The sequence below is a fragment of the Psammomys obesus genome, unplaced genomic scaffold, assembly GCF_907164565.1.
Source record: "Psammomys obesus unplaced genomic scaffold, mPsaObe1.curated_primary_1811, whole genome shotgun sequence".
NCBI lineage: Eukaryota > Metazoa > Chordata > Mammalia > Rodentia > Muridae > Psammomys > Psammomys obesus.
In genome coordinates, this window is record NW_026586589.1 from 7041979 (window position 1) to 7112190 (window position 70212).

The 70212-nt window shown below is 49.7% G+C and overlaps 3 protein-coding genes across 4 annotated transcripts; 1 reads left to right on the forward strand and 2 right to left on the reverse strand.

The window, feature by feature from the left end:
• The first annotated feature begins 2195 nt into the window (after positions 1-2195).
• Sla2 (Src like adaptor 2) lies at positions 2196-17585 on the forward strand. Its single transcript, XM_055602211.1, has 8 exons — positions 2196-2275; positions 5272-5410; positions 8470-8569; positions 8873-8959; positions 9564-9667; positions 15631-15780; positions 16527-16659; positions 17184-17585. The coding sequence occupies exons 2-8, from the start codon at positions 5311-5313 to the stop codon at positions 17347-17349; spliced, it is 840 nt and encodes a 279-aa protein (XP_055458186.1). The 5' UTR covers positions 2196-2275; positions 5272-5310; the 3' UTR covers positions 17350-17585.
• A 590-nt stretch (positions 17586-18175) lies between these two features.
• Rab5if (RAB5 interacting factor) lies at positions 18176-28459 on the reverse strand. Of its 2 annotated transcripts, XM_055602213.1 has the most exons (4): positions 28154-28453; positions 26281-26384; positions 19436-19565; positions 18176-18682 (listed from the first exon to the last, which is right to left on the reverse strand). In XM_055602213.1, the coding sequence occupies exons 1-4, from the start codon at positions 28265-28267 to the stop codon at positions 18641-18643; spliced, it is 390 nt and encodes a 129-aa protein (XP_055458188.1). In that variant the 5' UTR covers positions 28268-28453; the 3' UTR covers positions 18176-18640. The 2 variants fall into 2 exon arrangements, with proteins under 2 accessions (XP_055458188.1, XP_055458189.1); XM_055602214.1 differs by lacking the exon at positions 19436-19565 and having other exon boundaries at positions 28154-28459.
• Positions 28460-36138: 7679 nt separating this feature from the next.
• On the reverse strand, positions 36139-51401 carry Tgif2 (TGFB induced factor homeobox 2). Its single transcript, XM_055602212.1, has 3 exons — positions 51337-51401; positions 47216-47441; positions 36139-37807 (listed from the first exon to the last, which is right to left on the reverse strand). Exons 2-3 carry the CDS (start codon positions 47405-47407, stop codon positions 37286-37288), a joined length of 714 nt encoding a protein of 237 aa, XP_055458187.1. The 5' UTR covers positions 47408-47441; positions 51337-51401; the 3' UTR covers positions 36139-37285.
• Between the last annotated feature and the right edge of the window lie 18811 nt (positions 51402-70212).

Sequence of the window (70212 nt, forward strand, 5' to 3'; positions counted from 1 at the left end):
CTTCTGCAAAGGGACTTGTTTGCATTCTCAGTGGCATTTTTTTTGTCTGATTTTTCTTTTTTTTTATTATTTTTTTCTTTTTAGTTACATCTCAGTGGCATTTTTAAGGGAAAGACACAGAGCAGATATCTGGTGGCCACAAGATTGAGTTTTGGTTCCACTTGGACAACGCTGTTTGCAGAGTGATTTCAGGAGAGAGCAGGTGGGAGACTGCAGTTCCTGTGTGGGCCACTGATTGGCTGAGACCAGCAGAAGGGCTACCTGTTACACAGAGAGGCAGGCAGGGAGGCAGGTCCCCACCCCCCCATCCACGTGGATTCACACATGTTGTATAAGTCAGAGGGGAGGAGCTGAAGCCCATGAATGATGTCTGGTACACTGTGGAGTTTTCTCCAAAGATCTGTCCTAAGCTCTAGATTAGCCAAGGAAGATGGACGCAAAACACCAGGCTCCACTCTGCAGAGCGCAAGTGCTGTCCCTGTAGCAGCTGCCACCACTTAGCAGACACCCACGTACCTGCAGGAAGCACCTCCCAGGTCTGGATGGAGAGAGGTTCTCCGTCCCTCAGTCCCAGAAAAGGGAGCAGCGTGGTTCTAACCACCACATAGCATGTATGCCCCCCCATGAACATATACATAAGCATGGAAATAAATACAGAAAAAGAGGAAAAAAGAAAAGGCCTCGTCAGGGTCTCTGTAACCTTCACTGTTCCTCATACCCCTCAGTCTGGTGGGCATCGGATTGTCTGGAGACTGGACTTGGAGGGGGAGTCCACACTAACTTCCTCCAACAACCTTAAACCTGTTAACCTTCTCACACAATGTGCTTCTGCAGGCCCTTCTTCCCTGCGTGCTGAGTGACCACGATGGGGAAGAACCAGCCAGCCTCCTCAGGAGCAAGAGAAGACAGAGTCCCCAGAGAAGGCTGAGTCCTGAGCTCAGCCTAGCGTTGGAGCACGGCGGGTCCTCGTGTTAAAGAACGGCCACTGAGGAGGGCACAGTAGGCAGGTGTGCTCATTGATAGCGGACGCAATTAAGGTAATTGTTAGTTCTGGATAGGACACCTGTGAGTTTCCAGCTTGAGCATAAGAATCTGAAATACTGAAATAATCGCAAACTGGGAACACCAAGCTCTCCTGGGGTCTTTCTGGCTTCCTGAGTCTGAGGTACTCCTGCACACCTAAAGACCTCCCGGCTGATACAGTGAACCATACTTTGAGGACCATGCTGGAGTTTCTTTCAAGTGCTTGGGATCGAACCCACAGCCTAGGACATGACAAGCACATGTCTGCTACTAACTACACCTCAGCCCCAAAGCTGAACTTTCAAAAAGGAGTTCCCACACCAACAACACGGGCATTGCTGTAAGCTTGTTAGAAATCTTATTTTTTTAAAATACATCATGTACTGATGTGCTTGAGTGGAGGTCAAAAGGCAACTTTCAGATGGAATCGGGTGTGTTCAGGGTGGGAAGGCCAAAAACAGAACACAAGTTTCAGTAGCCAGTTCTCTCTTTCCACCACTGGGTCCTGGGGATTGAACTGGGGTCATCAGGCTTGGTGGCAAGCATCGTCACCCACTAAGCCACCGCACTGGCCTGGAAACGAGCCCCACTGCAGTCTACAATTTAAGACCCCAGGTGATCCCTATGCCTAGATCCCTCAGACTATTTGGACTCCATTAGTGCTACGATTGAGTGCTCTGGTGATTGCTATAGCCAGGCCTGCACGGGAAACTCCTGTGTATTCCTCCCCATTCTTTATTCCTTGGACCAGATGGAACCAAAGAGCCAAGAAGAACCTCCAGCATGAGGCATGGGACAAGAGCAGCTGCTCCCTAGAAACAGGAAGGGGGCAAGGTGGCGCCCGCATGGTCTGTGATACTGTCAGAGGAAACAGGCAGGGAGGCCGTGGGGTTGTGAGAACCACAGAGTCTGCAGCTGGGAGCTGGCGCTCTGAGGAGTGACACCTGTGTCTGCAAAGGGGCTCAAATCAGCAGGCCTCACTCTCTGGCCCTGCTGTGCTGGATAGGAATACCCGGTCTAGTCTCCTCGAGAAGCAAAGGGCTCCTGTACCAGTTTCATGGAGACTGCTGTCCATTAACAAAGAAGCTTGATTACCTCAACCTACTCTCACCGCCCCTGGTGATCCTCCAGACTGACAGCAAAGGTTCTAGTGCCTAAGATGCCGATTATCTTAGGACCTGCAAAGGCCTGACCTGTCGGGCAAGCGTGCCCACTGGCTGACCACCCTCACCAAACTTCTGATGTCAAACCTGTAAGTACACTTGCTTTGTTTTCTGGTGGACTTGGGAGAAAGGACGTTCCCCTCTAAGACTGGGAGTGAGCTTTGTCATCAGGCTCCAGGAGAGACGACTGGTAGCTAGCTGTATGAGGAAGTCTGTAGGATTCTCCAGACACACAGAGGGGAGTAGGCTCTCTCCTTTGACTGCCTCCTGGAGACTTGCAGTTTTCCAAGATCTCAGGGGCCTCTGCTGGTCTCTTCTGAGATGCTCACTTTCCAGGTGGACTCTTAGCCTCTCCTGGGTCATAGTCTTACCGGTCACTGAAGGAAAATACTCTAGATTACTCTCTAAAAGACAGTCACCTGCAGCGTCTCAGTTGCTTTCACAGGGTGAGAAGGGACTTGAAAAGGAGTGAGACAGGGGTAGGGATCACTCAGCCCCTGAGCTCAATTCCCAGATACAAAACCAAACCCACAAAATCCTGAGAGAAAGAGAGAACAGCCATCCTAGCCCTGCACTATCTAACCTGCTGCCTGAGCAGCAGGCAGCCATCCTCCACAGGAGATCATTGCATCCTCTAGACTTGGGCCATTACAATGAAAATGGGATTAGAGAGAGGCAAGGCAGCCTGGGCACTGTGCAGTTTCTGCTGCCTCTTGCCCACACTCTGCCCACCCACTCACCAGGACACCACAGACATGCTGTGTTGCTCTGAAGTGCGCCAAATGATCTGATCTCTTCTACAAATGTGGCCTGCACCCGTTTCTCCTCGGCCACACTGCCGCTGCCTGGGCCTCTTCACCAGTAGTTAACATGTCTTGGTCAGACCAGGAAGACAAAGTTGCAGAGTCCTGGAGAGGTGCCCAGCAAAGATCAGCTCCCTTATGGCCCAAGAGTCCTGGAGGGCTTGCTGAACTAGAGCAAGGAAGTTACTCACCTCCAATCCCTTCAGCCCTGTGAGGTTAGTGTTAGCATCCATCATCACAGGAGATAGTGCAAGCTGCATGCTTTGCCTGAGGTCACACAGCTGGTCTGAGTTAGTCCCCCATGCTACCCATGGCAAGCATAAAGCCAAGCGCTTAGCCTGAACCTCATACTCATGGCCAGCTGAAATGGAAGAATTGCCCTGGCAGTGAGCAGATCCCAGCCCTCAGCGGGCAGCACCACCACCGCCCTCACCAAGGCTGCCAATCCCCAAAGTCTGAGAGGAAGGGGCTGTCCGGGGCCAACCCTGGGGCACCAGCCTACTTGGTGTTCCCAAACTCTGTGCTGTGGACACTGAGCTCCTGCACAGAGGCAGCAGAACAGATGCTGTTCCTCCAGATGATGCCATGGGGCTGCAAGACAAGTGCTCAGGGGGCTTGGCACAGAGGAGCTGTCGTCCCAGCAAGGCCGGGTCTCCACTCATTGGTAACTATTCCAGGTCATGGATGCCATCCCATGGCATTGCTGGACTCCACCCTCCTCCAGGCAGCATGTGGCCGAGGGCAAGGAAGGTTACCCCCCTGTATCCTCACACCATGCTGTGACCTGGCCCTTCCAACTGTGAACCCTTGGCAGTGCCTGACCAGCTGAAAGGAACCAAACAGGTGAAATTACATCTTGTCCTACTGAACGCAATGAGACCATCTGAAAAGAAGTAGAAGACATAGCTCCCGTCACTGAAACACTTAACATAGTGTTGGAAAATGCTTTTCCAATACACTGTTTCGATATAGGGCCTTTAGGGCCTTTCTTGAGCCTCACTCAATGTTGAGAACAGGAACACAGGATTGTGCGGTAATAACAGATGAAACAAACACTGAAAACTTAACACAGTGTTGGGAAAATCAGCATTTCTCTAGAAATGAAGGATTTGCTTAGTCTGAGGACAAGACACTATGCAAAACAGTATGCTCCCTTCAGTTCACTCTTCGGATGTGTGCCGAGTACTGCTGGCCTCACTGAATGCTGAGGACAAGGCATGGGACTGTAGGGTAATGGCAGATTGAACGAGCCTGGTGGCAGTTAGAGGGCTATGAAGCAGGAGGATCACCTGAGCCTGAGTATCTGAGGACAGCCTAGGGAACATAGTCCTCAGTTCATCATCTCAGGAAAACAAAAAAACAAAAAAACAAAAAAACAAAAAACAAAAAACAAAAAAAAAAAAAAAAAAGAAAGAAAAAAGAAAAAAAACCTCTAAGGAACACAGCAGAATAAGTAAAAAGGAAGGGTTCCTAAAGGAATTTGTAACAGAGAATGTTCAAGAACAGGAAGGAAGTGTGGTCCCAGAGCTGGCTATACAGGCCATTATCCACCAGACCCAAATGTCTGCTGTGGTTATCCCCACTCCTCAGATGAGGAAAAAGGGCACCAAGAAGGGAAGTGACAGGTCAGTCCCTCAGAGCCTTGCAAGCCACATAGACTGACGTAGACTCCCAACAATCTTACCCTGTGCTCTGGCACTGGTAACTGTATTCAGTGTCCTTCTGCTTATGACTCCTATCCCAAGCCTCTTGCTTCCCCCTTGGCCCATCTCTAACCCTAGCCGTGGCCCCTGACATGCCTGCAGAGATTTCAGTGTCTTTTGACCAGCCCTGCCACCAACTAACAGAATGTGACCCCAGACCTAAGGGATGGTTCCTCAGGCTACAGGAATTCAAAGGAGGACAGCAAAGGCTGAAGACTGCTAGAAAGTTTCCTGAGAAAGAGTGGTGCCCAAACAGATATCCAATGGGAATGGAAAAGGCAGGCCAACCCACCAGAGGGGACACAAGAAAAGGCCCAGAAGACATGAATGGAGCAAGCTTAGGAAGGATGGGATACAGAGAAAATCACCTCCAACTTGCCCACAGTCTCAGCCTAAATTCCTTGTCAGTCAAACATAGTGATGACTTGTAAGGCCCTGAGAAACTGTTGAGGTACTTCCTTTTTGTGGTGCCTTTTTCTTGGCTCTGATGAACCTATCAAGCCATTTCCCAGTGACAGCCAAGTATCTGGGTCCAAGCTGAGATCATAGGCTCTGTCCACACAACAGCACCTTTTTCAGGTTTCTTTCAATGGTATGTTTCTGCCAATCTGCTGAAGAATGATGGGAAGCTTACCCAGCAGAAGGAAAAGCCTGTGCAGCCCAAGCTCCAGCTCCATTTCCTCTGGTCCAGGCCAGGGACCTGTATCTACACAAGCAGGTAGGTCTTGACTGTGGGGCCACTAGATGCTTCCCAGGCATTATGAGACTATATAAACCCAGACCTCACTACCTCTGGGTCTTGGGCCAACAACTCCAAACTTCAATTAAAGCCATGGCTACCCTTCCGAGTGAGCAACACAGGATCCTGGCAACTGCTGAGCTTGCAGTAGTCGTAAGAACATTAACTGTGAGGGGCTGGGGGTAGAACTCAGTGTTAGAGTCTTAAATCTGGGCATCACGCTAGCTGCAGTAATACAAACCTATGCTGCTTTTACTTAGAAGACCCTGGAAGAGCCTCTCTCTGATTTCATGATGGGGGTGGGATTGTCTTGTTTGGAAACTCTCTTCTCAGAAATAGCCAGAGTGCTTTGACCAGACACTATCTAAATGCTCTGTGGACACCATGGTGGTCCAGAGAGTTAACTACCACAGCTGATAAGATCATCCAGCCCCAGCAGCACTGTTAGGAGGGGCGTGGGGGACAGTGAATAACCTGTACCAGAGACTGAACAGCAAGATATCTAGGCATCTGGGTTCGGTCAGAAACAGTTGGTCCTCAGCCCCCAGACCCCTAAAGGTGGTAGGGTTTCTTTTCCTGCTTTTCACAAGGCCTCTTACCTCCCTCGTAGTAGCCTCCGCAGGGCTGTGATACTCTGGGCCCCTTCAGAGCCCTTGGAGCCTCCTCATCTGCAGTGAGAGGCCTGCAGGAAGAGACCTGTAAACCACACTGACCGCCCCCTTTTCCACTGAGCTAGCTGCAGGTAGCAGGCTGCTGACTCATCCTGGTGCTTCTGAGGGTGGTGACCACCCCTGGCAGGAGGACCTGGAGGGGACCTTTTTTCCCCTCCATCCGGTCTCCAAGGAAAGGAGGACATCTCTCAATGGAGCTACCTTGTCCCAAGAGGAATATGAGTTTTGACTATCTTGGTCTAGGAGCCATTTGTGCCCCCCAACTCCCACCCCCGGCCTACCTCCATCTTAAAGTTATTGAGGTTCTGCTGGGTACCAAGAGGACACAACAATGGACAAGCTGTCCCAGAGACAGAAACTAAGCCTTTATGAGTGATGGTTGTGTTAGGTTTGGTGGCAGAGCGTGGCAGGGATGAAAGCGTGCAGAGAGGCAGGGCAGAGCAGCCTAAGTTTGGCCACTGGCCAGCAGGAGACTCTCCCGCTAGGCAGGCAAGGCCAGAGCTTTCAGGAGGGCAAGGATCCTGCCTCCACAGGAGGTATCAGGTGTTCTTGGCTACAGAGACACCAGGCTCTGGGCAGGCAAGATCTCGGGGCCTGAGGAGCTCCCTGCTGCAGGGGTTTCTGCTAACCTTTTAAGAGGGAAGACCGGGTGGTGATGGTGGAGTGTGTTCATTCCCACCTACTGAAGAGACCCTTCCTTGGCCACCCGTCTCCTGGATCCTTTTATGTCTGTCTGGTCTGCTCTCCCTCCCTCACTCCTGGGTCTCAGCTCCCTTTAGAGAGCATCTCAGAGTCCTGTGGGACCTTGGTACTTTGAGAGATCCTTGGAGACGAAGAACCCTTCCTGTTGACCTTCACAACTTTTCCTGGCACCCTGCACTCGTGTGTCTCCTCTGGGAACCCTTACTGAGAAAGGACAGGAGGAAGGAAAGAGAGGTGAGGCAGGCGAGTTAGCTTTGTACAGACACTTGCTAGCCTTGCGGGCTTAGGGACAGATTGTTAGGCTGAGTGGGCTGGCTGTCTTCTGCCTGCTACCTGATGCCCAGCCTCCAAATTGGACTTCATGTCCACTAAGTCCTCTTGACCATTACTAGGGTGAGTGGTGCCTTAGCTTCCCTCTGGTTCCATGACCAGGCCAATCACTCCTCCATTGGAACCTTCACCTCCCAGGAAGCTGGGGCCCTTCCTGAGAGGTACAGCTATCAACCAGCCCTCATGCTCCCCTCCTCCCCAACCTAGGCCTGTGATCAGGGTGGTATGGGGTTGAAATTATGCCTTTCTTGCTGAGTCCTGTACTTGGGTCTTGAGACCTTTCTGCACAGTGGAGATGACTAGACACACCAACGTCAGGGCAGTGGCAAGTGCCCAGTAAGAAGCGAAATGATGGAGGAAGGCCTCAGGATGCCATGATGTGCAGGACACAGTTAGGGTTAGCAGGACCCTTGCACAGGCTCCCATGGGCACTGGCCCTGGTCAGGCCTGCCATAGCAGCTTCTGGTGGCACTTGTCAGGGGCAGCACGAACCTTCACTCACTGCCCTGGACGTAGGCCATTGGGAATCTAGCCTGTGCCTGTGCAAAGTGCTCCAGAGGGTTGGAGTCTATTCACATGGACGTTCCTCCAGGGGCCTGACATAGGACCAACGAGGAAACCAGAGTCAGCTGTGTGGGAAAGAACCCTATCCTGGAAAGGGAGGTTATTCTTCCCTCCAAGACCCTGCTTTTTGTCTCCTGACAGCACATGTCAGTGCTGGTGTTGGCAAACGCCCTCATTCCTGGGGCCCCGGGCTGAGCTTTTAGCCTTCCTGAAGTCCTTCTCCCCCTCCTCCCTATCACCCCCCAACACTGTGCCCTCAGAGCTGCTGTGTGGTCTCACCACTACACTTCAGAAGCCAACTCAGATCCATGTTGATAAGGGCTTCTAGACTTGGTGGGTTTTTGTTTGTTTGTTTGTTTTGTCTTGTTTTGCCATGATGCTAGGGATGGAACCCAAGGCCTTGCACATTTGAGGCAAGTGCTGCTCTATTAACCAGTATCCCTTGCCCCTGGGCTGTAGGTTTTCAGTTTCCCAGCTGTAGAATCCCTTTGTCAAACTCTCTGTAGAAGACACACAGGGAGATGGCCAGGAACCGGGTGCGCTAGCCACATGAGCTGAAGGCCTTCATGGGAATCCCCAAAGCTATCTGGCTCTCCCAAGCTCAGTAGAGCCTACTTGGAAGCATTTCAGACTCTGGGGTTGCTCCCCTTGTGGGGTACCTGTGGGAGGGGTGAGTGAGTTGAGCCAGACAAAGACTCTTCTTGTCAACTAGACCTCCCATCTTGAGAGAACATTGACCAAGAGGGTAAGTGTGTCTATCCCTCTATCTAGAGAGAAACAAGGTCACAGCTGTGGCCCTGGGCAGCTTCCCGGCGGGTGAGCAGGCTGGGCTATCTCTGAGACTCGGGGAGCCACTGACCATCATCTCTGAGTAAGTCTACAACACTGGGCCCCTGAGGTCACACTACGGGAAAAGGGGCCCTTCCACTACCAGCAGGGAGGCACAGGGCCACTCTTGGAAAGCCCCCATGTCTCTGGGTGGTTTTCTGGCAGCCTGACACATCCGCAGGGAGAGAGGCAGTGGGCTCAGGCCTTGGAACAGGAAGCCTTGGGTCATTTGCCACCCTCCAAGGAGGAGCCTGGTGTAGGGAATTCTGGGAAATAAGTAGACAAGGTGCTGCAAGTCCTTTGCAAACTCCACATGAAGGTGGTGCCCGCTGTGATCTCTCCACAGGGATGGAGACTGGTGGACAGTGCTGTCGGAAGTCTCTGGCAGAGAGTATCACATCCCCAGTGTGCATGTGGCTAAAGTCTCCCACAGGTGAGAACCTGGCTCAGGCCTCCGTTGGGGACCTTCCTACACTCTCTCCACAGTGTCCTCTTTATGCAGAGCCTGGGCAGTTGCCTTCCAGAGCTGCAGGCAACTGTCATGTCTTGTTCAGCCTGGCTCATGAGACTTGGGAGCCCAGAGAAGGCCCCACAGAGGAGGTGTTGTGGTGTGGGGCTTTGGGGGGTGGCTACGATCAAGCGTAGAGGACACTGAAGGGGATGCATAGGACACAGGCAATCTCTAAGGACATCCTGAAATGGAAAGACTAGGGGCACTTCTTGCAGAGGTGAGTGGATCAACAGTGGAGCTGGAGCACTGGGCCGTGACAGGACAGAGGCTGGTAGCCTCATAGTGCCCCACCCAGGACACCTGGGAACCAAGTCTTAGGCAAAGAAGGCCTAAGGCTGCCTTCATAAGGCTGCTCCCCAAAGCAGGGCCCTGAGAGGACCCCTGAACCTCTGCGGCCTGCTCTTCATGGTACAGAACTTCTAGGCCTAGTGGGCAAGGGAAGGGAGATCTCAGCAAGGTCATACAGAGGTGTGGAAGGATTCCATTAAAACCCACAAGCCTACCCCATCCCTCTTTGCTCCTCCAGGTGGCTGTTTGAGGGCCTGAGCCGGGAGAAAGCTGAGGAGCTACTCCTGTTGCCTGGGAATCCCGGAGGGGCCTTCCTCATCAGAGACAGCCAGACCAGGAGAGGTGGGTAAGCTCAGCCCTTACTGTGCCTCTCTAGATCGGGGCTCAGGGCAGGAGGCCAAGGAGAAAAGGCTGTTGCTATCCCAGACAGCCAGCAGAGGTTTCTTGAATCCAGCCAGGCCTGACTGTAAAAGGCCCTGAGGTGGAGCCAGACTATGAGGGCAAAGGAAAAACAGTTTCCCTGGAGCAATCTGGGGAGACTTCATAGAGTGGCTGCCTAGGCTTGGAGCTGAGCCGCAGTGTTTCCATGAGGCTCCTTTGACAATAGAGAAAAGCGGGGGTGAATCCACACAGCGGGATCCAAGCTTAGTCTATATTTTGGCAACTGGGATTTACTCTGAGCAGCAGTAGTGACCCTCCTTCACAGCACATGCTATGATCTCTTGGCGGATGCTCACTGCAAGCCAAGGGTCAGTAACATGCAGTTTGCTAGTGAGCCTAGAGAGGAGAAACTCCAGAGTGCAGGCAGCAGGGGGTCTGCCCTAACTGAGCTTCCTGAGACGGGCTGTCAGGGTCCTTGTTCTCTACCTCTACCCTGCAAGCACTTCCCCCAGGGGCTTCCTGGATTACCCTTCTCCAGCCCCCCTTGCTAATTTCCAAGAAATAACCCCTCACCCTCATACACACCCATTGGCTGGCTGCAGGTGGCGGGGGGAGGGGCAGCCGGCCCCAGTGCAGCAGCTGCAAACAGGAAACCTCAGTGGTGTTGGGGACTGGGACTGGAACCCTGCGTACCTACCAACTGTGAGCTAGAAAAGCCACAGGAAGTACGCAGTGCTCAGCCACCCACCCCACGCTACCTCTGGCCTGGTGCAGCCCCAAGAGTAGAGTGACCACCCCTTGATCAAGAAGGAGCATAAACAAGGGAAATTCATGGGGTGGTAAAGGAGGAGCCACGAGGGATCCGTAAAGATCTTCAAGGAGACCTGCTCAGAAATGCTGGGATCAGCATCCCTATTGCCAGCACCTGGGCAGGGGGTAGTCAGTCAGAGAGAGAAAACCCGAGTTAGAGCATAGAGGTGCATGCTAGTAACCCAGCTCTGGAGGTAGAGCCCAGAAGATCAAGAGTTCAGAGTCATATTCAGCTATGTAGAGAGTTAAAGGCATGCATGTTCTGGAGTCCCTGTCCCAATAGAGAAAGCTGGGAGTGGTGAAATTCCAACATTCTGGAGAGGGAGGAAGAACACAGAGAATTCAAGACCAGCTTTGGCTAGTAGCGAGTCCAGGCTTAGCGGGAGGTACAGAGTAAGGTCCCCAGGTGCAAAATAAAATAATAAAAGGTGGAGGGGCCTGGGAAATGCCTCGGTCCAGACAGCGTTTGCTTTGCAAGGGTGTGGACCTGAGTTTGAGCCCCAGCACCCATGTAAAAAAGCCTGGCACGGTGGGTGGTGTGTGCTTGTAATCTTAGTGCTGGGAAGGCAGGACAGGAGGATGCCTGAAGTTTGCTAGCTTACACATACAAAGCAAACCAAGACTTCCCATGCTGACTTTTTAGAATGGCTGTCTTCCAGGCACTGACTGCAACCTTTCTTTAGGGCTTCCTTTCAACAGCACTGCTAAAGCTGAAGGGCATACCTACCTAGTGTGGGCAAAGAGATCACTTTAGTGCATCACTCATAGATCTGAGGGTCTCTATCCAGGCATGCCACAGAATGGCCAGCAGGACTGCTGCACACCCAGCATGCTGACTGAGTCTGAGGAGGGCTGAACATGCTCCTCTCACACTGCTGGCCTGGGGAGCTCACTTTGAGAACTAGCTCTTAGCTGTACACTGGAGTCCCCTGGGAGAGGCTTATCACTTGGATGCCTGCACACCAAGCTTGAGCTGGTTTAACTGCTCAGGGATATGTCCTGGGACCTGGAATCTGAAGAAGTGCCTTCAAGTGAGGCTCCTCACTGGACAAGGCATGTTTGCAGTGAAGTAGAGCAAGAATCCCCAGTGTGTGCTGGAGTGGGGAGTGCTGGGGAGGCAGACCTGCTTCAGATCCTTCAACATGTCCTAGATGACAGTGTGCACGTCTATTCTGTGGTTTGTGGGCCGAAAAACAACACTAAGTTCCAGAATCCTGAGTGATGTCATAGAGTGCCGGTTCTCACAAATTTTTTGTTGTTGTTGTTTTGTTTTCTGAGACAAGGTTTCTCTATGTAACAGCCTCAGCTGTCCTGGAACTTTCTTTCTAGACAGGCTGGCCTTGAACTCACAGAGATCCACCCGCCTCTGCCTCTGGAGTGCTGAAATTAAAGGCTAGGTCTCAGATCTTAATACACAGGAGTCATTGGGAAGTTCTGGACCTGGTGACAGTGCCAGCTCTTGCCACCACAGACCAACTGGAGACAGAGGCCAGAAATCTGCTCATGGGAGGCCTCGGTGGAGGAAGTGCAGGAGTGGTTTGCTAGGCACTTCCCAAGGGGGATACCTTGGGCATCCCTCCCTTCTCCCAGCGCCACTGGAATGCTCAAGCCTACTAGAGCATCCTAGAGCGTAGGACCAACCACCCTGCCTTTGCCCTGGTAGGTCCTCTTCTAGGTTCTCTGTGCCCTCTACCTCCACTGCTCACCAAGTACTCTAAAAGCACTTTTTTCCCCATTCTACTTCCTGACACATGGTCCTCCCACAGCCTGGAAAGCCCCACCTCTCATTTCTCCCTTGGGCAAATATGCACCCACCCATCCTTCTGGTTGGAGCCGTTGTCACCTCCCCAGGCTCTCACTCTTTGGAACTCCCACTGACATCTTCATCTGGCTGCAGTGAACTGGCTTGTAACAAATCTGCAAGCCGTGCTCTCTGAGAACACAGGAGCTCACTGTCCAGTGAGGACCGTCAAGGACAAGCCTGGTCAGGAGATGGGCTGGCAGACAGTGCACATCTGCTTCTCTGACACCTCTGTCTGGGCCTGGGTGGTGTCTGGCACTGTAGCAGGGGCTCAGTAGATGTTCCCAGGAGACATGAGTGAGATGAGTCTGCCTGGGTGGGCAGGAAGGCGAGGGCCGTGTCTGACAAGGATAGACCCAAACTTGACCCCCCACCCCCAGCTCCTTCATATCTGGGGTAGGCCTGCCTGTGTGCACCTCAGCACTCTGCCCTCTGCAAAGGTCAGGATCCTGGAAGGGCCTAGACCCATGGCCAGTAGAGGACAATTGTTCAATGTTTTCTATAAGAAATGCAAGGACAGTGAGTTTTCAAGCGGTTCACTCTAATCCCAGCACTGGGAGGCAGAGGTATGGGGATTACAGTTCAAGGCCGGATTCATCTCCATAATGAACCTCTGTCAAAACAACCAACCAAGCAACCAATAGGACCCTCAGATCCCAGGTAGAAACGGCAAGGTCCCAGCCGAAGTCTTGAGGGCAAAGCAGACAATGAACAAATGTGTAAGGAAGTCATGACATCAAGTGCCATAAGGAAAGCAGAAAGCAGAAGTGAGGGTGTGTCTGTGGGCTCAGTATGCATGTGCCTTGAGAGGGCCTCTCAGCCCAGAGCCAGTGGGATTGGAGCAGGTCCACACAGAGGTCAGATTCTGCAAAGCCTTTCAAAGGTGAGGACTTTGATTATAAATGTGACAGGGATGCTAGGCAGAGGTGGTCACATACTTTTAATCTCAGCGCTCAGGAGGCAGATGCAGGTGGATCTCTATGAGTTTGAGGCCAGCCTGGTCTACAGAGTGAGTTCCAGGACAGTCAGGGCTACACAGAACCCTGTCTCAAAAAAACAAAAACAAACAAAAAACCCCAAACAACCAAAAAAGATAGACAGGCAGATAGATAGGTGTGACAGGGAGGGCTCCAAAGAGGAGTGACCTACTGTGATGCAGGTGACAGGCTGAGGTGGGAGCCACATAGGAAGCAGTCGTGCACTCCTTTTGGTTGAGATCTGGTCAGATTCCAGGTGTAGTAGGAGTTTCTGACGAGCTAACTTTCCGTGGTTGTTGCAAAATAACAGGACTCAAAGGGGAAAAAAAGGTTTATCTTGGCTCATAGTTTCCGAGGTTTCTGCTGACAGCTACCTGGCCCAGTTGCTTTTAGGCAAGGTAATGTGCCTCATGGTGTGAGAATGTGATGGAGGAAAGCTGCTTGCTTTGTGGCAGCCAGGGAACAGAAGAGCTGGCTGGGAAAAGCCGAGCCATCATGGTCCCACCACTTCCCAAAGGCCTCCCCTCTGTCACTGCAGCAGTGGAGTCATGCGCTCACTCCAGGGGTTTGGGGAGGCCTTCCAGCTCCAAATCCAGACAGTGTGAGAGGAAGAGGTCCATGACTCCAGAGTTTGAGGCTTAGTGATGGATGAAGGCTGGCTGTGAAAATGGGAAGATGGCAGGAGAATAAACCAGAACCATCCCTCGGGAGACTTCCTCCTTTAGACATTCCTTCATCTGTGTCATGCAGGTGAGTGAATGTTCTGCATAGGTTGTCTTAGTGTTCTATTGTTGTGAACAGGCACCGTGACCATGGCAACTCTTATAAGGAAAACATTTCATTACAAGTCAAGAGGTCTAGTCCATTATCATCATGGCGGGAAGCATGGTGGCAGGTAGGCAGACGTGGTGCTGGAGAAGGAGCTGAGAGTTCCACATCTGGATTGGCGCACAGCATGGAGATAGACACTGGGCCTGTCATAGCATCTGAGACCTCAAAGCCCACCCCCCTGACACACTTCCTCCAATAAGGGCACACCTACCCTTACAAGGTCATATCTTCTAATAGTGCCACTCCCTAATGACCAAGCATTCAAATATGAGACTACAGAAGCCATTCATATTCAAACCACTACAAACAACAGGGCCACAGGACGGGGTACAGATAGAACTTGGTGTTAGCTGCATGCGAAACGCCTTCCCCACCTGAACGCTCACAGCTGCTGAGATCAGAATAATCACTAACCCCTGCATGCTAGCTATAGAAGTTCAGGACAGGCAGGGCTACACAAATTAAGAAAAGGACCTGTGTGGCCAGATGGTGTGCCTTAACAACAGTGCTGGTAGGCACGGGTGGGAGGGCTGCCCTAGAAGGTGGCTCCACGTGAGACTGAAACCTAGACAGCCTGTTAGAAAACAAGTCTTACAACTGGGGGAGGGCAGCGGTTCCTTGGGATTGGCTGAAGTCTTTGTTCTAGCTAGGAGACAGTCTCGCTATGCAGCCCTGCCTGGCCGAGACCTGTGCTGACCAGGCTGGCCTTGAGCAGCTGCCTCTTCATATCCTTGTTGAACAAAGGTCCCCTGCACCACCCTTGGCTGTATTTGAACTTGCTGAGTCATGCTGAATGGACAGTCTGACTTGTGGCTGCTCATTCATTTACTTGTTTTTTGGAGACGGTCTAGTCTCACACAGCTGAGATTGGCCTCATATTTACCACATAGCCGAGGGAGGGCCCTGAACCTTCCGAGTGCCGGGGTTTCGAGTATGTACCAGCACTCTCTGCTACGTGATTAGCACTGTAAGGCACTGGTCTGCTTTGTGTGAGGTAGCGGAGATTTCCTAAAACAAAGCCGTCTGCATGCCAGGCCAGTTCCTTAGCACTGAACTACAGCACAGCCTCCACGCTTTATTGAACTGTCGGGCTCTGACAGGCTGTTTGTGAGAGTGGTATCTATGAGCAACACTGCTGGGCGCTTTTCTACCCGTGTATGAGATGGGACCGCTGGCTTTGAAGGTGTTAACACAACTGTTAGCGCCAAACTTTCCAAAGTGACTTTCTGGCGATGCTGACCTTTACTTGACCATTTTCACATTCCAACCCTTCTGCCACCTGAGTCTTTATCTACACAGCCGGTATTTGATGCTTGCTTATACCTCACCCATCCTGGGGACCACAGAATCCTATCTGTTACAGCCAGTACTCTTTGTCCTGCCTCTGACCCCAACATCCCCCTGAAGGCTGGGCTGTAGCTATTATTTTTTTTTCCTTTTTCCAACCTAGGCAGGGCTGGGTCTTCAGCAGGGCCTCAGACCCAGCCCTGCCCTTTCCTCCTCAGGCTGCTATACCCTGTCCATCCGACTCAGCCGCCCTGCATCTTGGGACCGGATCAGACACTACAGGATACAGCGTCTTGACAATGGCTGGCTGTACATCTCACCCCGCCTTACCTTCCCCTCACTGCAGGCCCTGGTGGAACATTACTCTGGTATGGCTTCCTTTTTTTGCCTTCACTGAAGACTGAGTGAGCGGCTGAGGAGGTAGCCACTTGTGCACTTTAGACACTTGACATGCTGGGGCTATCGAGACAGCAGAGGTACTACGGCAATCTATCCTTGTTCAGCACCTGTGCTGGCATGTGGGTGGGAGCTATCTCCATCCCACGCCGACAGAGGAACTAACTACAGGCCAACTGTGAGCCTGGCTGGAATCTCAGCGGCAATCAAAGTGGCCTGCAACTGAGTTCTCTCCACGGGAACCACTGTGCTGGTCCAGGGTGCAATGTGACCCTTAGCAATTCTGGGGTCTGTCCTATAACCCAGCAAGTGCCAAGGACTCAAAAGGGGAAACCTTGCCAGTGCACATCTTTAATCCCAGCACTAGGAAGGCAGAGACAGTAGGATCTCTGAGGCCAGCCTGGTCTACAGAGTGAGGACAGCCAGGGCTACACAGAGAAGCTCTGTTTGGGGGGGGAGGGGGGACTTCTTGAGAAAGTTGACTGTGGGGTTTCTACAAGGTGGTTCTAAACAGTAATCTGACAGAGCCAGGCTAACCACTCTTTACTTGCTTTCCTTCTCAGTTTTACACTGAACTAAGTATCAAACTTGGCCCCAACTAAACTTTCACCATACCTCAGCCTTCATGAGACCGTCAGCTTGACCATGTCCTCAAGGTGCCAAGCACAGAAAACTGCAAGGGCTTGTACCATATCACAGGTTTGGATCTCTTCCACAGAGCTGGCAGATGACATCTGCTGTGTCCTCAGGGAGCCCTGTGTCCTGCAGAAGCTTGGCCCACTACCTGGCAAAGATACACCTCTACCCATGACCGTGCCAATGTCATCACTCAATTGGAAAGAGCTGGACAGGTAAGGGAGTCCCAGAAACACAAAAGGCAGAATAAAATATGAACTCACAACCCAGAATGCGCCTGTCACATGAAGAGACACCTTCCAGAATCCAGCCCAGGCTTAGGCAGTATTGAGGACAGGGCAGTATCAGGGAAACGGGAGGCACGGACCTCAGGGCACACAGGGGGAGATGAAGGTTATAGAGCAGGCTGGTGAACAAGAGTACCGAGTAGGGAGGTCAAGATGGAGTAAGATCAGTTAAGAAATGAGGAATACATGCCATTGGTGGCACATGCCTTTAATCCCAGCACTCGGGAGGCAGAGGCTTACAGGATCTCTGAGGTCGAGGCCAGCCTGGTCTACATTCCAGGACCACCAAGGCTAAACAGAGAAACACAATTTCAAAAAAAAAAAAAAACAAACAAACAAAAAAATGAGCCCAAGTCTGTCAGCAGGAATGACACAGTGCTTGTCTAAGAGTAGTGAACCCTGTAGCAAGCACAGGGGAAGTGACTCCTTTCTCCGCTTTCCCCCATCCACAGCAGCCTCCTGTTTTTGGAAGCACCTCCCCCTGGGGAGGCATCTCTTCTCAGCGAGGGGCTCCGAGAATCCCTCAGTTCCTATATCAGCCTGACTGAAGAGAACTCCTTGGATGATGCCTATTCTGAAAGCAGAAAGCCAAAGGGGAAACAAGGCTGTGGCACCTAGAACTCCTACCTTGGCCCCACAGCTCCTAGAGGCTATGAAAGCAGAGGGCTTAGGTGTGGGGCCCAAGCACACTCAGGGCCACACCTGGACCATCTGCTTCTTTCTCTCTGGATTCTAGGAAGTCATTTATCTTCTCCGACCCCCAACTACAACTTCTAGTCCATGTGGAGCACAGTTCAAAGCAGGGCCAGGCCTCTACAGACAGATTACTTATAAGGTCTAATAAGTCAGTTCCTGAGAGGGATAGTCAACATGAGTGCTAACCAGCCCTACTAAAAGCAGAGATCACCACTAGCATGAAGGAGAGAAAAAATATTAGGAAAATTCACAAGTCTCAAGATGCAAACACATTTCAGATGGTGGGATGGCTCCGAAAGCAGAGACAAGCAGAGCACTTGTTGGCCTTACCACCTAACTCCCAATCACAGCAAGAATGAGAACCCAGACCTTCCCATGATCTCAGGTCAAGTCCTTTTAAGTCAAGCTCTCAGATTCTACTTCATTCAGTGTTCATACAAACACAATCACGGCCTCCTCACACCCCAGTCTTGCCATCTGGTGGCCAAACACAAAACGACAGCGTTCACGTCTGGCTTCTAGAGCTCTCTCGCTGCTGGGTTGGGACATCAGGTGTTAGATCCTCTCTGAAATGCCAAAACCAAGGCAATAGCCTTTACCAACTCTAGCCCTCATTTCCCTCATGGCCAAAAAGCAAGCCTGACTGAAGCTGCTATGGGAGCAGGGAGAGCTACGCTGACTGCTGGGTTGAGGGTACAGGTGGATAGGTAAGTAAGCAAGGCTTTGTTTACCAGACATGCCAACACACTTTCAGTTAAAGACTTGTTTATTCAAGTATCTGAAAACATCCTACAATGGAGACTGTTAGATGGTGCTCGTACTGCGCTATGTGGACCACGCACACGGTGTTTCCAGAAGACCTGAGATGCCACTGATGGTTTAAAAACTGTACACCTGACGGAGAACCAAGGAAGACAATTTAATGTTTCATCTGGATCCAGAGACGCATCAGATTACACAGCAGCTCCACCTGGCAAACAGCTGTTACATGATGGTATCCAAGGACAAATTCAGAAATGCTTTCCCAAAGGTGGATGGTTCTTTGAAAAGTTTCACAACCCTTGCAGAAAACACCAATGCCCAACTTGCTGATTCTAAGTCCAGGAGATGTGGGTCTTCTTGGTTCCACGTGGTAGAAGTGTCCCAATAAGCATGTATCTGCTGTGATAAAAGGGTCCTCTGGACTGGACAGAAGAGCTGGGAGCAAAGGCCATCAGTCATAGTGGATGGCAGTGTAAAAGATGATCCAAATGACCTAGGGGAGACATAGCAATGTTCAAGTTGTCACCTGGATCAACTCAGCTCCCCCCACACCCACCAGAAATTGGTACATAATTCTGAGGTCTTTAGGATATTCAGAAAGGATAATTATCATTAGTCCAAAAACATCTCTCCAGAGAAAAGGTCTGTTCCCATGGTGACTTATTCCCCACCCCTCTCTCCCTTCAGCTACTGGTTAACTTATTCTCTGTGGCCCTGCGTGTTCTGGACATCTTACTAAGCGGAACCATAGCCTTTTCTGTGTAGGTTCTTCCGCTTCGCATAACGTTTTCAAGGTTTATCCATGCTGTAGTACCATGGCAACAACATCTTACTAGATGAATATAAAACATTTTACGCTTTAGATGACAGCCATGTGAGTGGTTTGGTTTTTTTCCTAGTAGAAATATATATATTTATATACGTACATCTACATTTTTTATTTTCTCCTTTCATTTGGGGTCAGGATCTCTTTTTATGTAGCCCAGTAGGAACTCAAAATTTATAATCCACCTGACGGGGTTGTAGTTGTGAGCAACCAAACTAAGCTCCATAAACACGAATTAAAAATTTCCCCTTTTCTAACATGGAGCTGGCAGGAGGCCCTGGATTTGAAGGACTTACAGCATCCCACAGCCTGCTTGAGAGGCCACTGACAAGAACAGCAGTAGAAGTCATCTATTGTGCTCCAAGTGACTGACCTCTCACACAATGAACAGAAGCGTTGAAAATGACCAGCTACACGTACCATGAACAAGGCAAATGATGTCATAAACCCTTCTTTAGTGAGCTCCCATGTGCCACCATATTCTTCCTCGTCGATCTGTAGGTAGTTGCTGAAGTAGAGATACAGGACTCCTGCGTTGATCAGGCAGAATCTGGAGTGAGGGGGAAGCGCCAAAAGCAAAGTGTAAGCTTGAAGCTGCGAGCTCTCCCTGCTGTTAGAGCGCTGCGCTCCAGTTCATCATCTGTGCATGTGCACCCTTGTCTCCCCACCCAGCCCTGCCCAGGCAGGGATGACCTGGAGAGAAGCTCCAAGCTCAGGAAGACTGGCTCAATCTGTTTATTTCGTCGTTATATATGAGAGTTTGTGTAAGTCTCTCCAGGGGGGCCTCCGCTCCCTCATATGTATAACAACTTGGATAGTTGTTATAGTAGGAGGTGTGAACAAAATACAAAAAAAAAAGTCTATACCTTCGGTGGAGCTGAAGATTTAAGGAGAAACTACTTTCAGTCAAAAGCATGAAACAAAATATTTAGCGTGGAGGAGGGGCCTCAATGGCAGAGCACTTTTCTAGCACAAACAAGGCTTCTGAGTGCCATTCTCAGCACTATCCCCAATTCTCCAATCTAATTATTTTGAGAGAGGGCCTCACAGCGCCAGGCATGGCAGTGCACACTTTTAATTGCAGCAGGCCAGCCAGGGCTCTATCACACGGAGAAACCCTGTCTTGAAAAACAAAAAGGAGAATGCCTCAGTGTGTAGCCCTGGCTGGCCTGAAACCCTCTATGCAGAACAGGCTGACCTCAAACTCACGAGAGATTCCCCTGCCTCTACCTCCCTGAGTGCTGGGATTAAAGAAGCATACCATCACACCCAGCCTACTCTCCAATTTAAAGCACACAGAATTTCTCTTGGCTTCCTTGAAGAAATCAGAATGGCTATAGTGCCACCCCAAATAGGAACCCATACCAGCCACAAGGCTCAACACAGTTCCAGCTGAGGGTTGGTGAAGGGACAGACACCTTTGGTTTATGGCCTGGTAAAACAAGAACATTGCTATCTCCCAAGAGGAGGCCATTTATGAACCTCTATGCTTGTTACTGACCCAATGGCCAGGTAAACATGATGCCCTTGCCTTCAGTTTACCATCTACTAGAGGGCCAAGAATACCAACAGAAATGGAGTTAAAACTGGTGATTTATGAGCTGGGTATGGTGGCACACACCTGTAACCCCAGCATTTAGGGAGGCAGAGGCAGGTAGAGCTCTGTGAATTCAAAGCCAGCCTGGTCTACAAAGTGAGTCCAGGACAGCCAAGGCTACAGAGAATCCTTGTCTTGAACCCCCGCCCCCCCAAACAAAACAAATACAAAAAACAAAGCTAATCCAGACCAAACCCAAAAAACCCTGATGATCAATGAACCCTCCCATCCCACCCCAGGGAAGCCTCTGACCCCATGATGTATTGAGCTGATGCAGAAATGGGAACACAGTGAGTACAAAGGATGGGGTAGGGTTGTGCAGACTGTTCGCAGAGAGAAACACAGACTGGTGTAAGGAAGCACACGAGCTTGGTGGAATCACTGGGACCCTAGGGGAGGTGAGAAGGCTGGGTGTCCAGGCTTCACAAGTCTAGTGTGTGGATGGTAATATAATGCAATTCTCATGAGCAGTGTTCTCCTATGTCACCCTCACACTGGCTGCTCTTTCAGAGGCCCTGAGTTCAAATCCCAGCAACCACGTTTTAGATGGGCTCACAATCATCTATAACTGTAGTCTCATAGGATCATATGACCTTTTCTGATGTGCAGATAGATATATATGCAGACAAAACATTAATATGCATAAAATAAATCTTTTTAAAAAAATGTTGGGTGGTGATGACCCAGCCCTTAAATCCCAGAGGCAGGCAGACAGATCTCTGTGAGTTCCAGGGCAGGCACAGTTGTTATACAGGGAAACACTGTCTTTCAAGAGGGGGAAAACTAGAAAACAAAAACACATTAGCACAAAGTGACAATAAGCTGACATGGAAGAAGGATGATGGAGTCAGTAAGTGGGGTGACAAGAGGAAAAGAATGACATGGTACATCCTTACAAAAGTAAACCTGATACATACAGAAGCAACCGAAATCAGAGCATTTAATCTATGTTAGGTGAGGTCAGAGAAGGGCCTCACGCTGACCAAGCTTCAAGGATGAGTATCATTCTATTGTATAAATGAGGAAGAGCCGCAAAGCATAGAAACCCAGCATTTGAGAGGATGATGCAAGAGAACTGAGTCCAAGGTCAGCCTGAATAATACAAGACCCTGTCCCAGAAAACAACAAAAGGGCCAGTGAGATGGCTCATGGTTAATGCCGAGTCTGCCAATCTGTGTTCAATCACATGGTGGAGAGAATGGACTCCCTGAGCTGTCCTCTTTCTACACGAGTGCCCCCTTCATACACAAAATAAATGCATTTACTATATACATATCAATGGAAGCACCAGTTAAAGGTTAAGCATTAACTGAGAACATAGTGATCACGTGATGAGCTGAGCCCAGAGGTGGGCGCACGAAGCCTGAGTAGGCAGAATAGCTGCCAGCCAGTCTCGGGCTAATTACAAATAAGGAAGCAAGGGGAGCCTGACTGTAACTGATGCTAAGTGAGGGCCACACGGAATAAAGCGAGGTTGGAGCTGGACTGAGGACAGCTAAGTAGTTACTGGAGAGAGGAGGGAAAATCATCAGAAATGAGCACCAGGAAGTCATCCCTAAAGCAAAGAAAGTTGCGGAAGGGGTATGGAAAAAATACAAAATCAAAGTTCTTGGCCTTTCCAACAGCAGGGGAACGTGCCAACCCAAAGGAAGTTACAGTCTGTCCAGAGAGAGAAACTGGCTCTGGTGACAGTATGGGCCTGAATCCCAGAAACAGGCAACCCTACGTTAGTGGCACCACACACTCGGTCAGCCAGTCCAAGGTGCACTCAGTTTCTTGTTCTCTTCGCCACATCTTATAATTCTAATCATGTAACAACAGCAGGGAGCTGACTCATGGGATGCCTGAGGAACTGAGGTCTCTAGCAATTCACTCACATCAACCCATTTAACTCGTCTGTCAGTCACTCCTCTTGTCCCCATTTTACTGATGAGTTCACTGATCTCAGGTAAACCCCACATTATGTTAACTTTAAAGCAGTAGACTCAGAACTTGAATGCAAAGTTTTCTATGAGGTTTTTTAAAGGCTGTTTACATACAGTAGGAGGTGCAATGAACTACTCTATTACTTGTTTGACCATTTCCAGACTGGATCCTACAAGAGGGCTAGGCATGGTGTTACATGCCTTAGTCCCAGCACAAGGGAAGCAAAAGCAGGCGGAATCTCTATGAGTTCAAGATCAGCCTGACCTACAAAGTGCATTCCAGGCCAGCTACAGTTACAAAGTTAAGACCCACATCTCAAAAAAGGAAACCATAACAAAATCTTACAAAAGGGCCTCAGTGACCAAAGACATCTGCACCACGCCTGCTGGCCCAAGCCCAGCCTCTAAGAGCCACATGGTAAAAGAAGAGAACCAATACCTTATGTTGTTCTGATTGCCACATATGTGCCATGGAAAGTGTAATAAAAAAACGAAACTATGTTTAATATTTTTAAGGGCTGTGGAGACAGCTCAGTGGGTAAGAACACTGGTTCTACTAACACAAAGACCTGAATTCAAATGCCACCACCCACATAAAAGCCCATCATGGCACCATATGCCTGTTATCCTAGTATTGCTGTTGCAGACAAGCAAGCCCAGGAGCTCATAGGCAAGCCAGCCTAATTTAGGGTGGTGAGCTGTCCTGGCTCAGTGAGAGACCCCATCTCAAGGCAACACTGCACAGAGCAATAGAGGAAGACACCTACATCCTGTTCTGGCCTCTGTAATGCACACTCATTGCACATTCTTGTGCTTGCACCATACACCAAAGGGGGAAAACAGTCTTGTAAAATCTGACAGATGCAGGGGCTCTGAACTAGCACCATCCCTCCCCTACATCGGTGGCCTTGCAAGGACAAACTCCTCTTCCTCTGGCATTATTCTCTGCCTACCTTTTTTCCTACTAACACAAAGACCTGAAGTGAAGTAATCAGTATTCTATCTTTATACCCCATCACACCTAGGAAGAGGTATGTGAACCATAGTTCCAACAGCTAATCACCCCGACCAGTCTTATGTACCCGCTCTGTAGGGATCATATTCTGCATGAACTCTTAACAGTTTGGTTGTACAATGCTTTGCGCAGCATTAAAACACACACACACACACACAGAGAAAACCTTTTTGGTGGGGCTGGAGAGATGGCTCGGTGGTTAAGAGCACTGACTATTCCTCCAGAGGTCCTGAGTTCAATTCCCAGCAACCACATGGTGGCTCATAGCCACCTGTAATGGGATCTGATGCCCTCTTCTGGTTTGTGTGTGTGAAGACTAAGCACTCATATATAAAATAAATAAATGAATATTAAAAAAGAAAAAGAAAGAAAGCCTTTCTGGTTAGAAGGCACAGAACAGTAGTTCCCTCTTGCCCAGTTTTTGTGTGGTTTCATCATTAGTCCTGGACAAAAGGGAAATTGCAGAAATAGACACGTGCCACGTAAATCAAATGCCTAAGTTTCAACTGCAGGCCGTTGTAGGCAGTGTGTGCATCCTGTGCTGCCCTGCTTCACCCTGCCATCCTCCATTCATGCTGTCTGTTCTCCCTGTCTGCCAGCACATGGTGGGTATCGGACCTGTGACAGTGTTAGTGCTTGTGTTCCAACAACCCTGGTGTTACTTAGTAACAGCAGCAAAATTAAAGAACAGTGATTCTAACAATCTGGCTATGCCAGAAAGCCATGAAGTACTTTCTTCAGATATCTAACATCTGAAGAAGTACTATAAAACAACTGGGTATTTTGAAACTGAGAAAAAGACAATACAATTGTTGTAATTGTTTTTTTTTTTTTGTTGTTGTTGTTGTTTTAGACACAGGGTCTCTCTGTGTAGACCTGGCTGTCCTGGAACTCACTTTGTAGATCAGGCTAGTAGGAACTCAAAAGAGATCCTCCTGCCTCTGCCTCCCAAGTGCTGGGATTAAAGGCATGTGTCACTGAGCCCTGCGATAGTTATTAGTTACTTTATTTGTTTTATTAGTTTTTAATCTCTCACAATGCTTAATCTGTAATTTTTAAAATGGTTCTGAGACAGTCTTACTATACCCTTGGCTGACGGTGTAACCCAGCTGGTCTCAAACTCATGAGAGTCTCTTGTCTCAACCTCCAAGTGCAGAGAGTACAGATGCACCATCATGCCCAGCTCCTCATTTCTATGTAATTGGTTGTGAGTATCTACTGAGGGTCTTGGAATAGGTCTGTCAACAGGAGGGACTACTATATATTTCTTTTGGGTTACTACTGTCCCAAGAAATTATGCAATTCTATTTCTGAAATATACTAACTAGTAAGAAGCTGGGTGTAGTGGCACTCGCCTGTGATCCCTGCACTCTGGGAGGTAGAGGCAAGCAGATCTCTGTGAGTTTGAGGCCAGCCTGGTCTACAAAGTGAGTCCAGGTCAGCCAAGGCTACACAGAGAAACCCTGTCTCAAAAAACAAACAAGAAGAACCAGTAAGAGATACCATCAGCTCTCAAACTACTAGGGTGGCTTTCATTGGGGTAGATGTGTGACAAGGGAGGGCTAGCTCACTTGTCTTGACTGTGTGAAAAGAGAAAAGGCAAGCCTCCTCACTTCCACAAGTGCTATCTCACATTAAGGAGTTTCCCACTGCCTTTTATATGCAGTTTCATGAGCACAGACTTGCTTTTGGTAACTCAATAAACTGAACCATGACTAGGTATCAAGGATGTTGCCATTAGCCAGGAGTGAAGTAAAATGTACAAAGCCAAGCCTCCTATTTTCGGTAGGGATGGGGTGATGCTTTTAAAATGTAGGGACCTGAAAATAACTCCTGCTAAAGTCAAGAGCTGTTATATCAAGCAAAATAAAAAGAATTAAAAAATGGTCTTTAATTACAAAGCTCCCAAACTTCCTAAACATCCACAGGCAGCAGGGCAGGACACAGCTAAGAATGTGTGTTGGGGCTGGAGAGATGGCTCAGAGGTTAAGAGCAGTGGCTGCTCTTCCAGAGGTCCTGAGTTCAAGTCCCAGCAACCACATGGTGGCTCACAACCATCTATAATGAGAATGAGATTTGGTTCCCTCCTCTGGCCTGCAGCATACATGCAAGCAGAACACGGAATACATAGTAAGTAAATCTTAAAAAAAAGTTTCAAAAGGATATTTGTTGCCAACAAGTAACACAATAACCACTGACAAGAAGGCATGTTAGACCCATGAAAAGACTGGCCCAGTCTTGAGGTCAGCAGCCTGACATGAGATGTTCCTGGGCCTTCCACCAGCCCAGGAATGCTGATGCTGACTTCTTTGCTTTAGTAATGGGATGCACATGATGCCAGCCATAAAAGGGAAACAAGAGTCTCTACCTGAAAAAACAAAACAAAACAACAAGCAAGACCCAACCAAGCATGTTGATGCATGCCTATAAACACCAACAGCACGCAGGAAATAGAGGCAAGACGTGAGGAGTTCAAGGCGCAACCTGGGCTGCCCTGGCTGATGATACCCTGCTACTAAAATACATACATACATACATACATACATACATACATACATACATACGTACGTACGTACGTACGTACATACGGAGAAATGAGAATCCTGAGCATAGCTGTTTGCTCATAATCCCAGCACGTATTAGGCCAAAGCAAGTTCTATAAGCTCCAGAGTGAGATCACATCTCAGACAGACAGAAAAACCTACAAGATGTGATAGCCAAGACTTACCCTGCTATTCCCAAGAAGCCGCGCAAGGGCAAAACACCCCAAATGACACCCAAGATCACAGCGATGATCTGTCGGAACCAGTAGATCACATCTAAAAATTCATCCTATAGAAAAGACACAATGTGTGCATTATTTATAATGGCTGGACACCCATAGGTGGATAAACAAAAGCTTATTACCCCCCCCCCACACACACACACCCCAAGACAATCTCACTATGTAGCTCTGGCCAGCCTGGAACCTGCTACGTAAACCAGATCTTGGTTCTGGAGTGCTGACTTAATGGTGTACCACTACAACCAACTTAAAACGTGGCTCTTCTAGCTTTATTCGTTTTATTTTGTATGCATTAGTGTTTTGCCTAAATGTATGCACGTGCACCACAAATGTGCCTGCTGACCATGGCTCCTAGATGAGGGCACTGGTTCCCTTGGAACTGCAGTTATAGACCACTGTGACTCATCATGTGGGTACTGGGGATCAAATCCAGGTCCTCTGCAAAAGCAAGCAGTATTCTAAACTGTTGAGCCCTCTCTCTACCTTCCATATGTGGTCCCTCCCCACCTTTTTGGTTTTCGAGACAGGATATCTCTATGTAGCCCTGGCTGTCCTGGAACTCACTCTGTAGATCACTGGGCTCGAACTCATGAAATTCCCTCACCTCTTTCTGAGTGCTGGGATTAAAAGGGTGTACCATCACCAACTGCCTCCATGTGAGGTTTTCCCACCATCTCTCCTACTAATGTGTGGTGGAAAACAACGTGTTTAGACGTTACATGATTATTTCCAGAGCCTGTACTCCACATGTTAGAGAAATCATTACTTCTTTAAAAGAAGCTGCGTGAATGAAACTGTAGTCAAGGACTGTGGGCCCTGGGCTTCTAGCCACAGATAACCCTTAGTTGACCAGCTAAGTCCTGACATTCCCCAACAAGAACGATTACCCTTAATACCTACACTTCTTGTACGGTGACTTTTGGGAGAGCCACCGAGGAACAGTGGTGGGGAAGTGCTTTAACCAAGTGCCAGCACATTTAAGTTTCAGCCAACAAAGAGCACCTAGGTTTGTGAATTGCCCTGGACTCCAGACACCAGTCCTTGGATCAGGGAAGAAGAAGAAAAAAAAAAAAAATGACACAGCAGATCACAAAGACACTACAGGTTTTGCAAGAACTGGGCAGGGCTGGGGGCAGGCCAAGGGCACCTTCAGGCCGTACTTCCTACCCCCACGGCGGAACTGAAGAAAGGAAAGTCCAATTTCAGCAGTCCAAACAACGAAGGAAGTCCAAGAATAACATTCTTTTTAACCGTCTGGAATCAGTCTGCATCGTGCAGGCTTCAAGATCACAGAATGGAGCATAGGTGGGAAGCGTCCACGCTCAGATCCTCTGGAGGGGACCAGCGAGAGCATCTTGAAGTCCCCAACCGCTTCTTACCCAAGTCTAGCAAATTTCTTCCTAACTCACACCCTCCTAAGACGGTCTCAGACCCGACTCTCGAATCTGAAGCTCACGGGCCATCTCGTCGTTTTCATCTAGTCGAGCAAAGGCAGCAGCACCCCTCCCAACGTGCACACTAAACGCACTTCGGGGATTCCGCACCCGGCCCGCGCGCACTCCTCAGAAGCGCTAACTACTCCGGATCCCTCGGAGAAAAACGGCGGACGACCACAGGAGCTCCGCCCGCCCCGGCCCGCGCTCGCCGCTTCCGCGTGCCCAGACGGCTCCCCCTTCCATCGGGCGGGCGGGCGGCCAGGCCCGCGCTCGTCCATTCCGCGCCGGCACCCCGGCCACCCGCTCCCAGCTCCCCGGCCGGGACGAGGGAGACCCGGGCCCGTCCTCCCGAGCCCGCAGCCTCGCCGGCCCTGCCGCACCTTGTCGTCCCAGGCCGCGTCGCTCCGCAGCACCTTGCTCCACACGGACACCTTGAGCGCCCCGTTGGCCAGCTGCGGCTGAGGCAGCTCCTCCTTCCGCCGCCCGCCGCTCATCCTCCCGTCGCGCCGCCCGAGCCGGGCCTGGGGCGCGCGGGCCGAGCCGAAGGGAGTCGGCGGTCCGGGGTGGCGGGTCTCGGCGCGCTGGGCGGGCAGCGACTGTCCAGGCAACGCGGTGCCGCGGCACGCCGAAGATCCTGTCCTTCTGCCAAGCTGCCGGCTCGCTCGCTGCACGGAGCAGGCGCCGCGGAGGGAGGGGCGGAGCGCACGACGACGTGCGCACGCAGCCAATCAGCGGCCGCTCAGCCGGCTGCTCCGGGCCTCGGTGACGCCTCTGCGCAAGCGTCCTCCGGTGGGCGGAAGTGACGGCAGGCTTCCGGGAGGCGCTAGGCTAGGGGGAGCGAGAAGGGACAAGTGAGCCCCGGAGGCGACCTGGACGCGAGGAGGCGCTGTGGAGACTGAGGAAGAGCTCCGAGGAAAGCCGAGATTTGACGTTGTCACTGCCCGGTGAGCCGGCGGCTCCTCCCCTAGAGCGACAGTTAGAAGTGGCCTTACACCCTGCCGTGGTCACCGGGAGCCCCAGGATGCCCCGATGGAGTTACCTTCTTGCGTTCTCTCCTAAACCTTACACTTTAGTCACGACGTTAATTCGTCCGCCGAAAAGACTACGGAAAAAGTCAAGTTCCCTCGCCTGGTGACGGTGCAAGCCTGTCTACCTTCTGGAGGATGGTGAATCCCAGGCCACGTAAACCTGGGCTACATAGCAGGCCTGGTCTCAAAATGAGGAACAAAAAATTCCGTGAAACTCAACGTCTCATCTTGCCCGGCCTTCTCCTCTGACGAACGTGAGGCTGAGATCCCAAGAGAAAAGAAAACCTTTTCTAAGGACAAGGCAAGTTGGCACCAATGGAGAACCCCGCCAGGGTAAATAGAAAAATGGTGTCGGGGTATCTGTTGCGTCCTCACAGTGTTAACATTTCGCAGAATGTGTTTGGAACGGCCAGAAGCAGCTGCACCCCCTGCAAACTTGTACAACGGCACAAATTCTGGGGCATCCCGTGTTGTGGCGGTGCCTGTGTGCAATCCCAGCCTGGAGAGGAATTTTAGGCTGACCTGGGTTACATAGCAAGGCTGGTCTGGCATACAAAGTGAGAGAGGGTGTCTCAAACGAACAAAAACCACCGCCAACCTCCAGGCACACAATGCGCTAGAGATAGAGGAACGTCACTTTCTTGCAGTGAGTTTATACAGGCAAAGTTGTTTGCCTGGATTCACCTGGGTCTATTTGACTCTAAATCTCTGTTCTCTTCTTTTTTTAAAAAAAAAAAAATAATAATTATTTCATCCCATGGTATGGGTGTTTTGCCGGTATTGTCTGCCTGGTGCCGGAAGAGGGCAACTTATCTCTTAGGTCTGGGTTACAGACAATTGTGAGCTGTCATGCAGGTGCTGGGAATGGAACCTGCCCTCTAGCAGAGCAGCCAGAATTCTTAAGAACTTTGCCATCTCTCCAATCCCGTGTGCGCATTTTAGGTAAGATCTCACTATGTAGCTAGCCCTTGACTGGCCTGGAATTTGCTGTGTAGACTAGGCTAGCCTAAAACTCTAGAGAAATCCACCTGCCTGTGCTTACCCAGGATACTGAGATGATAAACATGCCTTACCTTGCCCAACCTGTGTGTACTTTTAAAGTTAATTTTGCCAGGTGTGCTGGTCCACACCTTTAATTCCATCACTCAGACTGAAGAAGCAGGTGAATCTCGTGTTCAAGGCCAGCCTGGTCTACACAGTGAGTTCCAAGATGGCCAGGACTACATAGTGAGACCCTGTCTCATATCCCTCAAGTTTGATTTATTTGTGTGAATGTGTGCACATATGTGCAGATGTGCCCATGTGGATTGCTAAGAGTTGATTAATTCATGTTTGGAGTAATCCTAGCATTTGGAAGATGAAGTCAGGATCAGGAGTTCAAGAGTAGCCTAGGCCACAGAGTGACATTGAGTCTTTTAGGTGGCACATGCCTTTAATCCCAGTATTTGAGAGACCGAGGCAGGTGGATTTCTAAGAGTTCAAGGCCAACCTGGTCTATATAATATGTTCAGGGCAGCTAGGGCCATATTAAGAGAGAGAGAGAGAGAGAGGGAGACACCCTGTCTAAAAAAGAAAAGAAAAGAAAAACCCTCATCTCATTTTTCTGTCAACATTCACCTGTAGTTGGATCTTTACTTCAGGTTAAACAGTCTACTAGCAAGGTTTCCCAGATTTTCGTAGTTGGCATTTTCCACTCCTGCCCTACCCCTTTTTTAAAATTTGAGACAGGGTCTCACTGTGTAGCTGTGGCTGGCCTGGAACTCCAGTAGACCAGACTGGACTCAAATACACAGAGCACTACCTGTCTCCTGCTTTTGCCTGTCTCGGACTCCAGGTCCTGGGACTGAAGGTGTGGTATTTCATGCCTGGCTTCCAGGCGCTTTCCTCAAGACCACCCTTTCTGTGTATTCCTGGTTGGCCTTGAACTCTTTATGTAAGCCAAGTTGGCCTTCTCCTTTAGCTTCCCAAGTGAAGGGATCTGAGGCCCACAGCGGCAGAACTTCTCACTGTGGTTTTGATGGACATCTTCCTAATGGTCAGGGATGCTGAGTGTTTGTTTCTCCTTGTACTCACTGACCTCTTGTTTGTATCTTGGGACCAGTTCTTCATTATGGATATCATGATAGCTATTAACACCCACATGTGATTTTCATTCTTAACTATTCTGTGGGTTTATTCTGTTGATAATGTTGTTTCATACATGTATATAATGTATCTTGGTCATTTTCGCTGTCTGTAAGTAACCTCTCTAATCCCATTCCCTCTCCCTCTGAACCTATTTTTTCCCAAATGTCCCCCTTCTACTTTCATATTCTTTTTTTTTTTCAAAAGATTTTTGCTTTTGATGTGTATTTGCCTAATGTACCTGTAGCACATTTGTGTTTGGTGCCAATGGAAGCCAGAAGAGGTCACTGGATTCTTTGGGAACTGTGAGTTGAGTTGGTTGTGAGCAGCATGTGGGAGCAGCCTGTGTTCTTTAAATTCTTTTTTTGTTTTTCAATGACAGGGTCTCATTTTGCAGTCTTGGCTGGCCTGGAACTCAGAGGTCTGTCTGCCTCTGTGCCTCCTAAATGCTGGCAGTTTTTTAAAAATTAATTTTTTACTTATTACAATGTATTCATTTTAAAATTTATTTTTATGCTGGCAGTTTTAAAACCTTCAATTAAACATTTTAATATACTTTATATTTATTTGGGTGTATATGTCAAAGTGTGAACATGGTCATAGGACAGCTCGTGGGAGTTCTCTCCTTCCATCATGTGGAATCAAACTCAAGTTGTCAGACCTGGCAGCAAGCACCTTTACCTACCGACGTACCTTGAAGGCCCTCAGTAGGGTTTCCTACCTGTCAAATTATATCACCTTTGAACACAGGTTAAGGGTTTTTGTTTTTCTAATGAGGCAGGGTCTTACATAGCCCAGTTTGGCCTTGAACTTGCTGTGCAGCCAAGGATGACCTTGTATGTCTGATCCCCTGCTATTACATTCCAAGTGTCAAGATTATAAGCATTCACCATCCCGCCTGGTTAGTCTTAGGCAGGAACAGGGCTGCAAGCCAGGGCTTCCTGTATTTTCTCTTCCAAGAGAGCCCCAGCCCCAGCCTATTCATTTATTTACTTGTTTACTGAGACAAAGTTTCATATAGTCCAGGCTGACTTCAAACGCCCTGTAGCTGAGGATAGCCTTGAACTCTTGATATCCTTGCCTGCAAATTCCCAGTACAAGCATTACAGAATTGCACCACCATGCCCAGCCCTTGCAAACAGCTTTTACAGGAGGGGGAAAAAAACCCCACCAGCTCTTTGTGTTACACATTCTGAAATTCAATTTAAATTCTTATAATTTTTTTCATAGGAGTGGGGAAGTTTTTGGAGGTTTATGGTTGGAAGGATCTGGGATCCTGCCCTGTAGCTCAAAGTGACCAGCAAGTTAGAGATTAAGAGGCCAGGAAACTGATCTGTGCTTCTGGTTTTCTCTGAAGCCTGGCTGGCAGCCTGGATAAGCCCCAGCCTAGAAGGTAGGCGACTATGTGTGAGACTGACTCGTTCCCTTTCTGAAGTCTCTCAAGGCTTTCTTATCTTAGGAAGTGAGGAATCTGGCTGAATCCCAGAGCATCCATCTGGATAAAATAAACATCTTGGGTGGGCTAACTTGGAAAAGAACTTGATGAAGTCAGGTTTGGAGGTAGGAGACAGATTTGGAAGTAGGGCACAATTTGTCTTTGTGAGGTGTAGGAGTTGTAGCAAGTAAGACCTGGTCTCAGCCATTAGACTACTTCCTTCCCACTGAACGCCTTATGCCTGACTGCCAGCTGCTTGCAGTGGGGTTGGAGAAGTATGCTCTGCTGGCCTCAGACACCGATGGCTGGCAGAGACCTGACATACCGTGGAAAAGCAACTGCCCCGGTTATATAGTGGACTGAAGACAGGGAAGAAGGTGTACTAGAATAGCACATAGTTTTGATTCAATCTGTGATGTGGAACCCATGGATGGGAGGGTAATGGTTAAAGTGAAAATCCCAAGGTGACCTTCAGGTCATTATTGACTGTTAAGGACTAAGAAGTCACAAGGTTCAATGACGGTTTTTTTCTTCTTCTTTTTAAAAAACATATTATGTTCATTGGTGTTCTGCCAGCATATGTCTACATTGGATCCCTTGGAAGTGGAGTTACAGGCAGGTTTAAGCTGTCTTATGGGTGCTGGGAAATGAACCCTGGAAGAGCAGCCAGTGTTCTTAACCACCGAAGAACCATCTCTCCTAACCACTGGGATGGGGAAGCTGGGGTGTTGCTCACTTGTACCAATCTCCAACCCTCTATCCCAACACACAAAAAAGACAGATGTAGTGACGTGGGAGGCTGAGGCCAAAGGACCCTGATTTTGAGGCTAGCAGGGGCTACATAGTGACAGTCTACTAAAAACAAAACCAGAAAACCTGTTCTTCCTGAATGAGGCTGATGTCCACAGCTTCAGGAAGAGGCAGTCACATTAAGCGTGTCAATTCAAGCATGTTACCAACTCAAGGTTTTGTTTTTGAGACAGGGCCTTATGTAACCCTGGTAGCCTCCAACTTGGCTGTATACTGAAGAAGATCTTGAACTTAAAAAATGTGTTTATGTATAAAAACGTGTGCCTCAGTACATATGGGAGACCAAAGGACAATTTGTAGTAAGTCATTTCTTTTTTTTTTTTTTTAATCACACAGGTCCTTGGAATTGAACTCAGGTTGTCAGGCCTTGCAGCAAGCACTTTTACACACTGAGCCAACTCAGGCTGGATCTTGAAGTTTTGATTCTGGGATTACAGGTTTGAGCTGCCATGCCTGCCTTATCACTGCAAACTGAGTGGTGCTAGGGACCGAGCCCACGGCTTCATGGACGACAGGCAAGTACACTACCAACTAGGCTACATCTTTGGCTCCCAGAAGACAGTTTCAGTTTTAGTTCTTTGAAAAGTATTTATAGGAGCCGTTTCTCCTCACAAAGTGGAACCATTCAAAGCACTTCTCTCTTTTAGGTACTAGTCACATTTTCATCATGGTGGCTCTCATCATCCTTGAGAAATAACTTAAAGGAACAAAGGCTGGCTCACGGCTTGACTAGAGGTTTAAGGTGGAGCAGAGGTGCTTACCATACAGTAGCAGGGAAGGGAAGGGACAAGAAAAGGATGCATTTAGTCTGCAAGGACATGACCATCAGTGACTTATTTTGTTTCCCCTCTTAGTTTTTACTCCCCCATGGCACCAAAACCCATCGACTAATCAGCTGTATCCCTCATGATCTGGGGGAAATAATCCCCAGAGCCCCTCAGGTTGCAGCAGCTTTTAGCTGAAGGGCCTTCAGGAAATATTTCACATCCAAACCACAACAGAGGGAATCTAACTTTTAGATGCTATAGCATCCTGCTATGTAGTCCAGACTAGCCATGGTGTCATTAATCTTCCTGCCTCTACTCCTAAATTACTGGAACTGTATTATGGTCACGAAAACCAAATCTCTTTTGAGGTTTACCTATTCCTGTCAAGTCCTGGGCCTAACTGTCCAATTTGGGGGATGCTAACAGACCTTGGATTCAGGAGGATCAGGATTTCAAGGCCAGGCTAAGTTAATACTTGAGACACTATGACACATGAGTGCACGTACACACACACACCAAACCAAACCAAACCAAATCAAACCAAACCAAAAAAAAATCAAACCAAGGCTGGGGAGATGGCCTAGCAGTTAAGAACACTTGTTGCTCTCAGTGTGATCTCCAGCACCTACCTCCCTGGTGGTCCAACACCATTTGTAATTTCTGTAACTACAATTCTAGAGCACCCAACATCTTCTAACTTCTGGTGGCACACAAGCAAAACATTCATAAATTAAAAACAAAACCCCGAACACCAGCAAGCTGATTCGGCTGTAGCCCACGCTGTTAAGGACAGCAGGATGCTTCACTCACCACTACTTTAACTGGTTCTTGGACATCTTTCTGTGACCTTCAAGCAAGACCAAATGGGGAACTTACAGGCCGACACACAGGGAAGTGGAGGTCATCCTGTCTTTAGCTATAGCTGAAGCAGATGTTTGCTAGTTTTTCTGGTTATCAAACCCCCCTCACCCAAGGGAACAAAACTGCCACCTCCCAAGTCCACTCATCACTCAGCAAAGCCAATGTTTACCTGTGATCAGCAGACTAGCCAGGCTTACACAGAATGCATCCCTGTAGACCGTGCAGTATAGACTGAAATGCACCAAGAAAGGGCTGCATAAAACCTGGGTGGCTGGAAGGAGGGTGGCAGAGGCAAGGTAGAGCGAAAACTGAGTGACTGGCACACGCCTGTACTCCCAGCACTTGGAGAGACAGAGGCCGAGGCAGGCAGATCTCTGCGAGTTCTATGCCAGCCTGGTTTACAAAGGACAGCCAAGGTTCTACAAAGAGACTTTGTTGGAAAAACCAACCAACCAATCAACCAACCAACCAACCAAAAACCCTTAGGGACTGCTTTGTCTCCAAAGCAGTGGGTCCAATCAAGAATTCAGTTTGATTTTAAAAATAAACAAAACCAAAACAACTTTATTTGACAAAAGACAAAAACCAGTTATTTACAGTAGTTTCTTGTTCAAATATTGTTCAATGGGACAGCCGTGCTTCTCCAGATTTATCTTACGAGCAACCTAAGCAGAGACTACTCCTCTATCCCTCAGTGCCCCACTATTCCAGGAGGGGAATGCCAGAATATGTCAGCAGCATGGCTCCCTCCCTCCTCCACTCTCAGTGCACTATGGGGAGAAAAATCCTCATCCCAGTATCACCCCCTACTGTAGACATCCTGCAGCAATCACGGGATCTCATGGACAGTTGGGGGAGAAGTGGGCCAACAGCAAATTCAGTAAGCTGCCATGTTTAGCCATCCCCAGCAGTGCCTCAAGGATGAGGATACTGGATCCCCTGAAGTACAGGTAGAAGCTAGAGGGAGGCAGGAGACAGAGCCTACAGAGAGCAAATCTCTCATTCCTACTTGCACAGCAAGGGATGGTGCGAAGCCACTCAGGAGAGGTAGGGAAACCTGGTAAGTGTCAAGGGCTCCCAGAAAGGCCAGAGGGTTCTTCTGCCTTTCTCTGGGACAGGCACTCCAAGTCAGTCAACTCCCAGGAGCCCCTTCTGTGTTCACAACCTGGCAAACTTCAGGAAATTACAGTCAGGGCTCCTCACATCTTCTGGTTATTCAGAACAGAAATATTTTGGTTAATAAAAACCTAGGATTAGTGTTTCTTAGGATATACAAAGATGGGGTATATTGCTGCTGAAAACTAACAAAACAGCAAAGTAAAAAAAAAACAAGGGGGGGGGAGAGATTAAGACCAAGTGTGATGTGTTCCCCGGGAAACTTAGGCAGGCCTCTGCAATTCCATCCTGAAGGGGAGGTGAGACAGACACAGCTCCCGGTGTTGGGCCAGTCTGTAGCCACACTAGCCCCTTTCCTCCAGTCTCCTGACCGGCAGATGGCTCACTTCTCCCCAAGCCGGAAAGGCTGGTGCTTGACAATCTGGCCAAGCCCCCGGATCTGAAAAAAGCCAGGGGGTGGGGGGAAGGCACACACACCCAAAACAGAGAGAAAGCAAAAAACTGCTTCAGTCTAGCTTAACCACCCCAAAATACAATAAAAAGAATATGTCTCTGGTTTTAGCCATCTCTGCTGTGTCTAATGGCTGTCTGGTTTGGTTGGAGATGGCTGTGGCTTTATCCCCTTCTGTGTTGGTGCAAATTATCCAAACCTGTGGGCATCTTCCTTCTTTTGTAATATGGTAAACCAAACCAAGAATCAAACAAGCACTGTAGTCAGAATTCAGCATTGCTGCAGAGATTCTGCTGGTCCCTTATACAATCATCCGGTGCATCGGTGATCACCCCAATTTACCAAGCTCCACCACGTAAGGTGCTCTCTCCCGACACGTGAGCTTCTGGGCCACTGCCGTAACACAAACCACAGCAAAAGGAAAATAAACAATTTGCAAAAACCTAAACATTCACTTGGAGTCGGTTCTGTGACATCTGCTGGACATCTTCCTTTGTCCTTTCAAGAAGTCGGAATGTGCACACCTGCCTCGACCAAAAGAGGCACAGCTTAGGGGCAGCTTGGACCCAGCTCAAGTCTGAACTTGGCAGGTTTCCTGAGCCTGCGTAGGAACGTAGGCTGGAGTGCAGGTGTCCCAGGGCTCTCGGAGAAGCAGCAGCAGCAGCAGCAGCAACACCATGCCTGGTTCAGGTGCCTTGGTCTCCTCAGAGAGGAAGCTTGAAGGAATGGCAGTCAGCAGAGCACAGGTCCCGAAACAGTGCAGCGCAGGGACGCCAGCTGGCGTCTTCTTGCTGAGGACCTCTGGACAGAGATGATCCTGACGCTTGGCAGTGATCCGTAATACCCTCTGTATGAAAGGGAAGTGAACCAGGAACCCGGGGCAGCCGGCCTGAACCCTCAAGCCGCCAGGCTGCAGGTGGCTACTTGGCATTTTCTGAGACTAACGGGAGGGGAGTGTGCAGTAACGGGGGTGCTGGCTCCTGCTGCTTCTGGAGCTCCATCTCAGCAGCCCTTTGCAGCGCCACCTCCACCAGCAACTGGAAGCTGCTGAAGTCTTCCTTGTCCTGTTCTGGGGGTGTGGGTGGCGGCGTATTGAAGAGTCCACCGGCGGGGCTTCCAGCCTCAGCATTAGTCAGCAGGGTGAGTGTGCTCCCAGGGGTCACTAGGGCCTTGGGGGATTCCAGCTCCACTTGTGGGAAGGAGGCTGCTGGCTTTTCCCCTTGGCCTGAGTGGAGCGGCATGGAGCACACGGACAAGGAGAGCATGTTGGTGGGCGCTGGGACAGACACAGCCAGCAGCGAGGGGCTGCTACCCCTGGGGAGAGCCACATCTGACGCCTTACCCCCACGACGGGAGATGGTGAACTGGTTAGGGTCTTTGCCATCCTTCCGAAGCATGTCAGGGAGAAGGCGACGTCGGGCATTGATGAACCAGTTACATATCTAGAACAAGTGTTAAAAGAGCCATCAGTTAACTCCATTCAAAAGACCAACCAAGTGCTCACACTGTTCCAGATACCAACACACAGCAGCAAACATGGCAAGATGCTGGCCAGGGAAAGGGTGGGACAGAGGTACGGCGCAGAGGACTTGAGGAAACAGCCTTAGGAAGGCTCTTCTACTGAAATCTGCAAGACAGCTGGCTGTGACGTGCCACACTTTAATCTCAGCACTTCAGTGGCAGGGGCAGATACAGGTCCATGAGTTCAAGGCCAGTCTTGTTTAAATAAGAGTTCCATGAAAGCCAGGGCTAAATACTGACACATTTCAAAAGGCAACAGTGCGCCTGTGAACACATGCTGAAGGCAGGCATGTGTGGCTGGGCTCGGTGAGGTTAGCCGAGGTCACCTTTTATGCTGAGGATTTACGTTTACTATAGACAAAGGGAGCCACTCACTACATAGACCAGGCTGGCCTCAAACTCCTAAGAGATCTGACTGCCTCTGCCTCCTAAGTGATGGGGTGAAAGGCGTGCACCACCTTCTGGCTTTAGTTTTGTTTTTAAATTGCTGTCTGTGCTTGCGTGCATGTGCGTGCGCATGTACAGATGTGAGCAGACGTGTATTTTGTGCCTGCAGAGGTTAGAGGATAGCCTGTGGGACTTGGTTCTCTCTTTTCATCTTGTGGGTCCTGGGGATTGAAATCAGGTCATCAGGCTTTGTGGCAAGTACCTTTACCCACTAGACCATCTCACTGACCTCCAAGTCATCTTCATCAGCCCCATAGGAGGGTTGTTTTGTTGTTTGTTTGTTTGGTTGGTTTTCGAGCAGGGTTTGTAGGCCTCCTGACTGTCCTGGACTCATTTTGTAGATCAGGCTGGCCTCCAACCCAGAGATCCACCTGCCTCTGCCTATGGAGTTCTAGGATCAAAGACATGTACTACCACACTCCTGAGGCCCATAGGAGGATTTTGAGCAAAGGAGTGACCAGTTATGTAGAGAATAGGCTGGAAACAGGGAGGTGGGAGAAAGATGTTTTAATCTGTTTAGTAACTAGTTTCCAGGCTAGGTATGGGTGGCGGGTGTAGCAAGAATGATGCTCAGAGCAGTTGTAGACCAGAAAGACACACAGAGACACCAGGAGGGCTGTCAGGGAGAGGAAATATATCCAAGCAGCACCAGGGCCATGAGGCCTGCCATCCCTCATGGTATGCTGAGGCATGCTGCAATGCTACACTCTGTCCCCCATGTGTCTGTCCATTTATTTTTGCACTGCCAAGGGCTACACCCATGGTCTTGCTCTTATAGGCAAGTGATGTAGCACCGAGCTGATCCCAGCTACTCTGCTCTCTCTCTGGCCTCTTGGCTGGTGTAATACTAAGAAAAGTGCGATGGCCGGTAATCCCGGCCAGGGAATGGCTGTTTGTTTCCTACCACTACCAGTCTGAGTCCAGATTCTGAAGCCAGGGCACTAAAACCCTCAACCAACACCATTCTTTCCTGCTCTTCTGTTGTCAGAATGTGAAACTGCTTTTGGGACCTGCTCATCCAAAACAAAACAATAACAAAATACAAGCTAGCCTTTAATCCCAGCCTTCTGGAGGCAAAGGCTGCAGATCTCTCTGAGTTTGAAGGCAGCCTAGTCTACAAAGCAAGTTCAGGACAGTCCGGGTTACACAGAGAAACCCCGTCTTGAAAACAATAACAAACCACAAAAAAGACACCCCCCCACACACACAACAAGACAAAACCAAAATGCCAAAGAACTCTACGCCTTCTCCATTGCACATTCCCTTCTTCCTGGAGTGCTTTCTTGCCTACCTGTGGACCAAGGTGCAGGCTTTGCGCCTCCGATGCAAATTTCACCAGCCCCCACCACTGACTGAGCACAGTGCACAGCTTCTCCTGGGCCATCTCCCCAGTGAAGAGACTTATAGCTCAGCTTGGCCGGAGCCAGGGTGTCAGCAGACAGGACCTGGATAAAGTCACTTCTTTCCAAATCTGTTTCAGGACCCACAGCCTACTGTAGTCCCTAGAACACTTGAGTTACAGCCTCCCACCTTTCCCTCCTCTCATCTGAGGCTTCCTATTCATACCATCTGTTTGCCTACTATGTGTCAGCCCAGCCACTGGCGCATACTGGGGCTGCCTCTCAACAGTTCTGTCCCCTGCCCTGAGGTGCTGGCATCTGTCTGGTTGTGTAATGGTGGTAAACAAATGGGTGAACGACCACCAGGACATGGCCAGAAACAGGAAGAAAGGAATAGTATACAAACCTAAGAGGCCTGCTCTCACTGCTTCCTGTTGGCCATGAAGAACCTCCCCAAGTGTCCAGCACCCTGCTGCTATGCCGCCACCTCATTACTAGCCCAGAAATAAAGAACCAGCGATCACAGACCAGACCCCTGCGACTATGAGCCATAAAAACAAACCCTTCCTTAATTAAACTAAATATTAAACCTCAGAGACAGAGCTAATGGGTCTGCCTGAAAGGGTAGTAAGGGCAGGGCCAGCCACACAGCACTGAGGAAGTCGTAGCGACTGCTCACGGGTTGTTGAGCCAATGAAGCCAGCTATGAATTACATGCCTGTAATTCCAGCACTGGGAGGCTGAGGCAGGAAGATCAGTTCAAGTTTCAGGCCCACTTGGGCTACTTAGCAAGAACCTACCTCCAACAGACAAACTAAAGGACTAACGGGCAGGCTGTGTGTTGTCTGTGTGACCCTTATTACCCAGGAGCCTAGGCAGAGAAAACAACACAGTAAAACCCCAGGTCCAAAAACAAAGAGATTCGACAAGGAAAAGGGTATGGTGTCTGACCAGCTCAGTGGCAGGGCTTGACCCCACCAGCTGGGAACCCCATGTTGACTGGTTTCACAAGCTAGGTCCTTCTGGCCTATTAGCTCATCAGTGGATGCGTTCAGGGCCAGTAAGAGCCCGTATTAAGTACCAGCTGCTGCAGAAGAGAACAGTCAGGGGTCTCTTCTTCACTTGCTGAGAAGGCTGCAGCAATGCCTCACTCATCCCACAGTTAGCTTGGTAAGGCAGACCCAGGCGGTGGGTGCGAAGAAGGAGGCGAGCTTAAGACCTTTGACATCAGTGTCCTGCCAACCGCTTCACGGACATTGTTAAATCTGTGCACAAGCCTGGGGGGTGGTGGACAGTGTCCCCAAAGCCCTACAGAGGAGAGTACAGAGACAAAGAGGCATGCCTAAAGTCACACTGCTTTGGGGTGCACAGCTGGCTTCACAACCTCATCTCTTGGTTAGAGGGCTCACCCTTCCCTCACTGCCACAGGGACAGTGAAGTAATTTCTCAGCATCTTTTTATAAAAAAGAATTATTATTTACAGGGCATTCTGCCTACACACCAGATCTCACTATAGATGGTTGTGAGAACTGTGGTTGCTGGAAACTAAACTCAGGACCTTTGGAAGAACAGCAAGTGTTCTTAACCTCCGAGCCATGTCTCCAGCCCCAATCCTCATAATCTTTTTTTTTTAATTTTCTTTCTTTCTTTCTTTTTTTTTTTCTTCCTCATAATCTTAAGAGTGTCACTCAAACACAAAACTGTTGGATTTCAGACAAGGGGCTAGGGTGCCTATTTAACATATCAAAGCGAACCTGGCCTCCAAGTTCTCCCAGCTCACCTCAGTCCTCATGCCCCTCCCTCTACCCTGAACTTTATAGCGAAAGGGCTGGGCTGCCCCTCCCCCAAAGGGTCTTTCTCATATAACCCAGAAATTTAGGTCTCTTTCTCCCTCTGCATTTCTCCTTCCCATTGTGCACTCTCGCTCGCCCCCCCACTCTCCCTGTCTGCATGGTGATTTCTTTGCTCCAATAAAGCTGCCTTTATATTTCTAGTTTGGCTTGAATTGGCTTATTTCATTGGAGTAAACCTATTACCTCTGGAAAAAAAAAACCTCGGCTCCTGACCACCCTCCTTACTTCATCTTCACCAGTGGGACGACATGGGTGGCCATCACTAGTTCAGGTTTGAAGGCTGCAAGTTGACCAGCGAGCAAAAGGAGTGGGCTTGAAACCCTTTCTCCCACCAAGGGCAGCACCTGTCCACCTGCTTCCTACTTCCTCAGCAGCCTGGAACAGAGCCTTGTACCTCTCTACCTCTGGAAGTTGGGAGGAATGTAACTGTGGGGAAAGCAAGCCAGGCTTCCTGGGCACCAACTAGGCCAGGACACCCTCCACATGCACCCCACCCCACACAGTGTGGTGGACTCCTGTCTTCTCATCCACTGCACAGCTGAGGGGGACCAGGGAGTTACCCCGGTGTTATGCAGTGCTTTGTTGGGCAAGCTCGCTACTGACTGGGCCATGTGCTCGGCCCTTTACACAGATCCACCCCACCCCCACGCACCATTACTGGGGATTTCGCCCAGGGTCTAGATATCCATACTAGATAGGTGCCCCATCATGGCCGCACACCCTACTCTTTGGAGGGACTTAAAAAAAAAAAATCTGTAAAAAATAGCAATTTTCAACCTGCTTTACAGATTTGGGACAGGCAGGACGAGGTGGAATTGGCAAGATGTTGATTTATTTTTAAATAGGGTCTCATGTCCACTGTATAGCCCTGGCTGGCCTGGAATGTGCAGTATCTACTTGCCTCATATCCTTGAGTGCTAGGATTAAAGGCATGCACCACCATGCCAGGTGTAGTGTGGTTTTCTTCTAGGACAGGACCACTGTAGCTCAGGCTGACCTAAACTCCTGTAGGTCATATATGCGAGTGACAGACAGCTTCATCTGGCAATTCATGCTCTTAAACAAGGGCTCCAAGGAGCTGTTATCCAGATTTAGAAGCACTGTTTTATCCCCTGATGTATCTGTTCTTGTGAACGCCAACAATCTTTTTTGTTTAAGTAACAATACCACACAGAAGCTCAGAAAATACACAAGACGGCCTTGGGGGACAGGCGACAAGTTGCTGCCCGTAGAAGCCCAAGCCTGGAGGACAAGACAGAACGTGAATACAGTGACTCCTCTCACCTTACCCCAGGGCCTCACTGGAGGGATGGCTAAACACCAGTGAGTTCAGGAAAACTGTCAGAAAAGACTTAGAAAGAGGAGCCAGATTGACTGCCTTCATCACAGTTCACAGGGCCCTCCCCTCTCGGTGCAGCCCAGGTGGTGGCTAAGCTAAGAAATAGACTCGGAACCCCCAAGGCAGTCCTGTAAACAGGAAACCAGATGAATCTGACCAATAACTTGGGCTTTGACTGTCACAAGGACCAGTGAAAATCCTCCACATGCGATTTCTTTTTTTTTTTTTTTGACCTTATTCTCCCAATTGCCTGGCTCCAGGCAAAACCCAGCAAACCATTTACTTACATGACTCATTGACTTGCTAATGACATGGCCCCGAGGCAAGTTAAAAGGGACAATCAAAAGAGATGCTCCAGGGAGAAAAAAACCAGCTTGGCATAATGCAGATACCTGTTGAGGCCACAGTGAGTTCATTTTAACGCTCTTCCTTCGGGGCAGGAGTATGGCTTAGTGGTAGATTAGAAAACCTCCTTAAAAGCACAGGAAAATTTGAAAGTAAACACACACAAAGATGTGTGACCAAGGAGCCACTGCATCTGCATTTTCTATGTGAACATTTCCAACACCATTTCATTTTCTGCAGTTGCAATTACTTGGCCCTTTCCTGCCAGATACTGATTAAAACAACGCTCAGAACAGTGCAATAACAACAAAGGAAAGTAAGGTCTCTGCTCCCCACAGCCTCAGAACTGTGTCAGCTCAAGGCCCTAATGCACAGACGCCAGATTCTGTGGGAGAAGTTGACTCCTTTAGAGGCTGGGGTTCCTGGTCAGAGTAAGGAATGTGGTAATCAGAGTACACAGCAGGAATGTGGGTCAGAGATGAGACCTACTTGTCAACAGGCAGGGATGTCATAGGACTTTATGTCTTGGAGTGACAGGTGAGCTGTCAGTGGTGACAGGGAAAAGAATGAGATCAAGAAGTTGTATTCCAAGCTGGGCAGGGTGGCCCACACCTGTAATCCCAGCATTCTGGGAGGCTGAGGGAGGTGGATACCTGTGAGTTTGAGGCCAGGTGTCTGCCCACATAGAGTTTTCTAGGACTGTCAGGACTGTATAGACCCTGTCTCAAACAACCAACCAATCAAACAACAAAACAAAACAAGCCACCAAACAAACAAGTAAAAAACAAAAAGGATTGTATTCCAAGCTGAGGCGGGGCAGACCTTTAGGCCCAGCACTGGAGGCAGAGATGGCCAGATTTCTTATGAGACAAGGCCAGCCAGCACAACACAGCAAGACTTTGTCTCAGAAACAAAACCAAACCTTGCACTCTGTAACCTATAAGGGAAATGTATGTAGGGACTGGAGATCTCAAAGGAGCCTGAGAGAAAGAGCAGGGCCTGGTGGAGCTGTCAGTTTTCACGCAGGCACTTCAGGTGCCTCGGAGTCTTTGAGAGGAGAGAGGTGCTGCTGAGGCTACTGGGGGTTGCCGAGGGAGTGCCAGATGGTCTCCATGGGCCCCTAACTCTCAGTATACCCACTCCAGAGCAGATGGCCGCCACTGGGATCCAGGGGCTGATACCTGCCCTATACTTGGCTGCAGGCGGAGCTATGGTCCTTGGGACTTCACTGATCTCTATGAGGATGTCTTGACTTTCTCTTTCCACTTGTACAGACAGATGCATCATGTCCAACTATACATCCAGAACAGGTGGCAAAACAAACATGGCCCTTTAGAGCAGTGATGTAGAATTTCACTGCTTTTATATTATTTACTTTGGAAAACTGGTTTTATAGCTGGACGTGAAAGCAAAACTTAATGTTTTTAACCCAGTTTTTATGTTTGTAGTATACACTTGTGATGTGAAAATAAACATGACCAAAGTTAACATCATGAGGGGAGGCAGGGCCACAGTAGCTCTTTTGTGCGGTGCTGGGGAACCCTGCTCCGTGGTGTGCTAGGCTAGAAAAAAAAAGTGTCAGTACATCTCTCATCTTTGAGACAGTGTCCCTGACCAGAATAAAGTGTGACAAGTGGCCTGATAGGCCAGGGGTGAGGGGCTGTGGGATACACTGCAAAGGCTCCACACAGGCTGCAGGTCAGTGTTTCCAAGAGACAAGTGCTTGATGGGGGAAGCAAACGAAGGGCAGGACTACGCTTGGATGTTCGTAGCCAAGCACCAGTCCCATGAAGGACTGGGAAGGAAGCAAGGAAGCGGGGGTGTTCTGAAGTCTAGACCCCATCTGACAACAGTGGGGTCCCTGGAGTGTGTCTGTGACATGATCAGATTTGTACTTCTGTGACTGAAGGATAAGGGCTGGAGACAGAGGACCAGCAGAGGCTGTCTAGGCAGTTCTGCCCTCAAGCTCCTGGCCTTTTGTTTTTGCCTCTAGAGCCTCTAAGTTCACAGATTGCTTTACAGGGGGTCCTGACGGAGGCCCCAGGCTCAGTGTTAACCTGCGTCCGTCTCTGTTACGTCGATCCTTACACCCCATCCCCAGACTAGATGTTCCTTGAAGGTATCCTAACAGTAGAAGCTGGGCCTGGGAGACACCCAGGAGGTAAATGTGAAATGTTCCACGCTGCAGGACACCCTGGGTAGGAGCTCCTGGAGGAGGAGAACAAGAAGAACAGAAGACAAGCACCCCAAACGTGTCTGAATTCTTGAGAATGCGCTAAACCTTCTTCCCATGTCAGCTGATGAAATAATGAGGCTCAGAGAGACAGCAGCAGCTTGGCTGAAGTCCAGAGTCCTCTTGTGGCGGGTGTGGGGGGGGGAGTGCCAACCAGGTCTTGTAATTTGAGTCTATACCCTGTCTCAAGACTTGGGTTAACCACCTCCTAAAGGACAGAAGCTAGGTCACAGGGATTTTATAGGCTGGCTACTTACCTCATCCTTCCTGGAAGCAGGAACAAGAGGTGGGAAGCCTGGGAAGTGGCCGGATCAGGTGAGGGAAGGGAAGGAAGGAAGGAGCCGGCCTGTGGTAGAAATGGGAGGAAGGACAGAGGAGACAGCAGGAGGAGGCCTATTGGGTCACGAAAGGAGTAGTGAGGCCAGCAAGACAGGGGCAAGTCTCTGGTCTAGGCTGAGGGCCTTCTGCATAAATCTGTAAAGGGGTCGGGGGTAACGGCCAAAGGAAGCCCAGAGTACTGGGGGTCAGCATCATGGAAGCAGCACGCTCCTGCCACTTGACAGGACAAGTGAAGAGGGACGGGACTTGGAGAGCAAGCACCTCAAGTGTGCCCTGTACGCGGCTCACAAAGGACCTTCTATGTCCAGTTCAAAACGTGCTCCTCACGACAGTTCCCGGCCCAGAAGAATGTGTGGCCAACCCCCCTCAGAGGGCTGGGATCGCAGGTGTGTACCAACTTGTTTATCTCTAGCTACATTTTTGTTTGTTCATTGGTTGGTTTTTTTCAAGACGGGGTTTCCCTGTGTAGTGTCTTGGCTGACCTGGACTCATTTTGTAGACCAGGCTGTCCTCCAACTCACAGAGAGCCGCCTGCCTCTACCTCCCCGGGTGCTGGGATCACAGGCATGCGCCACCATGCCCAGGTTTCTAACTCAATTTTTTTTTTAAATGTGCATTAGTGTGAAGGTGTCAGGTCCCTTGGAATTGGCGTTATAAACAGTTGTGAGCTGCCATGTGGGTGCTGGGAATTGAACCGGGGTCCTTTGGAAGATCAGACAGTGCTCTTAACCACTGAGCCATCTCTCCAGCCCCTCATTAAGTAACTTAAAAAAAAAAAAAAAAAAAATACGGGCCGGAGAGATGGCTCAGAGGTTAAGAGCACCGCTGCTCTTTCAGAGGTCCTGAGTTCAATTCCCAGAAACCACATGGTGGCTCACAACCATCTATAATGAGAACTAGTGCCTTCTTCTGGTGTGCAAGTATACATACAGACAACACATTGTATACAGAATAAATAAATTTAAAAAGAAACTACTCGTGGGTGTATGTGCACCTGCAGAGGCAAGAGGCCCTTGGATCTGCTGGAGCTGGGGTTACAGAGATTCTGAGCTGCCTGATATGGGCACAGAGAACTAAACATGGATCCCATGGGAAGAGCAGGAAGTGCTCTCAACTCCTGGTCACCTCCTCAGTCCCTTCAACTTATTTTTCTAACCACACTGCAGAACCCAGCTGTCCTGCAACCAAGTCTTGTTCCGATGGAGCTGCACCCCTGAACCTCAGCTACTCTGCCTTCTCACCTTCAAGGTCAGCAACAGAGACACTAATAATGCCTCATCCACTCACAGGTGCCGGAGCCTCAAGGGCAGCTGCAGTGACCTCATTTCACTGTCTTCCGTTGGGGCCAGAAGGGAAAGGTTTCTCCTCTCATCCCGGCCCTGGCCACGGGGAGGCAGGGACAGGGCCGGAGGCTGGTGCCGGTCCCCGCTTACCTGCAGCACTGAGAGGTTGGTCTGCCCCGAGAGGCTGAGCTTCTCCTGCTCAGAAGGGTAGGCGTTGTAGCGGTGCGCGTACAGCCAATCGCGGAGGATCTTCACCGACTCCTTGGGCAGGTTGCCCCTGCGCTTCCTCTTACCGGCCAGTGACAGGAGGCCTTCATCCTCACCTAGGTCGCTGTCTGACATGGTGCGGAGGGGCTAGGCTGGACCTCTGGGGACCCTGGGGCAAGTGACAAAAAGATGGGGAGAACATTAGCACTTCATGCCCCTCTTCGTTGGTCTCCTAGTGAGTTCACCATCACAAACAGGAGTCACAGTTCCAAATCAGTTGAACCTGAGCGAGCTAGATGGATGAATCCTAAACTCCACCAGTTCATGGAACAGAGAGGGACTACTGAAACATGGGTGACACTTCTTTTAAAAACAGAACAGGACTACAAAGAACGATATAGCCCAGGCAGATCTTGAAACCACGATCCTCCGGCCTCTGCCTCCCCAGCGTCAGTGCCCAGCTTGAATTCTGTTTTCCAGGCTGTCCTATTACCTCATTTAACTCACGTGAAAGCCCCTGGAAAGGAGAAACTCGCCAGCTCACCACCAGCGGCTACTCAAGAGAAACATACACCTGGTGCCCCGCCACCTATGCACAAATGCTCACAGCAGCCAAAAGGTGGACACCATCAAGAGACCTTCAACACACAGCTAAGTAAACGAGTCATTTGGTCATAAGAAGGAGTACAGTTGGGTTTGAGAGGCTAAGGGGTTAAGAGCACGGGCTGCTCTTCCAGGAGACCTGGTTCACTTCCCAGCACCGACATGGGAGCTCACAACCATCTCTAACTGCAGTTCCAGGGAATCCAATGCCTTTTGGGGGCTCCCACGGGCACCCATGTGCTGTGTATATATACATGCGGGCAAAACATTCCTACACAGAAAACAAAATGAACACATTAAAAAGGGGAGGGCACACTTCCGATGCTTGCTGTGACACGATGGACCTTGAGTAACGCTAAAGGAAAAGAGGCCAAGTCATCAAAGGACCCTATGTCACCATGTATTACGGAATGCCCACCACAGGCTGCTCTACAGAGAGCTGGTCAGCAGTTAATTAGGGGTGGGGAGGATAGAAGGATACTGGCCTTTGTTTTATTTATTTACTTCAAAATTTTATGATATTCTTTGATCAAAGTATTTTCCTATTTTCTTTTTATTCTTTCCCCTCCCATCAAATCCCTTCTCTCCCCCTCCTTCCCATGATTTTATTTTATGCCTATAGATGTTCTGCCTAACATGTCTGCGCACAATATATCCCTGGGAACCTAGAAGAGGGAGGCAGCTCCTCTGAAATTGAAGGTACTGACAGTGTGAGCCCTGTGTCTATGCTGGGAATGGAACCCAGGCTCCGCAACAACAGGTGCTCTGAAACCACTGAGCCGGTTCTCCAGCCTGACCCCCCGCCCCCCAAATCTGCTCTTACTTTAAAAGTGAATTTCTGGAGCTGGAGAGGTGGCTCAGCACTTACGAGCATCTGCTGCTCTTACAGGAGACCTGGGTTGCATTCCCAGGGTTGGAGACCCACGTGGAGGAACACAACCACCCATAAATCCAAGGGATCGGATGCCGTCTCCTGACCTCTGAGGTGCACCAACATACATGAAGGCAAAACACTCATACACATTAAAAAAAAAAAATCGTAAAAAAGGGGAAGAGAGTCCCATCTCTTAGCATTCATTATAAAGTAGGATTGGGGTAGTTTTCCTTCCAAGGCCCAGAGGTAGGTCTGGAAACTGCTCGCTGTGGTCGGCAGCCAGCGTGTAGTGCCGGGACAACTGAATCAGCCCTACGGTTGTTTTACACCTTCTTCCTTGGTCCAGCCTCTGACCTGGTCCCAGACTCAATCTCAGAATCCAGACCAACGAAGTGTGGCTTTGGTCCCTGCTGTAACTCCCACCGGGCTGTATGCCGCTAGCTCTGAACTCGAAGCCCTCCCTTCCCAGTCAATGAAGGAAGGTCTCTGCCTAGGTAACTCCTACCAGCTGCTCCTCCTGCAGCAAAGTTCCTGTTCACAAAAGCAAAAGAAATTTACATTTTAAAAGCACAAGTTCTAGGCCAAGGCTGTGCCAGACTCTGCAGGCTCCTCCCTTCCCTGCCTTTTAACAGCTCCCCAGCAGGCCTAGCCAACAGACTCTGGCATCTCCCAGGTTTTGTTTGCAGGCCTTGGGCCTGAGCCCAGATCTCTGAGCTGGCTAAGCCAGACTTTCGAGGGAAGGGTCTACCTTCAGCCAGGCCACCTGGAGGTGAAACAGGCACCGCTCTGAGGTTCTGTTTCCTCAGAGTGAGAATCACAAATGGGGCTTCTGAGGGCAGACATTTCAGCCACCGGGACAGCTGGGACACCAGCTCTGGGAGGCAGCCCCGGCAGTAAGTTTACTGCAGGTTATCTTTCTAAATTCCACCCTGGCTGCCAGCCAGAACCCAGTCTTCAGAGTTCCCGGTGTGGGGCCAAGGAGGAGCCCTCGGCAGGGACGTCCTCCGCCTCTGGGTCTTGCACCCCAGGCCTGGCCTGCAGGTCTCTCACACACGCCTCTCAGGAATACCTCGATATCCCCCAGGAAAGCCGAACCGAGCTAAGATCACCTACCCGACCTGCTGCTGACATCACACAAGTTCCTCGAGTTTTACAAACAAACACACACACACACACACACACACACACACACGCATACACACACACACAGCTTTCCACCCCACACCTAAGACTAACGACTACAACGACCCAGGAGACTAACTCCTGCACCCGCCCACCCACGAACTCCAAGTGACCTGCCCACCCACGTTCTCTCCGACCGAGGAGCACGCACGTCATCACAGCCGCCATCCATCAGCCTTCACACGAACCGGGTTCCTGGAGGCACCCCTTGGACACCTCACCCCAGGCAATCTCCTCACACTCCCACCACGCCATCTGCAGCCACTCCCACAGGAACTTTCTGACAACTCTCCCAGCTCCAGAGACGCTCCCCCGCGCCGCACATGGGGGCCGGAGTTCCCAGCAGTTCACACAAAGCGCGCAGCCTCCCCCCCCCCGCGGCCCAGACGTAGCGGAGCACATGGCTCACGGGGCGCCGACGAATCGGCCGGCTCTCAGGGCACCCTCACCCCCCGGCCCCCACCCGAGGCACCGTACGCGCAACAGCTCCCCTGCAGGCCCGCTCCCCGCCGCCGGGGGCTGGCGGGGTGAACTCTGCAAGAAAGAAAACTCACGTGTCCATTCCGAGACAGGAAAAAGTTTAGTTCCCAAGCACTTCCCCGGTCCTCAGAGCGGGCTGACTCTTGGGGCGCGGGGCCGCCCGAGCGTGCGCGCTCGGCTTTGTGCTTCGAACTCGGCCCGGAGGGGGAGGGGAAGGGAGGGGGCTGGGCTCCAACCTCCGCACCGCTCCCCCACCCCAGCTCTGCGCCCGGACTCCATGTTGGCCGCCCCCCTGCATCGGCGACGCGCACGGCCCCCGCGGGCCGCTCGGCCGCCCCTCGCCCGGCCCCGGGGGCCCGGCGCGCACAAACTTTCTCCGCGTCGCCGGCCCCACGCGCCCCACAGCCTTGGCCCGCCCGGGAGTGACAGATGCCTCCGAGACAGACTTTCCTTTGTTCCAAAGGAAAGGGGAACTCGCGCGGGCTCCCAAGCCCTCCCCGTCGGGGCCCCGCCCGCGGCCCCCACCTCCAGCTGTCACTCGGCGGCCCCCGGCCCCGCTCGGCCGCTGTGCCGGTGGGGGGGCTGCCGGCGGTTAGCAACGTGCACTTTTGAAACCAAACAAACCCGCTCCCCGCGCGCTCACCCCGCTGCGGGGCAGCGGCCGCCCTCTCCCAGGCTGGGCTCTGGGGGACCCCCCTCCCGCCAAGGACCCCGAACGGGACCCCCCCCCGACATCCCGCGCCAGCGCTCCGCGCTCCGGCCTCTCTCTCTCTCACACACACACACACACACACACACACACGGGCTCACACACCCACTGTCGCACGCGCCGGGACGACGCCCCCTCCCCCGCCCCAAGAAACTTTTTAAGTTGTCCGCGCGGCTCCCCCTCGCGTCTCCAGGCCCCCCGGGGTCCCGCACTCACCTCTGCCGGCGGCTTTCCGGCCCACGCGGCCTCGGCGGGGTGCGGGACGGCCCGTCCGGGACGGGGGGCGCCGGGGGAGCGCGCCGCGTACCTGCCGGGTCTGACACCCGCCTGACAGCTCGCGGCTGGAAAGCACCTCGCGACCTGACGTCAGATCCCCTCTCCTCCCGGCGCGCCCGCCGCCCCCTCCCCCACCGCCCCGAGGCAGAAACAAACTTTGTGCGGAGCGTGGCCAGCTACGCCCACCCTCGGGGGCGGGCCCGCGGAGCAGGGGGGCTTCGCCCCGCCCACGCGCCGGAGGGGGCGGGCCCGCGGCACCTCCTTCCTGCGCCCACCCACCTTAGGAATGCCGCATGGCCCGGGCCGGGGGCGGGGCGGCGGGGCCGGGGCTCCCGGAGTCAGCTCGAGGGCAGGAAGTGGCCCGCTGCTCCTCTCGGAGGGTGTTTCCGGAGCGCCTACTGTGTGCGCCTCGTGCAGGGGCGGTCCCGGAGCACAAAGGGTGCCAGCCTCCGGACCTGTGTAAGTTCGCCTCTGGGTTCTTGCTCGCGTGGAGCTGAGGGAAACTGAGGCTCGGTAGGTCCGGAGACTTGACTCCCAGGTGCTGAGGGACCTGTTGTTTTTGTCAGCCCTTAGGGTCGCGGAGGAGGCCGCTTCGGGGAAAACACCAAGCCTAGGTCCTAGCCACGGGTGAGTACAGGCTGCGCCCTGGAAGCGTGGGTAAGGCGGGCAGCGCGCCGCACTTTGGAGGTGTCCGCAGTTACTCGCCGGGCCTTGACTCTTAACACATTTGCCAGTGACCTTTGGCCCAGGTGCCTCTGATGATGGAGCCCGAGCCTTTCTTTGCCTTGGTGGCTACCCCACATGGAGACGGCAGGTGAATCTAGGTGCTTCCAGCGGTCCAGGCTGGTGTCTTTTTCCTCAGGTTTTCCTTGTCTCCAGGCTCCCTGACCTTGTTCTCTGCGTTAGTGGCATAGCCCAACTTCAGCTCACAGAGGCCTTTTCTCTGTTAGTAGTCATACAGGCCCGAGAACGTAAGACTCGGTGTTAATACCAACAGCGTTGGAACAGTCTTTGGTTTTGCTTTTTTTTTTTTTTTTTTTTTTTTTTTCTTTTTCAATGCTGTTATTTTATAATCATTATTTTACTGTCGAGCGTGGGTCTTGGGTCAGACTTAGAGTGGTACACCTGCTTTAGCTGTTCTTAAGAGACGGGGATATAGTTGTCATTGCTACGTCAGGCACAGCTTTTGTTTTGCATTGCACTTTGGGAACTAAAGTTGAACTCCCAGAAAGTTCCAAGCCGATCAGGATGCTGACTAAATGCCTCTTGAGGTGTGCCCGGGTTTTGTGGAAGACAGGCCTGCCTGAAAACGCTTTGAACTAAGATGGCCATGCTAGTTCCATCTAAAATTTTTATCACTGACATTGCACAGTATCCTTCCTTTAATCGATAGAGAAACCAAGGCCCAGAGAGTTGGTCAGAGCAATTTCTTGGCCCAAGTCATACTCCGTCCACAGACTCTTGAAAGAATAAAGGAAATGGGAAAATCCTGAGTAAGAAAGGTAAAAACCTACTAGGCCTTTGGCCACCTGGTTATTCAAGAATTTTAGGACCCTCAGATAGGTGAGGATGGAGGGAAGCAAGGCGATCCTGGGGATGTGATGCAGCTCTTAGCTGCTGAGCCGGATCTCGTTCTAGGCATGTGCCGCAAGATCTGGTAGCCAGGTTTTTTTCTTTGGGGCTGGAACCGCTGGTGGACAGGCACAAGCCCACAGAACTCTCCACAGATTCCACCAGTGGCAGCCTGCTAGGCCAGTGTCCCTGGGTGAGTGGCTCAGGTGAGTGGCTTGTCCCCATGGCCTGCAGCAGGGCCAAGTGAAGGCTGGCTGACAGGTCTGGAGTCTCCCTGCTGGAAGGGTACAGGGTCAAGGTGAGAGGAGCTGGCTCTGTCAGGGTTTCACATAAACACATTCCCTGAGTATACCGGGAATTTGACAGTTACCAAGTCAGTCTTCTCTGTAAATAATAAAGATGTGTACATCTTTATACCAGACGTTTTCACTCTGGGTTAATTTTTTTTTCTTTTTGGCGATAGGGTTTCTCTGTAGCCTTGGCTGTCCTGAACTCACTTTGTAGTTCAAGGCTGGCCTTGAACTCACAGAGATCCGCCTGCCTCTGCCTCCCCAGTACTGGGACTACAGGTGTGCACCACCACGCCTGGCTCTGGGTTAATATTTTTAAAGTAGCTGCATGATGAAGCTAAAGACTGAGATTTTTCTTCACAGAAAAGCTCTGGAAAATTCAAACATCTACCTTCCCTTTCTGGGATACAATGGTGTGATCTATGTGCCCCAAGCCAGAGGGGGCTGCCGTGAGTTTATTTTCAGCTCTACTACTGTTCAGCCTAGAAGCAGCTTTGGCCAGACTTGTTGGTAATTTTGACAAGGAAACATTCCAACTGGGGTTTGGTTTGTGACAAAGTCTCTCTGTTACCCAGGCTGGTGTCAAAACTCCCGAGTTCAAGGATTTTCCTGTTTCAGATTCCCAAATAGTGCTACACATCTGAATCACTGTGCCTGAACGTAAGTTATTATTCTCCCCATCCTCTCTCTTTCTCTCTTTTTAATGAGATTGGGGTGTCTTGTATGTTGTCCTGTCTAGTCTGGAATCCTTGGGCTTATAACTTCAGCTTCCTGAGGGCTAGGACCGCATGTATGCTCTGTCATACCCGGCTCTCCAACCTAGTTTTGGCAAATGCTTTCTTCTCTAGCAAACGTGAATTTGAAACCCAACACTGTATACAGAGTGTGGATACATACATCTATTACTGTGACAAGAAACCCTTCCTCCTCTTTCTATTGTAATAGAAGAAATGAATGTTGGGCTAGTTAATGTTTATTATTAGCTCTATGATTATCGTGGCGGTATTGTTTAGCCCACAATCACAAATAAGATGCAGACACCTGTTAGATTTATAATTGCCTTATTTACCTTGGGCCAGGCAGATATTTCACTTACACTGCCTCAGTATCCTCACCGTCTCCCAGCCCCTCTTCATCTGGACTACCTTCCATTCATTATCCCATGGTACTTGCTTGTGTTCTTCATCTGGGCCTTTTCTTTTATTATTTATACAACATTCTGCCTGTACACCAGATCTTCCAATAGATGGTTATGAGATGAGCCACCATGTGGTTGCTGGGAACTGAACTCAGGACCTTTTGAAAGAACAGCGAGTGCTCTTAATCTCTGAGCCATCTCTCCGGCCCAAAGTTAAGAGTGATGCTTTATATATTTTTTAAAGATTTTATTTAAAGTATGAGTGCTCTATCATCATGTACACTTGTACACCAGAAGAGGGCATCAGATTCCAGCATAGATGGTTGAAGAATCACCATGTGGTTGCTGGGAATTGAACTCAGGTCCTCTGGAAGAACAGGCAGTGCACTTAACTACTGAACCATCTCTCCAGCCTCATCTGAGCCTTTTCATGCCATTATTGTAGTCTTTTCTCTTGGCCCACGTTTTTTTCTCCACACTAGTCCATCTAGGTGTCCTTCTTCCTTCTCTCTTCCCATCCATCTTTGGTGATTCTCTCTTGAACCCAAAAGCCAAGGAACCTTAGCCACACCTACCCCATTCTGCCCTGCCCAGGTAGAGGCTGTTTAATCAACCAATCAAGTATGTCTTAGGCACGTTTACAAAGGGTAGGTGTAACCAGATCTTGAGGGCCAGTAACATGCATCAGACCAACCTCCAACATTTTGCTCACAAATTAAAGAAACTGCTGGACATGTTGATGCATGCTTTTAATCCCCAACTGCCTCCCAGTTGGAGGCAGAGGCACGTGGATCTCTGAGCTCAAGGCCACCCTGGACTGCTGAATGAGTTCCAGGTCAGCCAAAGTTGCATTGTGAAGTAAGGGCCAAGCAAACTCCATTTTGAATTAGGGTTCCATTTTGTTAAAGGTACTGATCCAGGGGTGACCCTCCACCCAACCAGTTCCAGGTAAAACCACGGGATGTACGAACGTAACTGCCAAATGGACCACATGTTTCTGTAGATACGCTTACTTCCCTCAGCTAGTCTGCTAGATGGCACCCAGCAATAGCAGTGAAGGTCACCTCGCTTGCCCAACCCCTATCCAATCCTGCAATGCCAAGGCTTGGAATTCCCTGCTTGTAGTTTTACTTTAAAAGCTCTGCTCCCTAGACTTAAGGACCACTCTCCTAACCTGCCACGACAGGAACAGTTTGTGGCACAAGCTTGAGCTTGCAGTAAAAGACCCTTCTGTGTTTGCATCGGAATCGGTGGTCTTTGCGGGGCGGGGGGGGGTGTCGCAATCTGGGCATAACATTTGGGATCTTGTCCGGGATCCCCCAGGACACCCCCCCCCCCCCGAGGGTCCAGAACCTGCCGGTGAGTTTTACATTCTTCTGTATTGTCTGTCATTCATTCTCTTGTATTTTCATTTTCTGCCTCAAGGCAACTCAATAAAGTGGCCAGAAATGGCTAAGGGTAGACACGCTGGAAAGTTGTGGTCATGAGACCCTGGAAGAGGTTTCAGGGCCCTCACAGGGGATGAGGTGCCCACAGGAGAGGACGGAGAACCTCACGTTTGGCTGCTTGTGACACTGGGAAGGTTACCTTCCCACTCCCAGTCACCACTGAATTTTTGGTTTCCGTTTTGCCTCTGATCGCGGATTGGTTGAATTCTTGGTCTCCTGTCTTTTGTCTCTGCCTTTTGTGTAATCCTTTACATGACTGTGACTGACACTATGGGACAGACTCCCTCAACCCCCCTGGACCTGGTTCTGGCTCACTTCAAGGAAGTTAGGGTTAGGGCTTTCAACCTTTCATTGGACGGTAAAAGGGGAACAATGTTTGTCTTCTGCAATGCCGAATGGCCGACTTTCAACATAGGTTGGCTGCCAGAGGGAACCTTACATTTAGATACCATCCGGACAGTGGAAAGAGATTGTGGGAAAGCCCATGGACATCCTGACCAAGTCCACTATATGGCTGTCTGGAAACATCTGGTCACTACTAACCTACACCCCTTGGTAAAAACTTTTCTGCCCCCCCCCCCCCCCCCCGACGAACCCGTTTGTCTGCAGAACAGATTGTGGCTTAGTGACCTGGGACAACGAGCCTAGAATACCATCGGCACCCCTGTATCCAGTCCTACTGGGGGGTTCTGATGAGGAAATTATTTTTCTGCCCCCTCCATACAGACCACCTCTGGGATCACCAGAGCCACTGGCCCCAGCTCTTGCTCCTATACCACAGGCCCTGCTGGAGGCACCATCTTCCTTGAGAGGAATGGAGTTGCAGGGGCCAGCCCAAGGCACCCAGAGTCGCAGGAGTGCAACCCCTAAAGCAGACTCCACTGTCCTGTCCCTCCAAGCAACGGTTCCAGGAGATGCAGACAGAAATTAGCGCCACCATTACTGGCCCTTTGCCACGGCAGACCTATATAACTGGAGGTCCTAGAATGTCCCTTTCTGATAACCTTAAGGACCTATAATTAGCCTTTTAGAAACTGTTCTTTTCACCCATTAGCCCACTTGGGATGATTGTCAGCAGCTATTGTAGGTTCTTTTACCGCTGAGTAATGAGAGCACATCCTCTTGGAAGTGTAGAAACAGGTCCCTAGAGACTCTGGGGCACCCACTCAGAATCCAGCTTGGGAGTATGATACGGCCGAAGGTAGGGGCGCCTACTAGTCTAATGCCAGGCTCTCTTGGCAGGTCTCAAAGCAGCTGCTAGATGACCCACAAGTCTGACCAAGGTGCAGAAACCTAATGAAAGTCCGGCAGCATTCCTGGGAAAGGGTCATGGAGGTATTTCACCAATATACTCCATATGATCCCAAACAGGAGGAACACTGGTCTGCTGTTGCTTTGGCTTTCATTAATCAGGAGGTTCCAGACATCAGAAAGAAATTGCAAAAACAGGAAAGATTAGGGGGAAAGTCACTCAGACCCGGTGGCCCTGGCAGAGAGAGTTTATAACAATAGAGATAGTGTCTGGAGGAAAAACAGATAAAAGCAGAAAAGCTACAGAATATGGATTTATCAAGAGTCCTACTGGCAGCCGCTGCGGAGCCTGGAGAATGGCATTGCCAACTCAAGCAGCTACTGGAGTTAAAATCAAGGGATGACACCGCACGCCCCTGAGTAAGAACCAATGCACCTACTGTAAGGAAGAAGGGCACTGGCCCAAGGAATGCCCTAAGTAACAGCCTAAGCCCAAAGTCATGATCGCTGAGGGAGACAGCGATTGAAGAGGATGGGGTTCAGAACCCCTCCCAGAACCCAGGGTAACCCTTAAAGTGGAGGGGAAGCCCACAGACTTTATTTTGGTATATTGATAAAGAGTCAAGTTTGTTTATTTATTATGTATACAGTGTTTTGCTTACATGTACTCCTGCTTGCCAGAAGAGGGCATCAGATCTCACCATAGGTGGTTGTGAGCCACCATGTGGTTGCTGGGGAATTGAACTCAGGACCTTTGGTAAAACAGCCAGTGCTCCTAACCTCTGAGCTGTCTCTCCAGCCCCAAGCCCACAGACTTTTTGGTTGATATGGGAGTACAAAAGTTAGTAATTCTTGAGGCTGGAGGGCCTTTGGCTACCAAAAAGTCCTGGGTCCAAGGGGCCACAGGAACCAAACAATATCCATGAACTACCCAAACAACAATAAATGTGGGAATGGGACAGGTAACCCATTCATTCATGGTCATCCCTGAGTGCCCTTACCCATTTGTGGGAAAGGACCTTTTGTCCAAAATAAAGGCCCAGATACACTTTGGGCCTAATGGAGCTCATCTGCTGGATGAACGTGGAAAACCTTCAAGTATTGACTTTAGAATTAAATCAGAAACACAAACTGTTTAAGACACTACACCAGAAGAAAAGATCGGTCTCTAGCTTCAAGAGTACCCTCAGGCATGGGCTGAAACTGGGGGTATGGGACTGGCCAAACTCGGCCCCTGGTATTCGTGGAATTGAAACCAGGAGCTGACACAGTTCGGGTTCGCCAGTATCCTATGCCCCTGGAAGCCAAGAAAGGTATCACGCCTCACATCTATAAACTACTTTAACGTGGTATCCTCACACCCTGCCAATCAGCATGAAATACTACTCTGCCAGTCAGAAAGCCCAATTCTACTGATTACAGGCCTGTCTGGGACTTACAGGAACTTAAGAGGTCAGTCATGGACATACATCCCATGGTACCCCATCCGTATACCCTGTTGAGTTCTCTTCCTCCAGAGTGAGACTAGTACTCTGTCCAGGATCTTAAAGATGCTTTTTTTCAGCCTTCCCTTGGCGCCTAAAAGCCAAGAATTAATTGCTTTTGAATGGAACGAACCAGATGACGGAATTAATAGCCAACTTACCTGGACACAACTGCCCCAAGGCTTCAAAAACTCCTACCATCTTTGATGAAGCATTACACAAGGACTTGGGTGAGTACCAAACTCACAACCCGGATGTCTACATATTCTCCAATATGTAGATGACATTTGATTGCAGCTGCTGACCTAGAAAGCTGCTTGCAGGGGACAGAAGATCTCCTCCGAACTTTGGGAGATTCGGGGTACCAGAGCATCATCTAAGAAGGCCCAACTTTGCCAGACAGAGGTAACTTATTTAGGCTATATCCCAAAAGGAGGACAACGAGGGCTGTCCCAGGCTCGACAAGAAACTGTGCTTAATTTTCCAAAGCTCAAGACACCCTAACAGGTCAGAGTTTTTGGGGTCTGCAGGGTTCTATAGGCTTTGGAGACCAGGATTTGCAAAGATGGCCAGACCTCTCTATGAGGCCATAAAAGAGACTAAAAAATCTGAATGGTCATCGAGTCACCAACAAGGTTTTGAGAATTTTGAAAAGGCCCTGCTCTCAGTTCCAGTGTTAGGGCTACCAGACACAAACAAGCCTTTCCACCTTTATGTGGATGAACATAAGAGCATTGCCAAAGGGGTCCTAACTCAAACCCTAGGACCATGGAAATAACCCCTGGCATATCTATCAAAGAAACTAGACCCTGTTTCGGCCAGATGGCCCCCATGCCTGCGAATAATCTGAGCCACCACCCTATTGGTAAAGGACGCCAATAAATTGACTCTGGGACAAAACTTCACTGTTACCACACCTCATGCTGTCAAAGGAGTGTTAAAGCAACCTCCAGACAGATGGTTCAGCGATGCCAAATGACTCGTTACCAGACTCTACTGATAAACCTAGGAAGGATTATCAGTCCACCTCACTTAACCCAGCCACTCTCCTGCCCGATCCTGACCTGGACCCACCTCTCTATGACTGTTCTGAGATCCTCGCCGAGGTGTGCAGTACCAGGGCAGACCTGCCCCATCCAAGGGGCAGAACATATGTGATGAACAGACAGAAGCAGCTATCTCTAGGATGGTCAATAGAGGGCAGGTGCAGTGGGAGCCACCAAGACAGGTAATGTGGGCTCCATCCTTATCCCCAGGAACGTTGGCTCAAAAAGCTGAACCGGTCGCAAAAAGCTGAACTGGTCGCATTGACTGAAGCCTTGGCTGTGGGCAAAGACGTATACACCAATAGCCGGTTCGCCTTTGCCACTGCGTATGTACATGGGGCCGTCTACCAAGAAAGAGGACTGTTAATAAAAGAAAAAACTATCAAAAAGAAGAAATGCTCAGTTTTTAAAGGCACTCTGGCTACCCAGAAGACCGGCAATTGTTCATTGCCCGGGACATCAGAAGGGAGACACAGTGGTAGCCAGGGGAAACAATTTAACTGATAAAATAGCCTGGGAAATTGCTGTCCAGAGCAGTAATGACATCCTGGTTATCAGTCTCCCAGACAGCATCCTCTTGGAAAGGGGGTAATGAGAGGTCCTGAATTTGAAATTTGTATCTTGGGGCAACATGATTGTGGTCCTGGGTACAAGTTTAGACAAAGGAGCCAGCAAATTGAGATAGACCCATCCAGCTGCAGAAAGTAACCAGGCTTGCCCCTGAGAGATACCATTGCCTGGCAACCCAGCAGGTGACCCCCTAGTTCCCCACCCAGATGGCCCTTAGTTTGTGACCAAAGTCACATAGCCCTGCCTCTAAGAAAAGCCACAAGATGTGCTAATGGCACCCTCTCCCTAGCAACAACCAAATCAGCATGTAATCGGACATTCCAGGCATTGCTCATAATCAGATATCCTCCTGATGGCCGGGCCAGGATCGATCCTGGTCTTGATGCCTAATGTAGACTAGTTATTTTAAAAGTCAACCTCCCTTACCCAATCATATGATGCCAAGGCTTGGAAACTTCCCCACTTGTGGTTTTGCCCTTTGAAAACTCTGTTCCCCCAGACCTCAGGGCTGTACACCTTGCCTGCTGCTACAGGAAGGTTGTAACCCAGGCTCAAGCTTGTATTGAATAAACCCTTGTGTGTTTGTAGCAGAGTTGAGTCCTGGTGGCCGTTTGGGGGAGGGGGGCCATGCGATCTTAACACAACATTTGGAGGTTCTACCAAGTTTCAGGGATCCCCCGGACCTCCGAGACCCCGACCCGAAGGATCTTGTGCCGTATGTGCAGTGTCTGTGTTTGAGTCTACTTTCTGTTCTGAAAAGCCTTGAGCTGTCTGTACAAGTGGCAAGACGTGACTATAGGACAGACTTGTCCTGGGTGGGTCACAGGTGCCGAAGTCGGAGATATTGCTAGTTTCTCTCGTCTGTTTTTGGTGGACACTTAGAGTCCCACCATCAAGAGATGTTCAGATAGAACCCACCCACTGCTTTGGGCTTCCGTAGCAGGGAAACTAGAGCGGAAATCCGAAAGTCTGTGAGTCTAAGCTTAAATTGCAAAATGTCTATGCAGCTGCTTAGTTGGTGCTTGTCTTTCTCTTTTGTTCCTTGTGTTTATGAGAAACCTTTTCAGGGTGGATGCCATGCCTCCCACAGAGGGGGATTCTGATTCTGTTCTGGAGGATTTTCAATGGAGGAAACAAGACTCCATCAGCTTTTCACTTCTCTGTGCCATTTTTGCCCTTCCTGCCATGAACCAAGGCCACACACTTAGTTTCATTTTTGTTATCAGATGCAGAGTGTCTACTTTGTTCTTGTTTGTCTGTTTTGTTTCTTGTATTTGTGAGTCTCTGTGCGTACTGGACAGCAACAGACATTATGGAACAGACGACTTCCCACCCTGTTGACCTGGTTCTCACTTCAGAGAGGTTAAGGCAAGGGCTCACAATCTTTTGGTTGGTGTTATGGAAGGAAAAATGACAGGTCTGTAGCTCTGAATGGCTCACCTTCAATGTTGGATGGCCGCCAGGAGGAACGTTCCACCTAACCACCTTTCTCATGGTGGAAGATAAGGTTTACCAGAAGGCACGCGGACACCCAGATCAAATGCCTTATGTAGCAGTTTGGAAAGATTTAGTAATGAATCCCCCATCCTGGATTAAGAGACTTTCCTTCCCCTGCTAATGAACCTTCTTATACAGAAACTCCTCAGATTACAGATGTAGGTGTGCGTTCCCCCACCACAGTGGTGGTGGACACAGTGGCACAACATTCCTATCCTTCTGCTCCCTGCACCCTGTCTTACAGGATAGCACACTTGAGGATGATATTTTTCTAACCCCGCCTTACAGGCCTCTGCCCCCAGAGCCCACCAATGCCGGCGCCAGTGTCTCCTGCACTGCCCACCCTGGACCAGCCAGATGGTCCACTGCAAAGCACCTAGAGCTGTCAGGCAGCTTCCCCACTTGGGGAACCAGAGGCTGATTCCACGGCTCTGCGTCTGTGGTCCTCTGGGCCTGCAGATGACCACGGGAACCAACCCCACCTTTACTGGTCTTTTGTGACAGCTGACCTTTATAACTGGAGAACCCAAAGTGCTAAATTTTCTGAAAATTGAGGGACCTAATTGATCTTTTAGAAACTGCTTTTAATTCACCAGCCCACTTGGGATGACTGTGAAAAGCTCTTGCAGGTTCTTTACACCACAGAAGAAAGGGAATGTATCCTCCTGGAGAACCAGAAAAATGTTTGGGGAAATACTGGTGTTCTCTCCCAGAATCCAGCCGATTTTGAGGCTGGATTTCCTCTCACCCAACCAACCTGAGATTACAATATGGCTGAAGGTAAGGGGCACCTCCTTGTCTACCGTCAGGCTCTGTTGGCAGGTCTCAAGGTGGCCACTAGACGGCCCACCAGTTTGGCTAAAGTTTATGATGTTAGGCAGGTAATGGATGAAAGCCCAGTGTCCTTCCTAGAAAGGAAAGTATATAACAATAGGGAAAGCAAATTAGGGCAGAGAAAAGACAGATTTAGCCAGAGTGCTCCTGGCTGCCTCTGCCTCCAATCCAGAATAGAGCAAACAACAACTCCAGCACATAGCCAGAAAAAAGATCCCGAGGGATACAGCAGACCACAATTAGGTAAGAACCAACATGCCTGTTATAAAGAGGGACACTAGATAAAGGATTGTCCCAAGAAAAAAGCCACAAATTAAGGTTGTTTGCAGAAGAGGAAGAAGACTGAGGGAGTTGGGGTTTGGACCCCCTCCCCGAACCCAAGGTAACCCTTAAGGTGGAGGGGAAACCCTTGGACTTCGTAGTAGATACTAGAGCCCAACATTCAGTGCTCTTAAAGGCCAGGGGGCCAATATCTTCAAAGAAATCATGGGCTCAAGGGGTCACTGGCATTAATATTTATAGACTACCCGAAGATCTTTGACTTGGGAATGGGACAGATAACCCATTTGTTTATGGTTATTCCAGAATGCCCTTACCCACTTTGAGGTAGGTGACTGTTAACCAAAATGAGGGCCCAGTTATATTTTGGGCAGGAAGGATCCCAACTACTAGATGATAAAGGAAAGCCTATCCAAGTCTTAGTGATCAAGCTGCCCTCCGAATTGGAATACAGATTATTTGAGCAACCCCTTACTCATAAGAAATTTTGGATCTTTGGTTGGAAGAATTTCCTCAGGCTTGGGCTGAAATGGGAAATGGGACTGGCCAGACACTGGAACTCAAGCCAGGGACAGATCCTGCTTGGGTATGCCAATACTCAATGTCCATAGTGGCAAAAAGGGGAATAACCCCTCATATCCATAAATTACTCAAACTTAAAATTCTCAGGCTTTGTCAATCTGCCTGGAATCTACCTCCTTGAGCGTAATCCTTGAGGATTTAAGAAGTCACCCACCATCTTCTACGAAGCCCTGCATGAAGACCTGGGTGACTACTATGTTAACAACCTGGATGTTACCCTTCTCCTATATGTAGATGACCTCTTTGTGGAAGGGACTCAGAGGCCCCTACAAGTCCTGGGAGACCTAGGGTACCGAGTCTCAGCCAAAAAGGCGCAACTCTGCAGAACTGAAGCGACCTACCTTGACTGTATCCTGAAAGGAACGCAACGCTGGCTCTTCAAGGCCAGAAAAGAGACTGTTCTCAGCATTCCAGTCCCAAAGAGTTATCACCAGTTAAGAGAGTTCCTAAGGTCGGCTAGATTTTGCAGACTCTGGATCCCAGGCTTTGCAGAGATAGCTAGGCCTCTTAGCTAGCCTAAGAAGTCTCAAAAGAGACTGAGAACTTTAATTGGACTTCAGAAGAGCAACAGGCATTTCACAAGTTCAAGAGGCCCTGCTGTTGGTACCAGCCTCGGGGTTGCCAGACATTACTAAGCTCTTTCACCTGTTCGTGGATGAATGCAGAGGGATTGCCAAGGGAGTCCTGACTCAAATGCTGGGGCCTTGGAAACGTCTGGTGGCGTACCTGTCCAAAAAGTTGGACCCGGTAGTGGCCAGATGGCCCCCTTGCTTGCACATTATTGCAGCCACAGCACTGCTGGTCAAAGATGCTGATAAATTGTCATTGGACCAAAATTTGATTGTGACTACCCTCCATGCCACTGAGGGAGTGCTCCAGCAACCACCCAATTGATGGTTAAGCAACACTCACATGACCCATTATCAGACTCTGTTGATCAGTCCTGAGTTGTTCTCCAGCCCCTGCCTCCTTGAACCCAGTGACCCTTCGGCCGGATCCAGAATTAGAGCAGCCACTACACCACAGTGAAGAAATTTTGGCCCAGGTGCACAACACCTGACCTGACTTATAAAGGATGCCCTTTGCCTAATGCTGGGCAGACCTGGTTCACCAGTGGGAGCAGCTTCATCCATGAGGGTCAGAGGAGAGCAGGGGCAGCAGTGACTACTGAAACAGGTAATTTGGGCTCAATCCCTCCCCCTTGGGTACTTCTGCTCAGAAGGCTGAGTTAATCGCCTTCACTCAAGCCCTTACTATGGGCAGTGGACTAGTTGTCAATATCTACGCGAACAGTCAGTATGCCTTTGCCACTGCCCATGTGCATATGCCCATGTGCCAAATGCAAGAAAGAGGGCTCCTGACGGCTGAAGGAAGAACCATTAAAAATAAAAGAGGAAATTTTTATGACTCCTTAAAGCCTTATGGCTTCCCAAGAGGCTGGCCATTATCCACTGCCCTGGATACCAAAAAGGAACCACCAATGTGGCCAGAAGCAACAACCAAGCTGATAAGCCATTAACACTGCACTGCAAGAGACAGTGGCCACCATCTTAGCAACCATTTTGCCAGAGTCACCCAACCCAAACTTGCCTGAGGAGCCTCAGTATACTGAAGAGGAAATAAAACGCCAGAAATCAGCCCATGACCCAATGATTGAACTGTTGGTGGCAATCAACCAACTGTAAACTAATCTTGCCTAATTCCTTAGCTAGAGTTATTCTCGGGAAAATTCATAGAGTCACTTATATGGGATCAAAAAGAATGGCGGGTGCTGTGAGACAGTCTAGAGTAACTTTTAAGGATATGCATAAAACTACTGATGACATTATAACTAATTGCAAAGCTTGTCAGCTGACCAATGCCGCTGGCAGTCCACAACACCCAGGATCATGCCTTTGAGGTAAGAGACCTGCAGCTTACTAGGAAGTTGATTTCACAGGGATTAAGCCTGGAGAAGGTATGGATACAAATATCTATTAGTGTTCGTGAACACCTTCTCGGGATGGACAGAGGCCTTCCCAACCAAAGATGAGACTGCCAGCTGGTAGCTAAGAAATTATTGGAAGATATTTTACCCAGTTGTGGCTTTCCTCACATGATAGGGTCAGATAATAGACCGGCTTTTGTGTTGAACCTAAGTCAGAATATAGCCAGGTATATTGGGGCAGATTGGGAGTTACTTTGTGCTTACAGACCCCAAAGTTAGGACAGGTAGAGAGAATGAATAGGACATTAAAAGAGACCTTAATTAAATTGACCTTGGAGACTGGCGGTGACTGGGTGATGCTCCTCCCCTTTGCTCTGTATAGAGTCAGAAATTCTGCCTATTAGGACTGACTCCTTTTGAAATCATGTATGGAATACCAGCCCCTGTCACACCTAATCTTAAATCTGATGCCATTGCTGAAATAGATGAGCATGACTTGATCCTTCATGTCAGGGCCACCAAATGGGCTCATAAACATGTTTTCCCTAAACTGTATGCTCTCTGTGAGGCAGGCCTGGTTCCAGAATCCCACAAGTTCCAGCCTGGAGACTGGGTCTTCGTGAAGTGATTCCGTCAAGGCACGTTAACCACACATCGTTCTGCCATTAAGGTCGATGGGATTGCTGCTTGGATTGACTATTCACATGCCAGGCCTGCCAACCTGTTCTCAACCCAAGAAGTCTACCTGACTCCTGCAGCCCCGGAACGGAAAATAAAAAAGGGATCTTCACCACTCAAGCTAAAATTGGCACATTTCTGATGGGTACATCACAATTCAGACACCGTTCTTCATGTCAGGTTATCAAGAAACTCATCATCATCTTAGGACTACTAACCGTATGTACTGCTGCCTGGAACCCACACACCCCTGTAAATAATACCTGGGTCCTATGGGATGACTATGGCAATGTCTTAGCCACAGCATCTCAGACAATTCCCCCAAACACATGGTTTCCTGAGCTGAGCTTCGATCTGGCCCTCGCCATGCCATCAGGGTCCCACGCAAGAAGCGTGGCTGAGGACCACAAAATACATTTTTATATGTGTCCCTCCCCTTCTGATTCTCCATGGCGGCGGGAACACTGTGGGACCAGTGCTGACCTTTATTGTGCAGAATGGGGATGCGAGGAATTTGCTACTAGCTGGAAACCTATCTCAACTGGACTTATCCAGTTTACTAGAGACCCCAAATATGATAAATGTGCGTGGGCAGTCAATAGTGGGTTACCCCACTATGCTACACCCAAACCCTGTAATCAGCTTAAGCTTTCCTTTACCGACAAGGGTAAAAGCTATACTGGATGGCTGCAAGGAAAGTATTTTGGGCTGCGCCTTTGGAAGACAGGGGCACTCGGGGGGATAGTACGCCTTCAGTTGCTTCTTTCTAAAGGGACCCCCAGTGCTCTTGGCCCTAACACCATTCTAATTCCTCCCCCCCTTGGCTCAACCATTACTAAGGAACCCCAAGTGGCAGGGAACCCCAAACTCTCACCTGCTCTTTCTCCAAAGCCTAACCAAGACAAGGTGCTTTTCCAGGAACCCCAGTCTGAACCCCTCTGGGAACTGATGCTTAACACATACATAGTTCTGAATGGGACACGCCCAGACCTCACTGAGTCTTGTTGGCTATGTTATGACTCACAACCCCCTTTCTATGAGGCAGTGGCGGTCACTAGTAACTATACTCTTGCTGCAGATATGACCAGTTGTAGATGGCATCAACCCCTGCAAGCCAGACTCACTCTCCAGCTAGTTTCTGGAAGTGGGACTTGTGTGGGGACAATTCCAGATACTCATAAGGGCCTCTGTAACCAGACCTTAACTATTGGGGTAGGAACAGACCAATATCTAGTACCCCCCCTTAATACCTGGTGGGCCTGTTCCTCTGGCTTGACCCCCTGTACATACGGTAAGCTGCTCTCAGATTCTTACTGTGTGCTAGTACGGCTGCTACCCCGGGTGATTTATCATAGCAATGAAGAGTTCTTCTTAGCCTTTGACCCACCAAACCAAAAATACATAAGAAATAAAAGGGAACCCATAACAACTATCACTCTAGCAGGACTACTGAGGCTGGGAACAACAGGAGCAAGAACAGGTATCACCTCGCTGGTCCTCCAGGAAAAACATTACAGACAGCTAAAGGAATTCATAGATTTGGACATTCAAAGATTGGAGCGTTCTGTTTCGAATCTAGAACAAAATGTTGATTCCTTAGCAGAGGTTGTCCTTCAGAATAGGAGGAGATTCAACTTGTTGCTCTTAAAACAAAGAGGGTTATGCACAATACTCAAGGGAGAATGTTGTTTCTATGCCAACAGGTCTGGTATTATAAGAGAGTCGTTGGCCAAAGTTAGAGAAGGTCTGGAAAAGAGACACAGGGAAAGAGAAGCCAGATCAGGATGGTTTGAATCATGGATTAATGTGTCTCCTTGGTTAAGAGCTCTGATATCTACTCTCTTAAGCTCTTTTACCTTCCTGATACTACTGGTCACTTTTGGGCTATGTCTGCTAAACAAGTTATCCGCCTACATTAAGCAGAGGCTAGGGGTCATTCAGTTGATGTTATTACGGTCACAGTACCAAAGACTAGCCATTGAGGAAAATAATACCAACCAGTAAACTCTCCTTCCCACCAATAATAATTCTATTCCTATTGCTAGTCTGTGTTTAGTTCAGTAGGTTTCACTTGTGCAAGCTGATATATTTGCTGACAGCCACCCAGATTATTCCCTGCCCCTCTAGTTGGATCGACTAACCATTTCAGCTTTCTTAGCCCCAGATGTCGACGGCCCCATGGTCAGCACTGAAGCAATTACAGAAGAAGAGAGCTTTGTCCATAATCCCACCTGGCAGGCTGAAATGATATATTGATAGGCACATCTTGAGGATTTGAGACACTATCCTCTTGAATGAGGGGGAATCAGAGGTCCTGAATTTGAAATTTGTATCTTGGGGCAACATGATTGTGGTCCTGGGTACAAGTTCAGACAAAGGAGTGGACAAATTGAAACAGACCTGCTCTGCTGCAGAAAGTAACCAGGCTTGCCCTTGAGAGATACCATTGCCTGGCAACTCACAAGGTGGGCCCCTAGTTTCCCACCCAGATGGCCCCTAGCTTGTGACCTAAGTCACATAGCCTTTTCTCTAAGAAAAGCCACAAGATGTGCTATTCACTCCCCCTCCCTAGTAATAGCCAATTCAGCATGTAACAGGACATTCCAGGCATTGCTTATGATCAGATCTCCCCAGGTGGCCGGGCTAGGACCGAGCATGGCCTTGGTGCCAAAGGTAGACTAATTATTTTAAAAGTCAACCTCCCTTACCCAATCATGTGATGCCATGGCTTGGAAACTTCCCCACTTGCGGTTTTGCCCTTAAAAAATTGTTTCCCCAGACCTCGTACACCCTGTTCCCCTGTACACCTCACCTGCTGCAACAGGAAGGTTGTAACCCAGGCGCGAGCTTGTATTGAATAAACCCTTGTGTGTTTGTCTCAGAGTTGAGTCCTGGTGGACTTTTGGGGTCTTGGGATCTTGGCACAACAGTATTACTACATGTTAACTTGAAAGTATTGCAGGGGTGTGGTCAGTGGGGGTGCTGCAGTCTCTTTCCTTGATGTCCTCTGGCTCCCAGACACAGATTAAATACTGTAGTGGAGTGTTGTGCATTTAATTTAGGAACAAAACAGTATTCCTGGTCAGCGTGTAGCTCAGGAGAGTGCTTGCCTAGCATATAGAAGGCTCTGGGTTCTATCCTTAGAATTGAAGGGGACTTACAGGCTGTTGAAGTGGCTCAAAGGGCAAAAGTACCTGCTGCTGGCACCCACATAATGGAAGCAGAGAACCGACACCGGCAAGTTGTCTTCTGCCTAACCCTTCACCCCACAATGGGAAGTTAGTATCTTCTCAAGAAAGTAAATAAATAAATGTTAAAAAAATATATTTAAGAGGACTGGAGCAATGGCTCAGTGGTTCAAAGCAATGACTCAGGGGACCTGAGTTCAACTCTAGTGCCCATGTGGCAGTTTTTGGAAATCTGAAGCTTTCCGTTGACTTTTGTGGCCACTGCATGTAAATGGTACACAGACATACATGCAGCCCAATACCCATACACACAAAATAAATAAACCTTAAAGAGGATTTAGAGAAAACAATTTTATTTATTTAGAGACAGGGTTTCACTGTGTAGCTCTGGTTTTCTGGACTCTGAGTTTCCTTCGTGCACTTTCCCGTAGTTGGGATCTCGCTGGGCCTAACATCTTGGTGCATTGGTTGGGAATCAAAGTGCTGAAGGGAACTCCAGACAACAGCTATCAAAGGAACCAGTTCGAGCTCTTAATAGGTATTACAGCTGTTGTCTCTCTTTGTCTCTTTTCTGTTACAAGTCTGCTTTGGACTCAGCAGTGTTGGGTTTCTGTCTTTTCTGAAGCTGTGATTCTGGTCTGGCTCGTGAGCATCTGTAGAAGGGGAGGCCCCCCAACTGGGCAGTCAAATACGTTGGGCAGACATACAGCGAGAATCATGGCTGCAGGACAAGCTGGAGGACACTCCAGGTGTCCCAGAGGAAGGAGTAGTTGGAGAGATTCCTCTCCTCCAACAGTCTGCACACCTTGAGGTAGGCGTAAGCTGGGTGAGGGGACCTGTAGTCTTGAGATTGCACTCGAGATAACCTGTGTTCTGGTTTCCATATTCCTATCGTTTTGAGTATTATTTGTTTTTAATATTGGATTTGGACTGACGATATTTTTGGACATATACCATGGGACAGACCATATCAACCCCTTTAAACCTGGTGCTAGGCCATTGGAATGTAGATTAAAGCTAGAGGCCATAATT

What these genes read in the sequence shown, in the direction of transcription:
- Sla2 (XM_055602211.1), top strand. Translation starts at nt 5,311, where the DNA reads ATGATGGGAAGCTTACCCAGCAGAAGGAAAAGCCTGTGCAGCCCAAGC. An exon ending in GTGGCTAAAGTCTCCCACAG is followed by an intron (nt 8,960 to 9,563) that starts GTGAGAACCTGG and finishes TTGCTCCTCCAG; the next exon opens with GTGGCTGTTTGAGGGCCTGA. An exon ending in CCTGGTGGAACATTACTCTG is followed by an intron (nt 15,781 to 16,526) that starts GTATGGCTTCCT and finishes TCTCTTCCACAG; the next exon opens with AGCTGGCAGATGACATCTGC.
- Rab5if (XM_055602214.1), bottom strand. Translation starts at nt 28,267, where the DNA reads ATGAGCGGCGGGCGGCGGAAGGAGGAGCTGCCTCAGCCGCAGCTGGCC. An exon ending in ACGCGGCCTGGGACGACAAG is followed by an intron (nt 26,385 to 28,153) that starts GTGCGGCAGGGC and finishes TCTTTTCTATAG; the next exon opens with GATGAATTTTTAGATGTGAT. An exon ending in GGCTTCTTGGGAATAGCAGG is followed by an intron (nt 18,683 to 26,280) that starts GTAAGTCTTGGC and finishes TGTCTCCCCTAG; the next exon opens with GTCATTTGGATCATCTTTTA.
- Tgif2 (XM_055602212.1), bottom strand. Translation starts at nt 47,407, where the DNA reads ATGTCAGACAGCGACCTAGGTGAGGATGAAGGCCTCCTGTCACTGGCC. An exon ending in CCAACCTCTCAGTGCTGCAG is followed by an intron (nt 37,808 to 47,215) that starts GTAAGCGGGGAC and finishes CACTTGTTCTAG; the next exon opens with ATATGTAACTGGTTCATCAA.